At 44.8% G+C, this 72,089-nt stretch overlaps 1 protein-coding gene across 1 annotated transcript; it reads right to left on the bottom strand.

Annotated features, from left to right (window-relative positions):
* Nucleotides 1-6,417: 6,417 nt before the first annotated feature.
* Nucleotides 6,418-37,313, bottom strand: LOC144607898 (transmembrane protein 201-like). Its single transcript, XM_078425026.1, has 4 exons — nucleotides 37,106-37,313; nucleotides 36,260-36,403; nucleotides 22,358-22,504; nucleotides 6,418-11,452 (listed from the first exon to the last, which is right to left on the bottom strand). Exons 1-4 carry the CDS (start codon nucleotides 37,311-37,313, stop codon nucleotides 11,355-11,357), a joined length of 597 nt encoding a protein of 198 aa, XP_078281152.1. The 3' UTR covers nucleotides 6,418-11,354.
* Between the last annotated feature and the right edge of the window lie 34,776 nt (nucleotides 37,314-72,089).

Raw genomic sequence — 72,089 nt, forward strand, 5'->3', positions numbered from 1 at the left:
CGGCCGGCCGACCCAAACCCCGCGATTCGGGGCGGGCGAACACGCTGCCCCCGCTGCTGCCGGAGCTCCCGATGTCGGCCCCCATCCAGGGGCCTGAGGGCTTCCGACGTCCACGCGGCCCGCGCCGGAGCCTCCGGAGACGAGTCGCAGCTGCTCCCGCAGCATCCGCAGGCGGCCAGCGCCGCAGGTGGTGAGTCCGGGCCGCGGGCTCTGCGAACCAGAGCCCCAGGTGGTCCCAGGTGCATGGCCGATGGTAGGCCGCAACGGGAACGGAGACACGACACAGAAACAAAGGTCGCGTCTCCGTTCGGGAGAGAGAATTTTGCAGTTCCCGTTCCCTCCCACCCCCTCCCCCCCAAACATAACATACAAACACTACACCATATTAAAACTACAATTCAGACAAGAACAACAAAAAACACAAAAGACAGACGGACTGCAGGCAAGCCGCAGCTGCGACGGCAGCGCTGGACGACTCCCCGAGCCACTATTGGCCATGACTTGAGCTTACTCGGGTGTGGCACTGAACAGGTAAAATGGTTCAGGACATTCTGAAGCTGCCGGTCATTGTCACCGACATCTCCTTGCACAGCCTAACCCAAATAGCACGCCTGTGATAAGCCTTACCACGTACAACCAACCAACCCAACCAGCCCCCCCACCCGACATTTCTTCCTCTGGCTTCACAATTCACAACTGTTCACACCGTCTGCCTCACACCTGCTTCTGTCTCTAGCCTTTGTTCCAACCATCTGCCTTTCGAAACCCCACCTCGCCCATGTCTACCTATAACCGGCCACACTTTGCCCCGCCTCTCCTCTCTTCCAGCTTTCTTCCCGCCCCCTACAATCAATCTGAAGAAGGGTCCCGACCCGAAACGTCACCTGCCAGGGGCCACAGTTTAAGAATAAGGGGTAGGCCATTTAGAATGGAGATGAGGAAAAACTTTTTCACTGAGAGTTGTAAATCTGTGGAATTCTCTGCCTCAGAAGGCAGTGGAGGCCAATTCTCTGGATGAGTTAGATAGAGCTCTTAATGATAGCGGAGTCAGGGGGTACGGGGAGAGGGCAGGAACAGGGTACTGATTGTGGATGATCAGCCATGATCACATTGAATGGCGGTGCTGGCTCGAAGGGCCGAATGGCCTACTCCTGCACCTATTGTCTATTATCTACCCATGTTCTCAGTGATGCTGCATGGCCCACTGAGTTACTCCAGCACTTTGTGAATTTTTGATACGGTCTTGCTATGTTAAATGTGCTGCATGACCAGGACCTTACATATTGTCACCTTACATATTGGTCAGCCTAGGTATCAACTTTCAGAAGAGGACTTCTTGCAGTTTTCAGGAACTGGACAATACAACTAAAGGTGGCGCAGGAACAATGATGTGAATGCCCACTATTAGTGCTCTATGGCTCTGCAGTGTTACCTGTGCACAGATGCATTTGGCAGCCTTGGACTGACAAGTGACTTGTTATCAACCTGGCGAGGCTGTTTCTTGTCCAGATATTACCCTCCACAACACGCACGCTTTCTGTAGCTGAGACACAGATAAGACGAAAATGCAAGGCAAGCACGGGCAGGACTCTGATTAAGGATTCAGGCGAACCACACCTCATAGAGTAAAATAATGACATATGTTAAGCCAAACAGGAAATTATATGGTTAGTGATAATTGGACCACCGAGACATTATGGGAAAAGCTTTTGTGCTTCAGAATCATATCCATGTTAAATGTCTTGATTTTCTTTTAAAGTGTCTTTTCAATCTTGTGAATGACTCAGGTAAGGTGCCATGTTCCTGTGCTAGGCAAATGCTGTAATTTATTTAACTGCAGCTGCACCTCTTCACAAACTCCAAAACCATGTTAAACCGTTGACAATAGACAATAGGTGCAGGAGGAGGCCATTCGGCCCTTCGAGCCAGCACTGCCATTCAATGTGATCATGGCTGATCATTCTCAATCAGTACGCCGTTCCTGCCTTCTCCCCATACCCCCTGACTCCGCTATCCTTAAGAGCTCTATCTAGCTCTCTCTTGAATGCATTCAGAGAATTGGCCTCCACTGCCTTCAGAGGCAGAGAATTCCACAGATTCACAACTCTCTGACTGAAAAAGTTTTTCCTCATCTCTGTTCTAAATTGCCTACCCCTTATTCTTAAACTGTGGCCCCTGGTTCTGGACTCCCCCAACATTGGGAACATGTTTCCTGCCTCTAACGTGTCCAACCCCTTAATAATCTTATATGTTTCTATTCCAGGTTTGACCAGGAATAATCAAAGTTCCTTGGAAATCCATGTAGCTTTTCTCACCTTTTTCCACCTCTACAATTTAATATGTAGGAAGGAACTGCAGATGCTGGTTTAAACCGAAGATAAGACACAAAAAAAGCTGGAGTAACTCAACAGGTCAGACAGCATCTCTGGAGAAAAGGAACAGGTGTCATTTCGGGTCGAGACCCTTCTTCAGACTCAACGATTTAAATCTACGATTCAATGCGTGGGCTTCCATCCCTTCTCGGTTTCTCGCTTCTCTCTGCATCAGCCAGGAATGAAAGAAATGGACGGAGTGCAAGAGCAAATTAGTGTCTGATAAGCTCCAGGCTCCAGTGAGATTCTGTCAGTCATCCGAGAGGAAAAAATCCCTGCCCTGGGGCGAAAGCTACTTAATGGCTTCCCGTCGAGTTCCCACATCCTGACTGATTGTCAGCTATAACAGTAAGTTGTCAAAGGAGATCAGACAAAGGAGATGTTACCAGTACAGGGCACCAGTTGCCTGAACAACAAAGCCCATCTCTTTCCCAGTTCTTTTATATCCAAACATCCCTGCCGATCCCCATAGAAATCATATAACCACCCACTGAATATGGATAACCACCACTTGAAATCCAACTCGAAGGGTGGAATGTTTGCTGGGCATCACATTGATGTGCTCCTCAGCTGAGGCATTGAGTATAAGAATCAGAAAGTCGTGTTTCAGCTTTATGGACGTTTGGTCAGGCCGCGTTGGGTATTGGGTTAGAGGGTAGAAAGGAGCAGCAGATGCTGGTTTATTACCAAAGATAGACACAAAGTGCTGGAGTAACTCAGCGGGTCAGGCAACATCTCCGGAGAAAAAGGATGGGTGACGTTTTGGGTCGATACCTTCCTTCAGACTGGAAGTAGAGGTGGAGGGAATTGGAGTAAGGAAAGGCCAGAACAAAGCCGGAACAGCAACAGATGACCAAGGAAAAGGTGGAGCCCATAACCAAGGGATCCACTGTTCGCATCCTTGTATTGCTTTACGATCACCTCTTTCCCCAGCCAACAATGGGCCATTATGGGCCACAGATGCCAATGGGAACTTGCTGGGCAAAAGTTGCTTGTCGAATTTCCTACATTATAACAATGACTACATGAATAAAGCTTGATTATCCTATAGTTTATAATCTGGAGACGCGAGGGACTGCAGACGGTGTAAATAGACGACAAATACGAAGTGCTGGAAGACCTCAATCGGTCAGACGGCATCTGTGGAGGGAATGGACAGGCGACGTTTCAGGTTGGGACCCTTTTTCAAACTCATAACCTGGCAGGTTATTGTAAGCACAGTACAGAACCTTCCAACAGTGTGCCACCCTTCAGTGACTGGCTCTTCATCAGGGCTCTCTGGCAAGCTATGTTCGTACCCTGTGGTGAGTACAACACTGTAGGTACCTTGTTCCCAGTAGCACAACTAGTGGTCCTGAGTTTCCACATGGCTAGACGCCCCACTGTTCCTGCTACACAATCTGTTTTTGCTAACTATGTTATATATCATTGGACAACATGACCCTTGATTAACTGGCAAAGGTTGAATAATAGGACTTCTCCCCTACCTTGGCTGTGCGCTGCATCATGAGGTGAAAGGTGCTTTACTAATGCAAACCTCTCACGTTTTGAAGGCAAGAAGTTTCTGTAAGCACAAAACGCGCACCGATTGGTTTAGTTCTCCACAGCTTGGCTGAGGTAGTCAGATATTTATAACACGCATAGTTACACCAGAGACCTGATTAGCACGGAATCTGGATTTGGAACCGTAACACACTCAAAGCAGTAAAACTGTATGTGTCTCGGTGTCAAAACCATTCACTGGGAACTTCTTGGAAGTTTGGCGCCTGCACTTCAAAGGAAGGTACTCAGGGGGCAGGTAAAGAGGGGAGGGGGAGAGATGCACGCAGAAATTAGTCCAAGATTTTCACCAATTTGAAAATTGCTCAGCATTTTGCAATAGTTTATTACAGGTTATTGTAATTACAGAGCTATTTTCATTGGAAGAAAATTTATCACACAGAAGGCCATTCTGCCCATTGCATCTAAACTGGTTGAAAATGAGCTAATACCTCCTTCCAGTAGTATAAGAAAATAACTGCAGATGCTGGTACAAATCGATTTATTCACAAAATGCTGGAGTAACTCAGCAGGTCAGGCAGCATCTCGGGAGAGAAGGAATGGGTGACGTTTCGGGTCGAGACCCTTCCAGTGCCCGGTCCCAGGCCTACTGGCACAGCTCATTGAGTACGTATCCGCGTACGTTATTAAATATACTTGGAGTTTGTCCCTCTACCTCCCTTCCAAACATTATACCAAAATTTATGTAAATATTTCAAGAATAATTTTTAGGGCAGCGCTGTGGTAGAGTTGGTGCCTTACAGCTCCAGAGATCTGGGTTCGATCCTGACCATGGGAGCTGTCTGTAAGGAGTTTGTATACGTTCTCCCCGTGACCACGTAGGTTTTCTCCGGGTGCTCCGGAGAACTTACAAAATTCTTAAGGGGTTGGACAGGCTAGATGCAGGAAGATTGTTCCCGATGTTGGGGAAGTCCAGAACAAGGGGTCTAAGTTTAAGGATAAGGGGGAAGTCTTTTAGGACCGAGATGAGAACTTTTTTTTCACACAGAGTGGTGAATCTGTGGAATTCTCTGCCACAGAAGGTAGTTGAGGCCAGTTCATTAACTATATTTAAGAGGGAGTTAGATGTGGCCCTTGTGGCTAAAGGGATCAGGGAGTATGGAGAGAAGGCAGGTATGGGATACTGAGTTGGATGATCAGCCATGATCATATTGAATGGCGGTGCAGGCTCGAAGGGCCGAATGGCCTACTCCTGCACCTATTTTCTATGTTTCCTCAGGGACAATTTCTTCCTAGCTGTTATCAGACAACTGAACGGTCTTCTTATCAGCTAGAGTGCGGTCCTGACCTCCCATCTCCCTCATTGGAGACCTTTGCACCATCTTTAATTGGACGTCACCGTTCTTCATTGTTATATCTTGCACTGAATATTGCACCTTTTATCTGGACACTATGGGCGGCTTGATTGTGTTCATGTAGAGCCTTTTTGCCGTCTGGATGACACACAAACAAAAGCTTTTCACATTACCTCAGTGCACATGACAATAATAAACTGAACGATGTCTGATTACTCAAATTCCTTTCAGAACACAAAGGATGTGAGATAATTATTGTCTTTCCCCACTGTCCCCTCTCCCCCTGCAATTATTTCCCTTTTTAAAAATGTTTGGTTTACTGGTGCTTCGAACCCCTGCAGGCCACATGCTCAATCCCACACTGGTCCCCTCATGCAGAGCTCAATGTGTGCCCACGATTCACATCCCTGGTGTGACAATAAGTGAGCATCGAAGCTGGGAACCTTTAACAACTTCTCCTTTGACTCCTCCCAGTTCCTCCAAACCGGAGGCGTAGCTATGGGCACTCGCATGGGCCCTAGCTATGCCTGCCTCTTTGTCGGGTACGTTGAACAATCCCTGTTCCGGACGTACACTGGCCCCAGGAGATGCAACACCTATCCCTTTACCTCCCCCCTCAACCCCATCCAAGGACCCAAACAGTCTTTCCAGGTGAGACAGAGGTTCACCTGCACCTCCTCCAACCTCATCTATTGTATCCTCTGCTCAAGATGTCAACTTCTTTACATCGGCGAAACCAAACGCAGGCTCGGCGATCGTTTCGCTCAACACCTTCGCTCAGTCCGCCTTAACCAACCTGATCTCCTGGTGGTTGAGCACTTCAACTCCCTCTCCCACTCCCAGTCTGACCTTTCTGTCATGGGCCTCCTCCAGTGCCATCATGAGGCCCACTGGAAATTGGAGGAACAGCACCTCATATTTCGCTTGGGCAGCTTGCAGCCCAGCGGTATGAACATTGACTTCTCCAACTTTAGATAGTTCCTCTGTCCTTCTCTTCCCCTCCCCCTCTTCCCCTCCCCCTTCCCAGTTCTCCCTCTATCTTCCTGTCTCCACCTATATCCTTCCTTTGTCCCGCCCCCCCTGACATCAGTCTGAAGAAGGGTCTCGACCCAATACGTCACCATTCCTTCTCTCCTGAGATGCTGCCTGACCCGCTGAGTTACTCCAGCATTTTGTGAAATAAGTACCTTCAAGCTGGGAACAAAATCAGAATAGATTCTCATTTAGTTTGATTTTAGTTTATTGTCACGTGTACCGAGGTACATTGAAAAGCTTTTGTTGTGTGCTAACCAGTCAGCGAAAAAACAATACGTGATTACAATCGAGCCATCCACAGTGTACAAACACATGATAAAGGGAATTACCAAGATTAGGTTAGTACAGTCCAATCAAAGATAGTCCAATGAGGCAGATAGTAGTTCAGGATTGCTCTCTAGTTATTATAGTATAGTACCGTTGCCTGATAACAACCTTAAGAATCCTACTTACTATTGTAGCTACTATGCTGACAAGGATAAAGAATGTAAACTTTGTTTAGAAAATAAAATAATCATTATAAATTACTCCAATGGGGTAGTGTTGAATTCCATCTAAGATTCCGGATTCTAACATTAATGTTCTCGTTTTTTCTTACCGTCCCACCTCCATAACCCCATCATCATTGCTTTCATCCTGTGGGGTTCTCTCCATTAGCGGTACGATTTCCACCACCGATGATCTTCTGGTTCATTAGTTGGCCTTCTATTACGCACCTTAGTGTAAACCTCCACCCTCACAGTAAGATTACCTTTGTAGTTTGTGATTAGGCTGGATGGAGTGGCAAAGTGGAGCTTTAAATACAGTGAGAGCCTTGAAGCTGGAGACTCCTTTCATTAGAACAAGGGTGGATTTGATATCTATAGTGTTGTTCAAAACCAGAGCTTTTCGAAGGTAAATTGTGTACAAGATCACGAGGGGAATAGATCGGGTAGGCACTCTTGCCCAGAGTAGGGGAAATCAAGAACACGATGACATAAGGTTTAAGGTGAGGGGGAAAGATTTAATAGGATTTAATAGGAACCTGAGGGGTGGTGGAGGAGGTGGTTGAGACAGCATTTAAGAAACATTTAAAAGGGTGCATGGATAGGACAGGTTTAAACATAGGCAGGTGGGACAAGTGTAGATGGGACATGTTGGTCGGTGTGGGCAAGTTGGGCCTAAGGGCCTGTTTCCACGCTGTGTGACTCTAAATTGAGAAAATCTATTTCACCCTCAAAGCCTGTTGCTACTAACAGGGCATGAACTCAAAAGCCAACTCGGGGAAAGTCTTGAGAAATAACTTCTTTGTGCGCAATGTTAATTGAATAAGAAATTCTCTCAAAAAACAGAATCCATAACCAACCATTTATTTTCTTCATTTCAAAGGAAAATATAAAATTGGAAAATAAATTGGTGGTTGTTTTTTATCCAGAGAACAAGTACAGGAATGGAATAGCCTAGACAAATCCAATGAGTGACTTCGAACAGAACACAGGGTTGATGGTAGAACTGGTTCCTCTTAGTATTTGTTTTTTTACAGTGTCGTTGTTCCCATTCCCCAAGTTGACCTTGTTACTTTGCAAACATTCATAGTGAAAATAACGTGAGCTTGCTGGTACCGTGAACATCTGCATGTCAGATGGTGATAGCCACGCTGACATGACAATGTGTACTTGCCTGCTCTGACCCACATTCAAGTTTCAATTGTAGTTTTTGGATTCAGGTCAGTAGTGGTGTGGGGAGGTTCACACCACACATGCCAGTCCACCATCAACCTAAAGAGAGTCTATTTCCTTTGTAAATTTTTTAAAAAGACACAAAGTGCTGGAGTAACTCAGTGGCTCAATCAGCATCTACGGAGAACATGGATCGGTGACGGTTCGGGTTGGGACCCTTCTTCAGAAACGTTATAATGTTTACGCCCATTGCAGACAATCATGATGATGTCAAACCTTCTCCTCTTGGGTGGTTGGATCCACTTATGGTAGAAGTCACACCATGGCAATGTTGCATTTGTTCAACTGGATCTCTTGATGATCGCTCATGGAGCCAACTTGTTTTAGAGGGACTGATAACTCGCTCATTATTCTCACCAGGAGTTCCCACATCCACCTGTGGGGCTTCCGATGCTCAATCCTACTCCGTATATCTAAGTAACAACAAGAGCAACAAAATGCTATTGACGCCGGAGGAAACTGCACACTTTGAGGAAGGGTTAGCAAAAAATAAAGGAGTGCGACAGGAAGCCAGGAGAGATGACGACAGGACACTGCCGGAGTGACGAATATTGCAATCCACTTGTTGATGAAGTTGCACTTGTGAGGCATCACGTGCAAGGAACTCGTGCACTCATGAATGGCAGGACAGGAGGGAGTGATTCACAGCTGAACATGGCCTGAAGTGATCGCAACTTCATTCACTGAGCAAACCCCACAGGACACGTCAGGGTGTGGATTACTCCATCACTTGGGATACAGTTCTGCCAGCTTTTTGAGATAGGGAGCATTGTTTCAATGACTTGTAAAGTCTTATCCAACTAGATTAATTTTCATTTCTACCTCAAAACCAGGTTCTCTCTCTATTACTCAAATTACAAATATAACCTCTGCAGCAGTTTTGCCCATTTAGTAAAGTACATAATACTGTTTCAATTTGAGAATTCTTTCCTCAGCCAAGCCCAAGGCAGTGTTTTGTTCACCAATAAAAACCCAAGAGTGGAATCTATTCCATCATCACCTTCTCCTAAAATTGCACCTGTCACCTGTAGAGTAACAGAACACAGATTGTTTTTGCATGCAATGTTTCATGATGTAGGAAGTGTAAGTTGTAATCAAAGCATTGATAGGAAGCAGCTTTGAATCATAGCAAATAATGGACATTGGCGTCAAGTTTTGATGCTAATGTGGGCAGTACCCCTCCACTTATCAGTAAATCTGATTGGGGCACTAGAATAGGGCCGTTGATTCATGAGTTGCTCGTAAACTCAGCACTGGTCATTTGCAGCCATTGCAAGGGACAATATTCCACATTCCAAAGATTTCTCCTCGGACTCCTCTTTCCTACATGCTAGTAACTGTAGATAGCACCAATTTACCCCTACACCCCATTTTCTGTCACCTCTCCCCATTTTCTCTCCATACCTCTGCTCTGTCTTTATTCTCCATTCCCACTGCCTCCAGCTTTTTCATTCCTTCTTTGTGCTCTCTAACTAAACACAATTTTCTTCCACGAAGCCAACCCTCCACCCCCCCCCCCCCCCCCACATTCAATCCCCTGCACATGTATAGGGTTAGTGTGTCAGTAAGTGTGTGTGTGTCCAAATGCTTGTTTATATCAGTGCTGGAGAACATGGTCTGCAGTCGCCTTGGACATCCTTGTCATTTGATCAAGAATTCAGCAGCCAAGACACTGGGGTAGCTGGTTTGCCATGACCACCACACTTTAAAGATCTCACACACTCGCACCGGATAGAGTGGATGTGGAGTGGATGTTTCCAGTAGAGTGTCTAGGACCAGAGGGCACAGGTTCAAAATAAAATGACGTGCCTTTAGAATGGAGAGGAGGTGGAATTTCTTTAGCCAGAGGGTGGTGAATCTGTGGCATTCATTGCCACAGACGGCTGTGGAGGCTAAGCCATTGGGTATTTTTAAAGTGGCGATTGATGGGATCTTGATTAGTAAAGGGTAACACAATTCTCACAATTAAGGTTAAAGCAATTCTACATTTAGATACACTCTGGAAGTATTCATCGGACATGCAGCAGATGACCGAGGCATGGTTTAGATGGTTTGTGATGTGGAAGCCAAAGCAATGTTGCAGATGATAGTGACACCCCCAGCTTCCCTTTCCTCTCCCCAACAGAAGTAGGTGTATATGCATCTTCATTTCAAATGTTCCGCTATATTAGGCCAATTGAATGAAAAGAGAGGAGAAAGGATTTCTTGGAACCCGTAAATCATTGCCCAGGATGCTCCGGTCAATCCGACTTGGCAGGTGAGTTGAGCTGTACGAGGTCACTCTGATTTGTGTGAGATGTGCAAAATTCACATAAATACCTTTAATGTGCAGAATGTGCATAAATACCTTTAACCCTTGCTAGTTTTTAACCATATCTTTGTTTCCAAACGGAACTCGTTACTCCGCTTGCAACTTCCACTGGTGAGCAAGAGTCAATAACCAATGAAATGGATAAAATCCGCACCTGCCAAGAGTAAAATGAAGAAAAAAAACCCATCATCTTAGAAGCAAAATGAGTCTCTTTAGTAGCTTTTGCTGCTTGTATCCCCAATTCCCCGCCAACTGAGAGAATTATTCACGCCTTTCCCACTCACATAGTAAACTGAAGACTGTGTAAACATGGGTGATGTGCTGAACTCAGCCAGCTTTATCACCCTGATGATAAAGTAAGCATGTTGTCAAAGTTGAAAAGAACTTTTTAAACTTCCCCACCAATATTTTTACAAAACATTTTTTCCATTCAAGTACTTCACCCAGTTGCCATAAAATATTAAACTGATTCAAGTCCATATAAATAGCTGAGAAAGTCTATTAATAGATACAATCTAGACATTTTAGATTCCCCTATATTCTACCCAGTACTACCACCACAGATAATTTCTTCCCCAATTAGTGAATGTTGAATGATGCTTTGATGTTAAGTCCATTTTGCTAACCAAGGTAAGAACAGCAACGTAACAAAATATAAGTACATTGATTGAAAATTGTCTTCTATGAACCTTGAAACAAAATCTGACTGCCGCGGCCTTAAAATACATATAATAAAAAGCTCAATTTAACCATGTCACAAATAGGCAGGCCGCATTTCTTTTTGTCGATTTGCTGCAGTAGTAAGCCACGTTAATACTTTTAGTCCCTACAATGACCCCAGTCACTGTGGAGGACCCAAGAGCCTGATTCTCCCCCTCTCATCTTTTCTCTAACCTGTCTGCACGTACTAATGTTCAAGGGTGGGTGATGAGATGGTGGACTCGCGATGCAAACGCAGTGTTTGTCTGCAGTATGGAGCGGCGTCGGGGAGCGGTCCATTGCATTGTTAAAACTCTTGACAATTTCTTCAGAATTTTGAGCTCGAGTTTTTGTTTTTCACTGATCAGTAGAGGCTTTGATAGATGTAGACCGATACAAAGACCACGTTTGATGTCACGCTTAATCCCAGAAGACTCTTCCACAGGATGTTTCCGCAAAACCCTTGGTTGGAGATAAGGAAACAAAAAGACAGAATGAATAAATGAGTAGACTAAAAGAACAACACGATTCACAAATAGATGTAATTGATGTTCATGGGTTGTCGGAGCAGAATTAGGACACTCGGTCCAAGAAATTTACTCCGCCGTTCAATCATGGCTGATCTATTTTTTCCTCTCAAACCCATTCTCCTGCCTTTTCCTCATAACCCCTGACACTTCTACTAATCAAGTATCTATCAATTGCCGCCTTAAAAATACCCGGCTACTCTTGTAGTCTTGTCTCAGTGGGCTATTACTATAGACATTGTTCTTAGCTTGGGATAGCAATAATATGTACAGCAATAATTTATTGAACTGTATGCACTTTCCCCCTACCCTTTATTATCAGGTGATAATAAAGAACCGTTGAACCATTGATGAGAATTTGGGGAGGATAATAAATGAGGGATTAATGTAGGATTAATGTCAATGAGTGTTTGATGCAGACTTGGGCCTGTTTTGTGCTATACCTCTCGGTTCTGTCAGAACAACGCCATTCAGACCTTTGTATATGTGGGCTCCACCTTTCCTTGGTTATCAGTGCAGGTTCTGATTTGTTCTCAACCCTTTCAATTCTCGAGTTTCCCTCCCCTCCGACTCTCAGTCTGGGGAAGGGTCTCAACCAGAAACGTCACTTATTCCGTTTCTCCAGAGATGCTGCCTGACCCGCTGAGTTACTCCAGCACTTTGTACCTGTCCATGTTTTTCAGAGATGCTGCCTGACCCGCTGAGTTACTCCAGTTTTTTGTGTCTATCCTCTGGCAGCGATCGTAGAGCTATTTAGAATAATTCGACTCCTCAGTTCCCAGTACACAACAGTCAACTGTACGGAGTTTGTACGTTCTCCCCCGTGACCTGCGTGAGTTTTCTCCAAGATCTTCGGTTTCCTCCCACATTCCAAATCCTTGCGACAGTTATTCTGAACCTCCACTGGGTAACTGACTTTCTGCCAATGGTAAAGGTCTCATCTGGTCCTCTGGTCCACCCTGTGGTGGAGGGTGTGGAAGACGTTTATCAGAATGCTTTGGCAGATGCTGGTTTACCCTGAAGATAGACAAAACTAAAACTGGAGTAACTCAGCGGGTCAACCAGCATCTCTGGAGAAAAGAAATAGGCCATGTTTCGGGTTGAGACCCTTCTTCAGGTCTCGTCCCGAGATGTCACCTATTCCTTTTCTCCAGAGTTGTTATCAGAATTCTTTCTGGATTGGAGGATTTCAGGTATAGGGAAAGTTTGGACAGAGCGGATTGTTTGCTCTGGAATGCCAGAGGTTGAGGAGCAGTGCGTGGAAGTGCAGGGAATACAGGATCACATTCAGGCACATGTGGTCAGTTTAATTTGCCATCATGTTCAGCACAGACATTGTGGGCTGAAGGGCCTGTTCCTGTGCAGTACCATTCTATGTTCAATATATTTTTAAGGTCCATCGTCCTGTGTGAATAACACTCAATTCCATGGATTAGAAAACTGCATTCTATGTTTTTAGTTCAGGTAGGGAGAGATACTCCGTGACTTCAATTTCTTTTACTTCTGAACCTCTGTTCTCCGTTGCTTGCAAGCACAAATAATGCATCCCTGTTCCTGGCAGAAAGATGTCTACAGAATATTTCAGCAGTAGGAACAGTGACCAAGAGAAGCACCTCGTCAAACCATGAACAAAAGGCGCAAAGTGCCGGAGTAACTCAGCGGGTCAGGCAGCATCTCTGGAGAATATGGACAGGTGACAGGACCCTCTCTCAGACTCTGATCGTGTTCTCCAGAGATGCTGCCGGACCCACTGAACAACTCCGGCACTTTGTCTTTTTTTGTAAAACGGCATCTGCAGTTCCTTCTATCTTTAAAACATATTATATTTACAAGTGTTCAGCTCTGCAGTCTAACGACCGCCGTTCCACCGAATTAACCTTTACTTACTCTTGAATATAACTGCTTCCAATTGAAAGTGGCCCATGTTATTCCACGGGGTAGATACAGTGTGACTCCAGATTGTTTGTACCAAAAACACTAGAGGAACAAGATGGACCACTCCGTTGAAATCGCCTATACTGAAGTGTAATACGCAAAGCAGCGTAACGTCCGCCATTTTAGCAAGCAAAACCCACCACTCGCTATGCCTCTCGCAGTGTAATCAGTTTTTTGGAGGAACAGTATGTGTGATGATACCATTAAAATGCAGAATATATCTCATCTATCAATTCACAGATTTTAAAATTTTATTTTAAAATGTTTCTGCAAGTTTCTGCCTACTAAAATGGCGCTGTGACATACTAGGGTTTTTAGGGTCGAGTGGTCTATCTTGCTCCGCTAGTATGTTTGGTTTGTACTCCCAGCACACTGTCAGAAGCTGAGCACCTGGATGTCTCACCTGCCTTTGTTTGAGATATTCTGGGAGATTACACTGATACAATGTTTTCTAATATGGCACCTTCCCTGAAAAGGTCAATTATTTAAGATGCTTAACTGTGCAGTTAACTCTTTGCTTCCCTTCCTTGAATCAGTCCTTATTTTAAAGGATCACTGTCTGCCAAACTATTTTTTAAATTAGCATCTTGGGCAGAGGTGCAAGTATAACCATGCCAATATTTTGAAAGAAAACCTCACAATCAACGATAATACTTATTTCAGTGATGCAATAAAGAAACTCTTTGTGTAGGAAGGAACTGCAGATGCTGGATAGACACAAGAAAAGCTGGAGTAACTCAGCGGGTCAGACAGCATCTCTGGAGAAAAGGAATAGGTGACGTTTTGGGTTGAGGTCTGAAAAAGGGTCCCGACCCGAAACGTCACCTATTCCTTTTCTCCAGAGATGCTGTCTGACCCGCTGAGTTAAAGAAACTCTTTGTATTGTATTGGTAAATTTAGGATTGCTTTCACCATATATAAAGAGGCATTTAATGCGAGTGAAACATTTATTTTAAAGTAATTTTTCTCGTTTTTTTTTATTGGAAATCAACCAATTTTTAAAACATCACACTAACCAGCTTGCATTATTTTCTAGTATCTGACTGCTCTTTCGATACTACTGGGATTAAAGCTTCTAAGTATTAAAGATCAAGGTACATAAAATTAAAAATATTTCTATTGGTTTATTGTTATGTACACTGAGATACAGTGACAAATGTGTGCGTTCTCCAGGCAGATCATATTGTACATGAGACAGACACAAAATGCTGGAGTAACTCAGCGGGACAGGCAGCATCTCTGGAGAGAAGGAATGGGTGACGTTTTGGGTCGAGACCCTTCTTCAGACTAATGAGGGTATACATGAATATTGCTCTGTGGGAAACACAACTGTTATTGTTAAATAATTCTGTAGCTACATGGTGGTGAACAGTTTGCAGGCCAGTTGGTTTGTGGTTTCCCGGATTAGTTTTAATGCTTTGGGAAGATGGGTGAGGCATCGACAATTTGAGCCTCAGTTTCGAGTTTTGTATTTTTAATGTAGAAACAAGGAACTGCAGATGCTGGATTTCAAATCAAGACACAGAGTGGTGGAGTAACTCAGCAGGTCAGGCAGCATCTCTGGAGAACATGGATAGGTGACGTTACGGATCGCAGTCCTATTTCAGACTTAAGAAGGGTATCAACCCGAAACGTCAACTATCCCTGTTCTCCCGGAATGCTGCCTGACCCGCTGAGCTACTCCAGCACTCTGTATTGTTGCTGATGGGCTGAGTTTCCTGTATCGCTGTATAGTCACGAATTTGGCAGCCATTTTGCAGGGCAGTTTGTTGTCTGGTTCTAACCCAGCCCTGCAACTGCTCTGGTATGACAGCTCCTCAGATACCGTCGAGTCCTCTCGGGCTTGCGATCCCACACTTAGCTGGAGGAATTCAGAGGGTCAGGCAGCATCTGTGGAGGGAATGGACGGGACTGATGCTGTCTGAACCACCGAGTCCCTCCAGCACTTTGTACTTTACTTCGGTCTATCTTTTGTTTTTCTCTCCTAATTCTCTTGTCAGAGGGTTTATGATTTCCTATGCTGTGAAGCTTCAGGGCCATATTGTCTATGCGGAATCCTACAACTTGTGGCAGAAAAGGCTCAGTTTAAAATAATCAAGACGGCAATTTAAGAATCACTGATTCTTCAGAGTCTAACTCAATCTAATTCACTTCCAACTGATTTTAAATGTAATGTCATTCTTTAGACTTTGGAGATACAGTGCAGAAACAGGCCCTTTGGCCCACAAAGCCCTCGTTAACCGTACACTATCCTATACACCAGGGACAATTTTACAATCTTTACTGAAGCTAATAAAACTACAAACATGAACTTCTTTGGAATGTGAGATGAAACCAGAGCACTCAGAGAAAACCCACGCGGTCACAGGAAGAACGTGCAAACTCCGTCCAGAAGAGAGCGGACTGACCCGGGTCTCTGGTGTTGTGAGGCAGCAGCTCTACTGCTCTGCCACCCCTCAGTTCAATCCATTCAGAAATCAGTACTGTCTCATTTGCAGGGGAGATTGCACAAGGCTTTGGAGCCCCGACCGCACCGACGTGGCAACTTCAACAGCCTGACCGCTGGAGAAGACAGCAGGGAAGAGAAAAATACATTCTGGCCTTCCATCACAGTGAGGAGGGACTGGAGGAGACTCACTGTTATGGATGTTTCTTTTGTTTGGTGTTAGTTTATGATTGTATGTGTTATTGCATTTTTATTGATTATTCTTATTGGTCTTATTGTTGAACTGCGGGTAATTTTTCATTTCACTACACATTTATGTGTATGTGACAAATAAATGACTATTGCTGGGAAACTGAAGCAGAACGTGGAGGTCTCAGTTCTGCTATTTGAGGGGAAAACAGAACATTCATTACGTTTAGTCGTCTAATTTGAAGAACCCTTCACATCACCACCTCGCCTTTACAGGGGAAAGCTGAAAATCGTCACTTATCACACAGCCCTGGATCTTTGAATGTTACAACTGCATTCGGTGAAATCAATCCTCAATACCAAATGAAACCACATTCCTGAGGATCTCACACCAGGAATTCACCGTACAAGAGCATTTGTTTGATACTACTCAACTATTAGTTTACTTAAACTACATCTTCCCTGTGGGACCTCTCTCTTTCCAGATGGGGAAATACAGCTGTGCCAGTGCAAGAATGGAATGTATTCCAAGAAGGACATTGCAGTGGCCACTCCTATTGTCATGTTTATCGGTTCTGGTATTTTATTTGTATTCGGTGATATTGAGTCATAGAGCAAGGAAACAGGCCATTTGGCCCAACTCGTACATGCCAACCAAATTGTTTTTGTGTCTTTTAAGTTCGATCAAGCAGAAAGAGCTACATTTATAGATGAACTGCCTTTAGGACAAGATAGAAACAAGAAACTGCAGATGCCGGTTTACAAAAAGAAAAGCGCTGAAGTACAGTGGGTCAGGCAGCATCTGTTGGGGGGGGGGATGGATAGGTGATGATTCGGGTTGGGACCCTTCTTCAGATGTTTGTTGGAGAGGTTGTTTTAAAATTTGTGCTACACCTACAATAGTTTTTTCTAAGTAAATTGACATTGGTAGTCTGTTTAATGGGAAAACAAGGAACTGCAGATGCTGGTTTACAAAAGAAGACAAAAAGTGCTGGAGTAACTCAGCGGGATGGGCAGCATCTGTGGAGGGAATGGATAGACAACATGAAGATACAAGGTGCTCGGACTTTCCAGGGTCTCCAGAGATACTGCCTGACCCACTGAGTTACTCCAGCACTTTGTCTCTTCTTTGGTAGTGTGTTTGTTACGTCCAGTCCTACACTCCAACTTATCACTGTGCTGGAGTAACTCAATGGGTCAGGCAGCATATCCGCAGAACATGGTTAGGTGACGTTTCGGGTCGGGTGATGAGGAAATGATTGAGGCTATTCAACCTTTGCAATGATGCAGCACAACGGCCAGCTTGTCCAACATGTACGTTACAGCGCTGCCAAATGGTCTGAAGTAGAGCTTGGTCCAGGGAAAGTTTCATTATTTAGCACCAATGGTTCAGCTGGAAGTAAGAATTCTGCGGTGCAAGTGGTTACAGAGTCATACAGCAGGGAAACAGGCCCTGCCGCCCAAAGTTAACGGTGCTTTTATTGCCACATGTGAAATTATTTTCTTAAAAATAGACTAGCAAAGTATTGTCGCACCCAAACACAATCCCCGATTAGCAAAGTGTGCAGAAATAGTCCACTGAGCGCGCATGCAAGAGACATCATGTTTTGGCACCATTTTCAAAATCCAGTCTGTGCTCTAGGTCTTAAGAGCACTAACCTTTCCACGCTGACCAAGCAACCCCATCTACACTACACTTGTACCTGTCCCAGTGTCTTTAAAAATGTTGTTATAGTACCTGCCTCAACTACCTCCTCTGGCAGCTCGCTCCATATACCCACCACCCTCTGTGAAAAAGTTACCCCTCGGGTTCCTATTAAATCTTTCCTCTCTCACCTTAAACCATGTCCTCTGGTTCTCTAATCCTGAATCTCATCTCCACTCATAAAAGCAGAGGCTTAATTAAAATTAAAGATAGACATAAAATGCTGGAGTAACTCAGCAGGTCAGGCAGCATCTCTGGAGAAAAAGAATAGGTGACGTTTTGGATCAGGACCCTTCTGCAGAATTAAAATTAAATTAAAATTCAGAAGAAAAAAATAATTTAAATTGCTCACTCAGTAAATATATGTGTAAATCAATAAAAGCAAGGAACACATCTAATTTATATTTATATTTATCTGTATTAACAGGTATTCCACTATGTTGCACAATATTTTAAAACTAATTATAGGGATTACCTTATTGGATATTTTAGTAAAATCTTTTGTTGGAAGGATTATTGCTTCTTTAACAAATGCTTTACTATTTACATACTCTACCACTCAAGCAGCACACTAACATGTCCCGTCACTCTTACAGTTGAAAAGGTCCCTGAAGTCTTGACCCCCAAGCTGTTACAAAACAAAGTATTTCTCTTCAAACAGGTGCAGCCTAATCCAACAAAGGGCAGGGTTAAGGTCAAAATGTCACACTAGCTGAGCCTGTTTGGCCTCAGGGAAGGTCCCGGCTTTTCTGCAGTTTGTTCAACACGAGGTGTCTGGTGAAAGTCACAAACTGTTAGTGCAGGGCGGAAACCGCTCTGGAAGACACTGCGGTCCTGCTGTAGTTTGCACTCCTCTGGTCCATACGAGTAGAGAGAAGGCACAAGGAAATGCAGCAGCTGGCTTACACAAAAAGGCCCAAACTGCTGCAGTAACCCAGCGGTCAGGCAGCATCTGTACAGAACATGGATAGGTGACGTTTCAGGTCAAGACTTTTCTTCAGACTGATATCTGGCCACTGCACTAAATTACCACCATTTTATCTCACTGTCTCAATTAAACTATGAACTGACTGAGTTGCGTTTAGTTTATTGTCATGTGTATCGAGGTACAGTGAAAAGCTTGTTTGTTGCACTAGGGACTTCAGGCTTTTGATTTGCACTAATATTGATTTTTATTAATTTTGTTGAACTCCCCTTTGTGTTAAAAATGAGTGCTGTTATGCAGCTGCGACTTTGAATTTCATTGTTCGGCTTTCAGCACACATTTGACTATTAAAGTGCTGCAGAATTTTTTTTTAATCGGAAGGTTTCAAATGCACAGATCACAACCCACACTGAGCATTCTAGCTGATTGGGCCAAACAGGAGACAGGTTTTCTCGCTGATATGCTTCTTTTACTTGAAATCTGTGTTATCGAGTTTAACAGTCTGACTACAGAGGAAACAGAGCCTAATTACACTTAACCATTTTTTGTGATCTGTGCAGTTTTTGTGTTGCACGTTTTAATGCGTATGTTTCCTGAATTAAGTCTTCCAGAGAGACAATCACATGGTGAAATGCTACCACTGGGCTCTTGAAAATTACACCTTCCAAACGTGCCAGCAGGGGATTTGCACCTTCCCCAGACTCTTTGGGTTTGACCAGTCCATGATAACGGTCAAGTTGGGAGGTCTGCAGTAACTTGGCTGCAAACCCTAGGTCTCTAGACCTGGACTGAAGGAGAGCTAGACTTGCCCTGGTGGTGATTGCGGGTATATGGGATGAGCTGCGTGTCCACTAAAGCCTCCCAACCCATTCCCCAGTGAGCCACCCAGTCTTGTTTGATACTCCATAGACAGAGATATTGACGGGTGTGCGAGGTGTCTCGGATGTAGGTCAGAAGCGACAGGATGGAATCGACCCAAAATGTCACCTATCCATGTTCTCCAGAAATGCTGCCTGACCCGCTGAGTTACTCCAGCACTTTGTGTCTTCTTTAGTTTGATACTCCTCGTGGCTCTTCCATCTTGAGTCAAAGCCCAGCCTTTACACAAACTGGACCACTGGCCAATTCTGTCTGCGCTCTCTGGCCCGGCAATGATGGCGGACATTGTCTTGCATCGTGGCGTCCATTAACTCACCAGAAGCCAGCTTTTTCATACAAAGCAAAAGCAAGTCGCTTGCATGCTCGGCCACTTAATAAGATCACAGGTGATCCGCTACCCATTTTCTGGCCTGTTCCCTACATCCCTTCATTTCATTTCAGTTCAAACATCTAGTGACCTGCATTTCAGTCTTGAACACCCTCAGTAAATGATCATGGACTTGAGCCTACAGAGTTTCACGTCCCTTTGAGCACAAAGATCTCTTGTCAAGACATGAAGATATTTGGCATTAGCGTGGTTGCAAGCTGGGGACAAATGCCAAGAATTGCAGTGGGACCAGTTCCCAGAGTATATCACTTCCTAAAATTCCCACACGTGCTAAATAAATCTACTTTAATGCAATTAATCCTAGTGATTATATCTGGGAAGGTGACACGAGATGTTTTACTAACCTCAAAATGAGCTCGTTTAGATTTGCTACTCACGCATGCTTTCCCTGCAGTGATTGCCCGTACGTGTTGAGAGGTTAGTGCCGGAACGCCAACATAAAACCGGGATAAATAAAATGACACGTATCTGGAATAAAGTAGCTCCTTGAAAAATCATTGAGTCATTCGGAAAAAGGAAAATTCTCCATCTTTAAAAACCCAGATCGTTTAAACAAGGGCCGGCACAGCAAATGGAGCTGCTGTCTCACAGCGCCAGAGACCCGGGTTCTATCCTGACCGTGGGTGCTATCTGTGTGGAGTTTGCACATTCTCCGTGACTGAGTGGGTTTCGTCCGGGTGTTCTGGTTTGCTACATCCTAAGGGCATGTGGGTTTGTAGATTAATTGGCCCTCTGTAAACAGCCCCTTGTGGATAGGGCGTGGATGAAAAAGTGTGAGAACATGGAATTATGGAGAATTGATGATCGATGGTCGGCGTGGACTCGATGGGTCAAAGGGCCTGTTTCCATGCTGTTCCTCTAAACTAAACTAGGCTTCTGCTGATTATTAAAATTGAGGAGGGAGCTACCTAACTGTGTGGGGCAAACCGAGAGGGAAGCTTAATGGTCTTGTGATAGAGCCTACAGAGACCAGCCTTATAACCCCAAACCCTCATCCAATTTTGAAATTGTACATTTTGTCCATCCCTTTCTGTAATAATTGATTTAACCTTGACTCAATTCCAAATCCCGCCATTTTGTTGCTGCTCGACCCATTCAGTTCCTCCAGCAGATTGATTTTTGCTTCAGATTACAGCATCGGTAGTCTCTAATGTAGCCACAAATTGTTCTCTGTTAGATATCAGTGTGTATTAGAACAGATCTAGCGACTGTCGCAAACATTGACGGACCCGGCGGGCCGGTGTGAACGAAGGCCCAGTGGGCCGCTGCCTGCAGGGGAAGCTCGGACGCCACCGAGCTTGGCCCCGGACTGGAGTGTTGAGGAGGAGGGAGCCATTGGCAACAATGAATGCGAGAAGCGGGCGGGTAAGGAGAGGGACTGGGGTCCCTCCTCCAGAGCCTGCAAGACAGGCAGCAGGAGGTACTCCTCGGGACACAGAGGCGATCGGGTGAGGAGAGGAGAGGGACGTTGGTTGGTGTGCCGAGCGGGTCGAGGGTGACGGGGAAGGCCCTGCAGCAGCCTGGGGCTTACCTGGATCAGGGGTGCACCAGTACGTCCAGCATGTAGACCGGACTTTGGACTTTTTCTTTTGTGAATGGCGCCAATATACGGCGAATTTCACTGTGCAGTGCATACACGACAATCAAGAACCATTGATCCATATTACTTGGTCAAGAAAATGGCTGGCACAACCTGCCTTGCTCTCCCATTCAAAAGCAGCACCATGACATTAAGCTGTCCTTCTGCACATCACTGATGGTACCATTGAACCATGTTGGCTACGGATGCTGCCTGACCCACCGAGTTACTCCAGCACTTTGTGCCTTTTGTTGTAAAGCAGCATCCAGTGTCTATAAGATGATCCCAAACTCCCATCCTTATAAAATAATGGAAATATTGTAAAAACTACCTTTATGAAACAAGATGATTGTGTAACTAAATATTCTATAAAAAGATCACCACTGCAAAATTTCAACCCAACACAACATATGATCATTGAATATAGACACAAAAGGCTGGAGTAACTCAGCGGGTCAGGCAACATCTCTGGAGAAAAAGAAAGTGATATTTTGGGTTGGAACCCTTCTACTGACACAAAATGTCACCTATTCTTTTTCTCCAGAGATGCTGCCTGACCCGCTGAGTTACTCCAGCATTTTGTGTTTATCTTCGGTATAAACCAGCAGCTGCAATTCCTTCCTACACAAATGATCGGAGAAGTTCTAATGTTTACAACTTTACTTCAACACAAAATGCATAGGTTCATCCACTGCGCGTAACCAGAGATACATCACACAAGGTACTTAGTCTTCAGACGCAAGGCTGTTCCGTTGACCGATGGAAGTCAAGTAACTTTGCTTGAAACATCATACCTTTCCATCCTCCGCCACCGTCCGTTTCCTGATGGCTGACCACATTGGTGGTGGTATCTACCACACACGCGGAAGATCTCGAAGAGCTGTCCTTCCTCCGGTCAGTTGCCTCACTGTACATGCTGCCGCCTTCCACAGACTTGGCTTCTAAAGTGAACAAGAGAACATGATTGTGTTGTTGGGGTGTTTTCAATAAGGAAACATCAAGTGCGAAACATTTCTAATCATGTCATTGTGATCCTTCTTTGCCGACTCAGCAAACTGTTGGCTAAATTAGGACAGGCACAGGGGACACTCTGCCAGACACGTGGCACAGTGGTAGAGTTGCTGCCTGACAGCGCCAGAGACCCAGGTTCGATCCTGACTACGGGTACTGTCTGAATGGAGTTTGTACGGTCTCCCTATGAATGTGTGGGTTTTTTCCAGGTGGTCCTGTTTCCTCCTACACTCCAAAGACGTACAAGTTTGTAGGTTAATTGGCTTCGGTAAACCTTGTAAAATTGTCCCTTGTGTGTAGGAAAGTGTTAGAGTACGGGGATCGCTGGTCGGCGTGGACTTGGTGGACCGAAGGGCCTGTTTCCACACTGTATCTCTAAACTAAAATGAAGAAAGTAGGAGATCATTTTGGCTTAAAGGGATGGGAAAAAAATTGAAAAACTGATCCAATATAACCAATACTAGAATAATAATATTAGGTATCTTTGGTATCTAATAATATTAGGTATCTTATTAGTTACCAACGGAAATGATTAATGCTGAGTGTTAATAATTATATGCCTGTCCACATTAAGCAATAATTGGTTTAACTTATTAAAACCCAATTAATCAGACAAGTGACAGAGTATATTTTTCAATCAAGTGTGGGAAACCTTCAATTTTTCCTGATACTAAGTGCACAAGTCAGACTACTAATTCTAACTTTAAGACATTTTGTGAAACATGTTTGGATCTATTCCCTGTTTAACAGAAGAATTGACAACAACAATCACTGAGAAATATGCAGTAACACAGCCATCAGGTCTAGTTTAAGTCTATTCACTCAGATACAACTCATTTGCTTGGAAATTTTATTCAGTGGCAGTCAATGTTCTGCCCAGGCAGAACTGATTGGAACAAGTAAGGAAAGACACAAAACGCTGGAGTAACTCAGTCAGGCAGCATCTCTGGAGAACATGGATAGGTGACATTTTGGGTCTAGACTCTTCTTCAGACTGGAATAACTGCAGTCCGAAACAGTCAAGATATCTTGTGGACCTCCAACGAGCAAACTCCACCACTGCCCATACTGTCAAGGCCTTGCGCAGACACCAGTTTTAATCTTTGTGGCATTTCATATAGGCAACAAATTGAAATGTATTAAGATATTTTCAATCCCCATTGCCTCTCTTTTTGTGGCTTTAATGGACTGTATTAACCTCGCAAGGAAGCAAGAGATGACGTGATAAAGGCATAAACTCTGGATTTTAGTTATGCAGCGCGGAAACAGGCCCTTTGGCCCGAGTCTGCGCTGACCAGCGATCACCCTGTACATTAGCATTATCGTACACACTAGGGGACAGTTTACAATTTACAGAAGCCAGGTAACCCACAAACCTGCACGTTTTTGGAGGAAACCGGCGCACCTGGAGAAAACCCACGTGATCACAGGGACAATGTGCAGACTCCATACAAACAGCAACTCTACCACTGCACTACTGTGCTGCCCAGGCACAAATAGCATAGGTTGCCAGTGTCTGTTTCCATGGTAGGGAGTGCCGAAAACTAGAGCGAATGTTTCAGATGAGAGGGAGGAGGTTTAAAGGGGATTCATTTTCACACAAAATGTAACTAGTATCTGAAATGATCTGCCAGAGATGGTGGTGGAGGCAAGAACAGTAGAAGTGACTTGGGTAGGTTGGGTGAGTGGGCAGATGTATGGCAGATGTAGTGTAATGTGGAAAAATGTGAGGTTATCCACTTTGGTGGCAAGAACAAGGCGGCAGATTATTATCTGAATGGTGTCAGATTAGGAAAAGGGGAGGTGCAACGAGACCTGGGTGTCCTTGTACATCAGTCACTGAAAGTAAGCATGCAGGTACAACAGGCAGTGAAGAAAGCAAATGGCATGTTGGCCATCATAGCGAGGGAATTTGAGTATAGGAGCAAGGAGGTCCAACTGCAGTTGTACAGGGCCCTGGTGAGACCACACCTGGTGTATTGTGTGCAGTTTTGGTCTCCTAATTTGAGGAAGGGCATTCTTGTTATTGAGGGAGTGCAGCGTAGGTTCACCAGGTTAATTCCCGGGATGGCGGGACTGTCATATGATGAAAGAATGGATCGTCTGGGCTTATATTCACTGGAATTTAGAAGGATGAGATCTTATAGAAACATATAAAATTCGTAAGGGATTGGACAGGCTAGATGCAGGAAAAAAATTCCCGATGTTGGGAGAGTCCAGAACCAGGGCTCACGGTTTAAGAATAAGAGGTAGACCATTTTGGACTGAGATGAGGAGAAACATTTTCACCCAGAGAGTTGTGAATCTGTGGAATTCTCTGCCACAGGGGGCAGTGGAGGCTAACGGAATCAAGGGATATGGGGAGAAAGCAGGAACGGGGTACGGATCTTGGATGATCAGCCATGATCATATTGAATGGCGGTGCTGGCTCGAAGGGTCGAATGGGCTACTCCTGCACCTATTTTCTATGTAAAAGCATTTAAGAGGCATCTGGAGAGGTGCTTCAATGAGCAAAGCTTAGGGTGATATAGAATTAATGTAATGAGTGTCTACAGGTATGATGATTAGCAAAGATGCGTTGGGCCGAAGGGCCTGTTTCTTACTATACATATCTGTGGCACAGCATGAGAACTAACTTTAATGAACTTATGTCTTTGCAGAGTGAGGAAGCATAAGGGAGAAGGATAGAAGACTGACCGCCCCCTCCCCCCCCACCTGAAAACACAATTAAAGGGAATAAATCAATAGATTTTTAAAAGGAAGGCATAACCAGTATTGTGTGTTTGATCAGATATCCAAATTCCATGATTTACAACTAGTAATCTTTGAATATTTCTTTGGCATGTAATAAAAACCATTCTTGCATTTGCAGATTCTCATACCTTGCTTACTTTGGTACATATGTAAAACTTCAGTTTTGTACATACGTAAAACTTCAGTTATCATTGCCACCATCATTTGATTTTAAATCAACCATTGAGGTGTTGCATTTTGCAAGACCAAATGCAAGTTTTTGTAGTTTAGAGCATGGAACGAGGCCATTCAGCCCACCTAGTCCACTCTGAATTCGATCACACTACTTCTATGTTACTCCACTTTCGCGTCCACTCCCTGCATACTAGCGGCAATTCACAGAGGGCCAATTAACCGGCAAACTGGCACGTCTTTGGGATGTGGGAGGAAACCGGTGCACCCGGAGCAAACCCACGCGGTCACAGAGAATGGGCAAACCCCACACAGATAGTACCCAAGGTCGGGATCGAACCCGGGTCTCTGGCACTATGAGGCAGCAGGTCCACCAGCTGTGACACTGTGCTGTCCCTGTAAATGGAAAGTGTACAGTTCATGGCAAAACCTTTAACAACATTATGCACGGAGGGATCTTGGGGTCCATAGCACCCTGTAAGTGTCAATACAAGTAGATAGAGTGATAAAGGCGGCATATGGCATGCTTGTCTTCATTGGTAGGGGTGTGGAGTATAAGAGTCAGCAAGTCATGATGCAGCTTTTTCTTTGGCATGTAATAAAAAACATTCTTGGTTAGGCCACATTTAGAATATCGTGAGCAGTTCTGATCACCCCATTCCAGGAAGGTTGTGGACGCTTTGGAAAGGGTGCAGGTTTACCAGAATGCTGCCTGGATTAGAGGGTACTACCTATAAGAAGAGGTTGAAGAGACTTGGATTGTTTTCTCTGGAACTCCAGAGGAAGTATATAAAATTATGAGGCACTGATAGGGTAGACTGTTAGTAGGGATAGTATAGGCTGCCAGAACATGTTTGCCAGGGTGAAGATGTCAAAAGCTAGAGGGCATCGTTTTAAGGTGAAAGGGGCAAAGTTTAAAGGAAAAAAATCTTCCTAGAAAAAGTTGCTTTTACTTTGAACAAGGGTCTCGACCTGAAATGTCACCTATCCAAGTTCTCCAGAGACGCTCGGTCCGCATTAACAAAACTGATCTCCCGGTGGCCGAGCACTTCAACTCCCCCTCCCATTCCCAGTCTGACATTTCTGTCATGGGCCTCCTCCAGTGCCATAGAGAGGCCCACCGGAAATTGGAGGAACAGCACCTCATATTTCGCTTGGGCAGTTTGCAGCCCAGTGGTATGAACGTCGACTTCTCCAACTTTAGATAGTCCCTCTGTCCCTCCCTTCCCGTCCCCAGATCTCCCTCTATCTTCCTGTCTCCACCTATATCCTTCTTTTGTCCCGCCCCCCTAACATCAGTCTGAAGAAGGGCCTCGACCCGAAACATCACCCATTCCTTCTCTCCTGAGATGCTGCCTGACCTGCTGAGTTACTCCAGCATTTTGTGAATAAATCTCCAGAGATGCTGCCTGACCCGCCGATGTAAGCCAGCATCTGCAGTTCCTTGTTTCTACAAAGTTTAAAGGAGGTGTGCGGGGCAAGTTTTTTTTGTACACAGAGGGTGATGGTGCCAGAGGTGGTGGGGGAAGCAGGTACAAAAGTGGTGTTTGAGAGGCTTTTGGATAGGCACATGGATAGGCAGACAAAGGAGAGATGCGGATCACGTGTAGGCAGAGATGGGTTTATCTTGGCATCATGTTTGGCGCACACATCAGGCCGAAGGGCCTGGCCTCTCCCTGTGCTGTACTTTTCTACTCTTTTTTTTCCCAGTGACTTCACGATTTTAACTTGAAGATTTCTCTCATATTTAAGAAAAAAGATCACCATATCTGGGGTTAATAGCACTTTAGTTCAAACCGTAGATTAATCTGCACTGTCATCTGTGTGATTGAACTGATCGGCAAGCATTTAAATCTGCAGGGGAAAACCTATTGTTCAATTAATCCCTGGAGATGCTGTGAAATCTTTACTTCACTTCCTATCGTGTAAATCTCCTCCTTTCCTGTTCGCGTATCGCTGACAGCACCAGGTGTTGCATAGCATTGCAAGATCCCTTGTTATCTGAGGATAAGGACGAGGAAATCTGATCTCCCTTCAACTCGTTTCTGCAAACGTACCATGGAATGTCTTAGAGACACGTCTTCTCTAAACTCCTCTTAACTTCCTTCCATAAAATTAATGTCAATCAGTTTTTTAAATAAAACTCTGCGTTAACTTGACAAAAGGGATCATCAGACACTAAACGCAAGTCATTTGTGATTAATTCCACAGATGCGTTGGTCCCTCAATACATCTCTAGACCCTAGACACCAACCAACATACCCCATCTACACTAGCCCACCTGCCTGCCTGTATACACACTCCAATGATTTATTGGCATCGTGAAGGCAAGCAGCAATAATGGCACTGTCGTGCAGTACTGAGGGCAGGCCACAATCTGCGAGGCCATGTTTCTCATAGCCCTAAATTCCTGGCAGCTCAGTAGCATAGTTTCATGCTGCCGTCTTACTGTTGTGACAGGCTAGTTGATCCAAACCCTGGCAGCGATCTGTGTGGAGCTTCCACGTGTTTTTCCCAGTACTGATTTTCTCCCGCATCTCAAATACTGCACATGTTAGTTGGTGCATTAACTGGCACCTCCACCTTGCCACCAGTATAAGTGGGTGGCAGGAGAATGGGTGGAGAGGGGGAGGGAAGAGTCACATAGACTAGGACTCAAAGGGCTGATTGGCATTTTTCTATGTGTGAGAAATATCCCAAGGCACTGTTTTAAAGAGCACGCCTTTTCTTCTCCTGTTTGTTTGGGGTCTTGTATCACGTTTTATTATTACAGACCTCTCCTTGCCCTTGAACAGAAAGACTTGCCAAGCCATTTCAGAGGGCATTTTCAGACAACTGCATGGGTTGGATTTGAGGGAGGGTAATAACGGCAGATATTCTCCCCTGAGGAATATTAGAATCCAGCTGCAATTGTACAAACAATCCAGTATCTTTTGTGGCCACCATTATTACCAAGACCAGTTGTTTTTCCCTAATTCTAGAACAACAATAATTTAAATTCCCACTGCTGCTGTGGTGGAATTTGAACTCGGGTCTCTGGATTGTTCATCTAAATCTCTCAATTACCAGTCCAGTAATATAAGACCATAAGACAGAGAAAGAATGAGGCTATTCAGCCCATCAAGCCTACTGATCTATCAATTCTGGCTGGAGACCCTTCTTCAGACTGATGTCAGGGGGGCGGGACAAAGGAAGGATATAAGTGGAGGCAGGAAGATAGAGGGAGATCTGGGAAGGGGGAGGGGAAGAGAGGGACAGAGGAACTACCTAAAGTTGGAGATGTCGATGTTCATACCGCTGGGCTGCAAGCTGCCCAGGCGAAATATGAGGTGCTGTTCCTCCAATTTCCGGTGGGCCTCACTATGGCACTGGAGGAGGCCCACGACAGAAAGGTCAGACTGGGAGTGGGAGGGGGAGTTGAAGTGCCGAGCCACTTATATCAATCCTGGCTGATCTATTTTTCCTTCTCAACCCCATTCTCCTGCCCTCTTCCCATAACCTTTGATACTCTTCTTAATCAAGAACCTATCAATCTCCGCTTTACAAATACCCAATGCATTGGCCTCCACAGCCGTCTGTGGCAATGAATGCCCCACATTCACCACCCTCTGGCTAAAGAAATTCCTCCTCATCTCTATTTTGAAGTTACGTTCTTTCATTCTGAGGCTGTGCCCTCTGGTTCTAGACTCTTCTAATGGTGGAAACATCCTTTCCACGTTCACCCCAGCCAGGCCTTTCATGATTCAGTAGCTTTCAATGAGATCACCTCTCATCTTACTAAACAACAAGTACAGGCCCAGAGCCTTCAAACACTCCTCATATGTTAACCAAATTATCACCAAGATCATTCTCGTGAGCCTCCTCTGGGCCCTCTCCAAAGCCAGCAATTTCAACAGAGTTGTCCCACCATATCCTGGGTAGAAGAAACATTGCGAAAACAAATATTTGGTCATTAATACTTTTTTGTTGGTGGGAACGTGCTGTGTTTCCGATGGTGCAAAGGTGACTTCACTTGAAGTGCTGTAGAAGAATCTCTGAAGGACGACAGCCATGCAAGTCTTTCCTTTTAGCATTGCAAGATTGAGATGAATTTAGCCAGTCCTGTTCCCTTGAGAACCATCCCACTCCTCGAGGGGAACTAAAATTCAACCCCAGGACCATGCACTACTCCAGTTGGAGTTTTTTACGGCAACTATATTTTATGCGTCTACATCTCAGAAATACAGCTCCAGAAAGTTTGTTCACAGCAAGTTCTATCCAATTTAGATTGGAATGAAAAAGGATTCAACTGAAGTGTGCAAACAAATGAAAAGTTACTCAAATGACGTGCTGGGAGAGGCGAGTTAGGAAGGGGTGTAATGTGCCTGAGATGCAGCCACAAACCTGCAATGCAAGAAATACAACCTTGTCTTTTTCTATTGGAAGCTACAGTTGTAATAATGAGCACCATTCAGAGACATCTAAGACAGTGAGAGACACACCTGTTAACAGGCAACCGAACCATCCTATCACCAACTAGAGAGCAGTCCTTAGCTACCATCAACCTCATTGGAACCCGCTTCATAGTTAAGGTTCCAGGACTCATTCCCTCACCTCTCTTCACAAACTTTATCCCCTCTACATCAGTCTGAAGAAGGGTCTCATTCTGAAACGTCATCTGTTCATTTCCCTCCACACATGCTGCCTTGCTCTCTGAGTTCCTCCAGTACTTTGTTTTTCGCTCGATTGGAACATCTGCAGGGTTTGCAACATCATAAACTAGGGCAACACAGTGACACAGCTGCTGCCTCACACCACCACAGACCTGGGTTCAATCCTGACCTCAGGTGCTGTCTGTGTGGAGTTTGCACATTCTCCATGACGGCGTAGATTTCCTCCGGGTGCTCTAGTTTCCTCCCATACCCCAAAGACGGGCGGGTTTGCAGGTTAATTGGCCTCTGTAAATAACCTCAGTGTGTAAGGAGTGGACGAGAAAGTGGGTTAACATCGAACTGGTGTGAACGGGTGATCGATGGTCGGCATGGACTCGGTGGGCTGAAGGCCTGGTTTCCATGCTTTATCCCTAAACTAAACAATCAAAATGTGTTGCAAGCAGGCAAGTAACGGTGCATAGTCTGGTGAAACCTGTAACCATCTCACTGGGGAAAGGGGAACGAGAGACTCTCTCAATGTACCTCGATCAACAGATGCCACAGAACAACTCACAATCTCAAGTAACCCTTGCTTTCCCTCTCTCTCCGCCCCCCCCCCCCCCCCCACCCCATTGCTCCGATTAGCTTCACTATCCTCCTGATTAATTTTACTATTTGTATGCCTTGTATTGGAAACATATAAAATTATAAAAGAACTGGACAAGCAAGATGCAGGAAAAATTTTCCCAATATTGGGCGAGTCCAGAACCAGGGGCCACAGTCTTAGACTAAAGGGGAGGCCATTTAAAACTGAGGTGAAAAATTTTTTTTTCATCCAGAGAGTGTGAATTTGTGGAATTCTCTGCCACAGAGGGCAGTGGAAGCCAAATCACTGGATGGATTTAAGAGAGAGTTAGATAGAGATCTAGGGGCTAGTGGAATCAAGGGATATAGGGAGAAGGCAGGCACGGGTTATTGATTGGGGACGATCAGCCATGATCACAATGAATGGCGGTGCTGGCTCGAATGGCCTCCTCCTGCACCTATTTTCTATGTTTCTATAGGGGTTCACCTTCCCCTCAGTCAACAATGAACCATTCTACATTTCCTAACCAATGAACCTATGACGTGCAAATGTGTGGGTTGATTGGCCTCCATAAATAACCCCTAGTGTGTACCTAGTGGATGAGAAAGTGGGATAACAGAACTAGAGTGAATGGGTGATCGATCAGTGGTCGGCATGGACTCGGTGGGCCGAAGGCGGTCCATCGTCTGCTTTGATCTGTTGTTTTCACACCTTATTCTCTTTGAACCTTTCCATACCTCTAGTTTCCCTCTCCCCTGACTCTCAGTAAGAAGGGTCTCGATCTGAAACGTCACCCATTCCTTCCCTTCAGAGATTCTCCCTGCCCCGCTGAGTTACTCCTGCATTTTGTGTCCACCACACTCTTGACTTGTACAAGATTGTTTGTTCATCCAAAAGTTGTCAGCGGCAAGTCTCGGCAATGCAAGAACTCCTCGAGTAGACCTTGCAAATGTAAAGGCTGGTGTTGGCAGAATGATCTGCCGCCTCGCCATTGAATTAGCAAAAAATAGAGAATGAAACACATAATTAGCAATGAAAAGATTTCTCTTGTTCCTGTGCTGTTGCTGAAAAATAGAGAGAGCTCTCTACCTTCCCTCCTGAAGCCAGTGAAATTAAAGGGCAGCTCACAGAACTGAAGAGAAGGTATTTATTAAAAGGGAAGGAATTAGTGAGGAAAAAGACAAAACAAAACACAAATCTGGCAATCAAGGTCAAAACCGTCAGTTCTGTTCTTTTTGGAATATATATTTGAAGAACCCAAAAAACAAATATTATCAGGGTATTTTCGGTCACAGAGAATTGTTTTTTGTTGTGTTGACTGCAGCAAAGACTCACTTACTTGCAAGACTGACTAATCTAGGTGAACTCATCATTACTGTCTGCCCGACTACTCTAAACCTACCCCTAACTGTACACTAGTGTACAGCGCTTCTCATATTCACGGCTATTATAACCTAGATAGACAAGAACATGAAAACATACAACATAGGTAGGTACACCAAGGAGCACGCCCAACATAGCCTTCCATTCCGTGTGCCCACTTAAAAGCCACTGTCGTATATGCCCCCATTCCCTCCCCCAGCAGCAATTTCCAGGCACCCAGCACCTTCCGTGTAAAAAAACCTGCCCCATACTTCTCCAATAAGCACTGCCCCTCTCACTGTAAACCTATCCCTCTGGTCTTTGACAGTTCCACCCTTGGAAAAAGGTTCTGCCTGTCTACCCTATTGATGCCTCTCATAATTTTATACACTCCTATCAGGTCTGCCCTCAACCTCCAGAGTTCCAGAGAAAACAATCCAAGGTTGACCAGCTTCTCTTGCAGCTAATCCTCCGTGATCCAGGCAGCATCCTGGTAACTTCTCCTGCACCCTCGCCAAAGCTTCCACATCTTTCCTGTAAGGGTAGCCCACTCCAGGGGACCTCCACCATCTCCAGGTAGAACTGCAATGTGCAGAACTTTCTTTAATAAAGTGACAACCGTTACAAAAACAAAATTATTGCTTCTGGGCAATGATCTTTCATCTGATGGGACGTTAACAGTTTAGCCTTCCACAGATGCTGCCTGACGGTTTGGGTATTTGCGGCTGCTTCAGGTTTCCAGTTTCTACATTTCTCCCCCCCCCCCCCCCCCTTTGGATGACAAATTATGAGAGGCTACTCCTTCATCGTTGCTGGAACTCACTGCCTTGCAGTACAGTGGGGAGTATTTTCACCAGGACTGCAGTGGCTCAAGAAGATGGCTCACCAGCATCTTCTCAAGAGCCATTATGTTGATGTGGGCAATCCCGCAGCCTTGTAAATTCACCAACAAAGAGTTTTGGTCTAAATTGTACTTTTAGGGAGATTTAACGATGGTGAGCAGAGTTTAATTCATTGTCACGTGTACAGTGAAAAGCTTTTATTGTGTGTTGCCAGTCAGCGGAAAGACAATATATAATTACAATCGAGCCATCCAGCGTGCAGATACAGGATAAAGGGAGTAACGTGAATAACCATGGTGATCACAACCATGAAGAGTTGTGATAGACAAGAAAAAAGATCATTATTATAACTGCCAAGTGGATCAGAAACTTGGCCCACAAAATTTTGGAGGGGTTGGATAGAACAATATGTGTTGAGCTTTGACGATTTGTGATATGCTGCTGGAAATGATGCTGGAAGCTGATTCAATACTAACTGTTAAAGTGGAATAGTTTACACATTGAAGGGAAGTACTTTGTGGATTTATTTAAAAAGAGTTGCCTCAATGGCACAGATAAAGATAGGAACGCAATGTGCCACAGCATTGGAAATCCAGTTGTCCCTTGTGCCTACTCCACCATTGAATAGGATCGTGGCTGATCTTATACCCGAGTGCCACTTCCTGTACTAATCCTATAGCCCTCATCGACAAAGATCTATCCATCTCTATCCTGAACAGAAGATAGAGTGCTGGAGTATCTCAGCAGGTCAGGCATCATCTCAGAAGGATGTGGAAAAGCAACGTTTTGGTGGGGACCCTTTTTTAGACTGATTGTCAGGGGGATGGGGGAAAGAAAGATGAATGAGAGGGGGGAGGGGTGCAGGACTATGCCTGGCAGCTAATAGATGGACACAAGGGGTTACTTGATAGGCAAAGGCCTGGGGTAAAAAGACAGAAGGTGTGAAACAAAAGGATTGAAGAGCTGTCTCATACATTCTGTTCTCCTGAGATGCTGCCTGATCTGCTGAGCTACTCCAGCACTCTGTAAACCAGCATCTGCTGTTCCGTGTTTCTATCATGAACTATTCAGAGGCTGAGCTTTCAGATTGTTCCAAACATTCACCACAATCAGGCTCTCAGTCCGACATGGCTGATCCTACACCTTGGGACTGTCATCCAGGCCTGCCCAAGTGCCATCCTTACATCTAGAACTCTGTACATTTCTCTATGCTTCGTATGATTTTCTTTAGCAAAATTCCATACCTCAAATCCTCTTCCCGTTATCAGGATTCTGAACGGTCCTTCCAAAAGCTAGGGTACTGTACGATTCACCTCTACCCCATTGCGGATGTTGGACTTTGTCTCTGGAACTGTTGCGCTACAATGCTGAGAACTATATTCTGCACTCTGTATCTTCCCCTTTGCTCTACCTATTGTACTTGAGCTTGACTTGATTGTATTTACGTATAGTATTATCTGATTTTATTCATTAGCATGCAAATCAAAAGCTTTTCACTGTACATGTGACAACTATAAACTGAAACCTAAATCCTGGTTTCAACACTTCATGCAAATGAGTGTCCTCTTTGACAATCAGTGCAGCAGATTTTTGACAATCTAGAGTCAACCTAGATTATTTACCTCTGGAATGGGGTTTAAATGTTGCCATTGACTCTACCAACAGTGTTGCGGTTATTGCTTTTGATAATGGGTAGGCTTAACTTCTGTCTACTGGGGGTATTTTACTTTTGAGTCAGTATGATTATTTCTTTCTCTCTCTAGAATGGTTATGGATGTGGGTTGGAAGTCTCACGTCTACATTAACCCTACAGTATGGTAACCCGGATATGTGGGGTAAGGCATTAAAAGCCATCCAAGCCTTTCAAAAGCTGAAAGATTCGGAATTCCACTGAAGGCAATTCCCTGTCGTTATATTTAATTCCTGCATAATATTCCAAGTTATAACAACTAATTATATTTAAAGCTAAAACAAATTAAATACAATTATTTACCAAGTTATTACATTTATAAATATTCCCTTCAGTAAAATTCTATCACTTCCAACTATTGTTTTTGGATTGTAAATTTCTTATTTGTAGAGGAGAATAGTCTGAAGATTTTTCCCATGGATGCCTCAAAGGAAGATCAGATAGAAGTCATACTTTTTCTTTCCTTATCCAATAACCTTTTGTCTCCTTTTCACCTCTGGCCATTATCCACACATCTACCAGACAATCCCCTTCACCTGTATCCACCTATCACTCGCCTGGCTTTGTCTTGCTCCACATCTCTTCCAGCTTTCTCCACACTACTACAATCGGTCTGAAAAAGGGTCCCATCCCAAGACGTCACCTATCCATGTCCTCTGGATATGCTGTCTGACCCACTGAGTTACTCCAACACCGTTTGCTGTTTAAGATTCCAGCATCTGCAGTTCTTTGTATCAACCTAACTGAGTAATCCACTGGAGTAATATTCTCTCGAGCATCTCTCCAGATATGCTGCCTGTCCCGCTGAGTTACTCTAGCATTTTGTGTCTACCCTCTCTTGAGCTTCTACAGCTTTACAGTACAGAGCATATTGACTGGTTGCATCACAGCCTGTTCCAGCACACGGACCGCCCAGCAATAAAGGAGATTGCAGAAAGAGATGAATACTGCTCAATCCATCACGGGTACTGACCCCCCCCTCCCCCCCCCCCCATCAAAGGGATGTACGGGAGTTGCTACATCAAAAAGGCAGCCGGCAAAGACCCACCACCCTGGCCACGCACTCATTTCACTCCTGTCATTGGGGAGAAAGTATAGGAGCCTGAAAACTAAAACGTTCAGGTTTAGGAACCAGTTGGTCCCTACAACTATCAAACTATTAAACATTACAACTTCCAAATAAGCTCCAAACTACGTAGACTTGGGGTATTGGTCTTGCCTTTGCACTATTATTGTTTGTTTGATTGACCTCCACCTCCACAGACTCCTCTGTCAAGCTCCTCAAGTTTGTGGATGACACTACCCTGGTTGGACTGATCCAGGATCAGGAGGAATCTGCCTACAGATGGGAAGTGACACAGCTGGCGTCCTGGTGCCATCGCAACAACCCGGAGCTCAATGCTCTCAAGACAGTGGAACTAATTGTAGACTTTCGAAGAGATCCCCCCTCCCCTCCCCCCACTCACCATCAACAACACCATAGTCACATCTGTGGAGTCATTTAAGTTCCTTGGAACCATCATCTCCAGGGACCTTAAATGGGGGGCCACCATCGACTCCACAGTCAAAAAGGCCCAACAGAGGATGTACTTCCTGCGGCAATTGAAGAAACACAATCTGCCACAGGCAATGATGGTCCAATTTTCTACCTGTCATTGAGTCCGTCCTCATCTTCTCCATCATGGTCTGGTTTGGCTCAGCCACCAAGCACGACATTCGTAGGCTGCAACGCATCGTTCGCACAGCTGAGAAGTTTGTTGGCTGCAACCTTCCCCCCATTGACGAACTGTACACTGCAAGGGCCAGGAAGCGAGCGGGTAAGATCATCTCTGACCCCTCTCACCCTGGCCACAAACTCTTCGAAGCACTTCCCTCTGGAAGGTGACTCCAGACTGTCAAAGCAGCCACAGCCAGACATAAAAACAGCTTTTTTTCCCACGAGTGATAGTTCTACTCAATAACCAAAGTCTGTAGTCTCTTTTTTGCTCTGGTTTATTTTCACCCACATGTTTAGACTGTAATGGTGTATCCTTATTGTTTTGATGTGTTTATGCTTTATTCTTAATTGTTAACTGTATATTTGTGTTGTCATTTGTGAGCGGAGCACCAAGGCACATTCCTTGTATATGCACATACTTGGCCAATAAACTTATTTATTCATTCATATCTATATATACTGAACTTTACTTGTTTATTCTGGTGTTTAAAGACTATATCTGTTGTGCTGCTATATGTAAGGATTTCATTGTTCCGTGTCAGGACATTTGACAGTAAACTATTCTTGACGTGCATGGGTAAGTTTGGCGGGGAGTCAGTAAAGTGATGAATGTTTTGAGTATAAACCAATTGAGAATTACAACTGTTAGCAGAAAGATACTTCTGCAACCAAATTAGATACCCGTTGACTAGCAAATTTACCACTGAGAAACCGTACCACACTCGTGTTCAGTTTTGGTGATTTGCATTGTTGCAAACCTGTTTCTACAAGTACATACCATGACTGTGCGGAGAGAGCTGTGTTGCATCCTGCACCAGATTGGTACTGCACACGTTGGCATCCTCTGATGGGTTTGGAGTGGGACGGACTTTAGGAGCCGACTTTATCGGCCTTTGGTGGACTGCGTGATGCTCTGCGAACAACTTGAGTCGTTGTCCTGTGAGGTTGAGCCGGGCTGGGCTGATGAGGGGGCGTCTGAGATACATGGAGCCAGAACTAGACGTTACTGACCCTGCTAGTGACGGAGCTGGAGACATCGAGGGAGATGAAGGTCGGCTTCCAGACTTCAGGGAGAAATAATCTACAGGAAGCACAAAACAAAAGAGCGAAAAAGAATTTAGGGGTGGCACAGTGGTGCAGCGGTAGAGTGCCTTACAGCACCAGAGTCCCGGGTTCGATCCTGACCATGGGTGCTATCTGTACAGAGTTTGTACGTTCTCAGTTTTGTTTATTGTTACGTGTACCAAGGTACAGTGAAAAGCTTTTGTTGCGTGCTAACCAGCCTCCCTTTGACTGCGTGGGTTTTCTCCGGGTGCTCCGGTTTCCTCCCAAATTCAAAAAACGTACAGGTTTGTAAGGTAATTTGCTTTGGTAAAAATTGTAAATTGTCCCTGGTGTGCGTGTAGGATAGTGCTTGTGTGCGGGGATCATTGGTTGGCGCGGACTCGGTGGGCCGAAGAGACTGTTTCCGCGCTGTATCTCAAAAAAAAAGATCAGCCTCTTACCTCAATGGCCCTTAACTCTTATCATATCATATCATATCATATATATACAGCCGGAAACAGGCCTTTTCGGCCCAAGTCCGTGCCGCCCAGTGATCCCCATACATTAACACTATCCTACACCCACTAGGGACAATTTTTACATTTACCCAGCCAATTAACCTTATCATATCATCATATCATCATCATATATATACAGCCGGAAACAGGCCTTTTCGGCCCTCCAAGTCCGTGCCGCCCAGTGATCCCCGTACATTAACACTATCCTACACCCACTAGGGACAATTTTTACATTTACCCAGCCAATTAACCTACATACCTGTACGTCTTTGGAGAAACCTTATGTTTCCTGATTTAATTTCAGAAGTAATTTCTATTTTTGATATTGGAGAAGCTAGGCCATGTTTTCTGCACCCCTGAAGGGTAATGGACGGCGACGTTTCAGGTCAGGAAGTTTCTTAAGACTAAATTTCTTGGTATATTACCAACTACTTTCTTGATTGCACCAAACTCCTCAAAGACAAGTGGGATCATTATTGGGCGGTATCTATCCTTGCCCGTGGCTTAAGTGGTGCCGTGAAGGCTTGTTTGCTGTGACACTGTTGCCTTTGTACCCAGGATGAGGGGAAACTGCTTTGATAAATCTCTTTTTGCAACTCTCACATGATAACTGTTTTTGCGATGCAATAATTATAAGATAAGAAAGTCTTTTGTTTTAAAAGCCAGCACTTTCAGGATAACTGAACATTTTTCACCTTACGGCTCAGGCCTGGATCCTAGCGTGAGTGGATGCGACTCTTTCATTGACTGCCTCTCTCCAGGTGTGGGCTAATTAATGAATATTGAAGCCTGAGCTTCTCTACACCTGCACTTTCTTAGGCTTGAGTTCCAAACAGTAAAGCTAATTACTACCATTAGGATTTCAATTATAATTTAAGTTTGAAATAACAACAAAAAAATTAATTACAGGGGCCTTATGAATATTTTTCGATAGAAGACGAGCGGTACGGTGGCGCAGTGGTGGAGTTGCTGCCTTACAATGAATGCAGCGCCAGAGACCCGGGTTCAACCCCGACTACGAGTGCTGTCCATACGGAGTTTGTACGTTCTCCCCGTGACATGCGTGGGTTTTCTCCGAGATCTTCGGTTTTCCTCCCACACTCCAAAGACATACAGGTATGTAGGTTAATTGGCTTGGTAAATGTTTAAAAAAATGTCCCTAGAGGGTATAGGATAGTGTTAATGTGCGGGGATCGCTGGTCGGCACGGACCCGGTTGGCCGAAAGGGCCTGTTTCCGCGCTGTATCTCTAAACTAAACTAAGGACAATCACAATCTAGTCGTGTTTTTCAAATGTATTTATCATTTCTACAACCAATGTTGACATAAAGTTGTGCATTCTCACCAACACTGCTCCACCACAAAGCTGCTAGTGCACCAAAAGGAAAAATGACTTGTATTTGCAATTCCCCAGTCGTGAATTCAGAGTATCTCATTGTGTTTTGAAATTAATGAAATACTTTTGTGGTTACTGTTTGGCAATGTGGGAAACAAACAGCCAAATTAAGGACACAGCGAACTTCTACACACAGCAAGGTGATACCATTAGGGCACCATGGTGAGTTGGTAAATTGAATCCAGAGTAGGCTTGATCACAGAAGATGTTCTGTGATCAAGCCTACTCTGGATTCAATTTACCAACTCACCATGGTGCCCTAATCAGTTTGCAATCTGCCCCTGATATAGCCATTCTTCAATATCCCATCCTTGATATTCCAATTCAACCACAGTCAACTTTGCACTCAAAACACAAAGTGCTAGAGGAACTCAGCAGGTCAGGCAGCATCTGTGGAGGGAACGGACAGACAACGGTTCAAGTTGGGACCCCCCCTTTCAGTCTCTGGACAGACAACATTTTGGGTAGGGATCCACTTGCAGAAGGATCCCGACCTAAAACGTCAACTGTCCATTCCCTACACCGATGCCGCCTGACCCAATGAGTTCCTCCAGCACTTTGACTTTTGCTCAAGTTTCCAGCATCTGCAGGTCTTTGTCTCTCAACTGTACATTCACCAAACCGGAGCTATGCATACATCAATGTCAAGGCTAATTTGATGCTCCAGATAAACCTACCTGAAGAAGGCGAATCCTTGAAGGCTGCTGCTTGGGATGGTGGTCGACTTCCGCTGAACAAGTAGCCCGAATCTGGCGAAGGACATGAAAATGAAGCTTAGTCTCCAATAACAGAATGGTTAAAGCACAGCATGATCCAATTACCCCCACTTCATTCTCCCCTGGGACCTGTGCCCAAGCCCTCAATGGGACAGATGTGGAGGAGAGCACAGAACAAAATCAACATGTGGAATAAATGTGTGACCTCCAAACCTGCAATCAGTCTTCCATAAGCGAGGTTACTGTCTGATTCACCTCTACCCTATTGAGGACATTGGTCTTTGTCTATGGAACTGATGCGTTACAATGCTGAGATCTATATTCTGCACTCTATCTTCACATTTGCTCTAACTATTGTACTTGAATTTGGCTTGGTTGTATTTATGTACCATTTCCAGTAGCGGGAGAATCTAACACAAGAGGGCACAGCCTCCGAATAAAAGGACGTATTTCTAGAAATGGAGATGAGGGGGAGGGTTTCTCTAGTCAGAGGGTGGTGAATCTGCAGAATTTATTGTCACAGATGGCAGAGGGGCCAAGTCTTTGGGTGTTTTTAAAGCGGAGATTGATAGATTCTTGATTAGAAAGGGCAACAAAGGTTACAGGGAGAAGGCAGAAAAATGGGGTTGAGAGAGAAAAATTGATTTTATGGGTTTTTTTGTGGAAACTTTGTGACTTTTTTCTGTATCTAGCACCTGCTTCAACCAATTATATATTTGTTTATACTTGATATAATTGATAGAAAGATACAGTATAATTACAGGCTGGTCAGTTGGTAAGCTGATCAACAAGTGCTGCAGAGTTAGCAGGCTAGGTGATGGATAGTTGATGAAAATGATGAATGTTTAGGCTTGGCACAGTGGCACAGCTGCTGCCTGACATTTTTCAGGCCATCCCAGAATTGTGAAACAGGGCTACAAAAATACAAAACTACATTTTAATTCAAAGTTGGTTCTTTCCCTGTCAAATGAGTAATTCAAATTATTGAGGAGATAAATGTTATTTTTGAAATGTCAAAACAATTAACTGGATTCTCATAAGGTCATAAGTGCCAGGAGCAGAATTAGGCCATTTGGCCCATCGAGTCTAGTCCGCCATTCAATCACGGCTGATCTATTTCTTCCTCCTAACCCCATTCTTCTGCCTTCTCCCCATAACCCTTGACACCCGTAAAAATATCCATTGACTTGGCCCACACAGCCTTGTGTGACAATAGACAATAGGTGCAGGAGTAGGCCATTCGGCCCTTCGAGCCAGCACCGCCATTCAATGTGATCGTGGCTGATCATTCTCAATCAGTACCCCGTTCCTGCTTTCTCCCCATACCCCCTGACTCCGCTATCCTTAAGAGCTCTATCTAGCTCTCTCTTGAATGTATTCAGAGAATTGGCATCCACTGCCCTCTGAGGCAGAGAATTCCACAGATTCACAACTCTCTGACTAAAAAGGGTTTTCCTCATCTCTGTTCTAAATGGCCTACCCCTTATTCTTAAACTGTGGCCCCTGGTTCTGGACTCCCTCAACATTGGGAACGTGTTTCCTGCCTCTAACATGTCCAACCCCTTAATAATCTTATATGTTTCGATAAGATCCCCTCATCCTTCTAAATTCCAGTGTATACAAACCTAGTCACTCCAGTCTTTCAACATATTACAGTCCCGCCATTCCGGGAATTAACCTAGTAAACCTACGCTGTACGCCCTCAATAGCAAGAATATCCTTCCTCAAATTTGGAGACCAAAACTGCACACAGTACTCCAGGTGCGGTCTCACTAGGGCCCTGTACAACTGCAGAATGACCTCTTTGCTCCTATACTCAACTCCTCTTGTTATGAAGGCCAACATTCCATTGGCTTTCTTCACTGCCTGCTGACAAACGCTGATTCCACTGATTCACCACCCTTCGATTAAAGAAATTCCTCATCTCCTTCCTAAAGGAACGTCCTTTAATTCTGAGGCTATGACCTCTAGTCCAAGACTCTCCCACTAGTGGAAACATCCTCTCCACATCCACTCTATGCAAGCCTTTAACTATTCTGTATGTTTCAATGAGGTCCCCCCTCGTTCTTCTAAACTCCAGCGAGCACAGGCCTGGCGCTGACAAACGCTCAGTGAACCTTTGACGAAAACAGGTTAAATATAAATAGAAGCGCCCTGCAATAGATGGCCCTGAACGTTGTCAAGGGCAGCTCAGAGGGGCAGCTGGCAGAGCTGCTGCCTCATAGCGCCAGAGACACGGGTTACACCCTGACTTTGGCTGCTGTCCATGTAGAGTTTGCACATCCGTCTCAATCTCTAGAGTGGCACAATGGTGCAGCTAGTGGACCTGCCGTCTCGCAGTGCCGGAGACCTGTGCTCGATACCTTGGGTGCTGTCTGTGTGGAGTTTATACTGTACTTTCTTCCTGTGACGTGCGAGTTTCCTCCGGGTGCTCTGCTTTCCACCCACATCCCAAAGACGTGCAGGTCTGCACATTAATTGGCCTCTGTAAATTGTCCCCAGTGTGTAGGGAGTGGATGCGATAGTGGGATAATACAGAATGAGTGTGATCGGGATATCAACTGTTGCCGAAGGGCCTGTTTCCATAATGTATCTCTAATATAAATGACTAGAAACAGAGGATGTAGAAACAAGGAAGTGCAGATGCTGGTTTACAAAGGAAAAGACACAAAGTGCTGGAGTAACTCAGCAGGACAGTCAGCATCCCTGGAGAAAATGGATAGGTGTCACAACCCAAAAAGTCACCTATCTATGTTATCCAAAGATGCTGCCTGACCATAACACAGAATTAGGCCACTCGGCGTTGCCATTTGATCATGGCTGATTTATTTCCCTCTCAACCCCATTCTCCCGCCTTCTCCACGTAACCTTTGATGCCCTTACTTATTAAGAACCTATCAATCTCTGCTTTAAAAATTCCCCATGACTTGCCCTCCACCGCAATTCCTCCTCATCTCCGTTCTAAAGGTACGTCCTTTTATTCTGAGGCTGTGCCCTCTGGTACCAGACTCTCCCACTACTGGAAACATCCTTCCCACATCCACCCTGTCCAGGCCCACTGAGTTACTCCAGCACTGTGTCTTTTTTTAAAACTAGAAGCAGACCTTTGCCGACCAACTGCCATAACAGTTACTGAATTACCAATAAAACGCAAAATACATGCTGTAACACCGGGATAAGTGCTCAATCAAGAAAACCAAGGCAATGCCAAGGTAGTATCTAAACCACCTATACAAACACATATGTTATCGGACAATATTTCATATTCTGTAGGCATTATATATATTCATAGGCTTCATATTCAGTAATATTCATAGGCTTCATATTCAGTAATAGGCTATCTACTCTGCAATGTCCCTTTGATTTGCACTGTGCCTCGTCACCTCCCTTCCAATGAGGTGAATCAATCCAGCGATGATAAAAAGCTATTGATTTATTGCGCTGTTACAACATGGCAAATAACTGTAGGATAAGCGCAAGAGAATTTCCAAAGATGTCCACATCAAACTTTTTTTTTTAAACAATAGAACCTTTCACATTGTTGTCAGCAACACTACATTTCCCCTGGAATTAAAGCCAAGCATTTCAGACACGCCCCGGCCCATCACTTTGCTCAGCTTCCTTTCAGATGTCGGGAGGCGTTGGTGGAAAGTTGAATACGGCTGGTAATCTGCAGGAATCTTCATGCTGTCACCAAACAGGGGGAAAACAATCATCTCCAACACCTGTAAGGGCAGGGGCCAAGGAGTCAATCTCCAAAGCATGTAGCGTTGTATGTCGGAACTAACAAGAGGGCTGGATGTGTCAAAATGCCTGCAATCTGCTCGCTGTTCCTCCGTGTGCAGGTGGGAGCCAAAGCTCTCTGTTGAATGTATCACCGGGACCTTTGGCCTCTCCTTCCCCAAAACTCTTCAGACAGACTGATCCCTTCTCTCACACAGTCAACGAACCCTGCTGTTCCAAACATATAGGAAATAGCTCAAGGCAGCAAATACATTGCTAATGATGGAGAATTTTAACTTACTGAGACAATAGAGGTGAAAAGACCATTAAACGATTCATTAGCTTAAACTTAACATTAGTCCTCTATTTTTACATTAGTTAAAATATACACTGGACAAAAGTCCATCACAATAATGGACTCATCGCTTTATTTTGTATTAGATGGAAAGGAAAGATAATTTATCTAATAGTTTGTAAAATAACACCACCATTTAAAAATAAATTAAGCAATTTGCATCTCCCAGGGCCTTTAAGTTTAAAAAAAAGGATTTCCATCCTAGGGAACTGGGTGCTGGAGGCAAGGCGTGCATTAATTGTCACCCAGAATAATTAAAAACTTCCACATAATTGTATTTCACAGTAACCAACGTTACCACAGATCTGTGACCAAAATAGGCATCCATTCACAAATGTACATGTTTTATCATGGACTGCTCACATTCTTTTTGCTTGAAATATGATTTATTGCCTTATATTCCGAGCTCTCAACATCGGAATCCCAAAGAACCTGATGGACCATGGGAGTCAAGATCTCACTCACTGTAGGTCTGATGGACCGCGTGAGTCAAGATCTCACTCACTGCTTGCAGGTTTGATAGACTATCGAGTCCACACTTCATTCCCTACCAGGACTGATAGGCTTTGGAATCAACACCTCACTCACTGTAGGTCTGATGGACCGCGGGAGTCGACACCTCGCTCCTTACTAGGGCTGATAGACTGCACTGCTACTGACAATTGAAGTGGGACAGATGTCGAGCACAATTAAATGTGTAATAGGAAATGAAGCTAAACTAAGCATGAGGCAGGAGCAATGGGGAAATTGATTTACAGGCTCACTGTAAACCGAAGACATAGGAGGCCATTCAAACCCATTTTGTTCATAACACTCAGGAAAGACCCGAACTCAACCCAATCCCACCCTCCAGCAGTTAATCCTTAACCCAGGTCATGGGTTGAAATATGATTTATTGATAAGGGAACATTGCATCCAAGCACCTTGTGAAGGTGAACATTTCCGCCTTTGCTACCCTTTCAGTTTAGTTTGTTTTCTTGTCACATGTACAGAGATACAGTGAAAAGCTTTTGTTGTGGTTCTTTCAGGCAGTAATATCCAGGTACTCACCACTACCCTGGTGGACAACACAAAATGCCTTCACTTCATCATCATTGTTGTAACGTGGGAATGTGGCAATGAGCAGAGAAAACTCCAATGAAAACGCACCTAGACAGTGACCCATATTAACTGGGGCATTGATCAAAGCAAGTGCCAAGGTGCTTCTCACATGCACAAGAGAAGGCTGATTGGGAACTCTTAATGTCGCCACAGTACTGCATTCCTCAGTACTGCATTCAACTATCTCCTTGGACATCCATGTTGAACTCTTTCGAATTAACCAACAACATTCTGACTCATTGGCGAAGTTTGTCAAAAAGGATTGTTAATAAAAGGATGAATGGCTAAGTTTAGCTTTGGAGATGGAGATACTTTATTGTTACATGTACCTTATTCTTTGTTTTACATACAACAGAAAAAGTATGCAAAGAGTCGCCACATGTGGGGCTCCGACCAAAGTTACAAAAGTATTCATTAGAGCCCCGATGGTCTCTCTTTGTTCTTGACAGCCTTCCCCTCATGCCGGGTCCCTCTTTGTTCTCTTGGCGCCCCCCCCCCCCTCCCCCCCGATCCCTGAAAAGTACAAAAGGAAGGGAAGATTTATCACATCGAAATGGGTGGCACAGTGTCGCAGCTGGAAAAGCTGCTGCCTCACAGCACCAGTGACCCTGGTTTGAACCTGACCTCGGCTACTGCCTGTGTGGAGTTTGCATATTCCTCCTGTGATCATGTGGGCTTCCTCCAGGTACTCCGGTTTCCTTGCACATCCCAAAGACGTGTGGGGTTGCAGGTTAATTGGCCGATGTCAATTGTCCCTAGTGTGTTGTGAGTGGATGAGAACGAGGGATAACATAGAACTAGTGTGAACAGGTGATCGCTGGATGGCGAGGACCCAGTGGGCTGAAGGGCCTTTTTGCATGCTGCACCTCTACACTACACTACGTTAAACAAAGCAACATTAACCTCCTAAAGTAGCTCCAGGTGTACATGCTATTGAGGATGATGAGAGTAGTTTGCACTGGAGCTAACTGATTTGAGCGACCTCAGACTCCTGATGACAGCGTAATAATGCCGGACCACATAAGATGAGAGAGTGCAGCATGATTAAACACCTTCCTTGTCAAAATCAACTGAAAATCCAGCCCTTGCATCCTGAAGGCACCCAGCTCAACACCAGCATACAATGCCAGCTGTGTGGGGAACAGGATACAAAAGGAACAAGCTATTTGGCAATTCCTTTTTACAAGACCATTGTCTCCCTTTCAACTGAGCGATGGGGGAAGACGAGCCAGTTCTGGTGACCCCTCTCTGAGAAACCCAGGCACGATTCACCTGCCCGCGTCCTGTAATGATGAGAGCCACGTCAACAGCTTTTGTTCCCCAGCGCTCGGCTCCATCTATCACTCTCTGTCCTGACAGGACTTCAAGAAAATAAGGGCCACGACTGATGGCAGTCTGCCAACCGAGCTGCAACTGGTGCAAGGCCGGATGGCAGTCCCAACGTATAAATCTCTCTAGGGTCACCTGCACATTTTCAACGCTCGCCCCCCCATGTCAACATTTATCAAGCAGAAGTGTCCTCGTTGCTAACTGAACTCCCGGTTCTAGGGGCTTTTGCAGAACTAAGGTGTGGAAACAAGAATACCTTCAATAACCGCACCTGTGTATTGCACAAGTTAATTCCAACAGACAAAGACGAGAAACTTGAAATTAAAACAATTTGAACAAAAGGTCATTATTGCCATGTTTTTCTAGTCATTCAAAGCTTTCTTTGCAGATGTCTTTAGAATTTAGACTTTGGAGACGCAGCATGGAAACAGGCCCCTCGACTCACCGAGTCCGCACCGAACAGCGATCACCCGTAAACACGAAGGACAATTTACAATTTACAGAAACCAATTAACCTACACAACTGATTCCTTCTCTCCCGAGATGCTACCTGACCTGCTGAGTTACTCCAGCATTTTGTGAATAAGTCGATTTGTACCAGCATCTGCAGTTATTTTCTTATTTAACCTACACAACTGTAAGCCTTTGGAGTGTGGGAGGAAAACGGAGCACCCGGGGAAAACCCACAGTCGCAGGAGAATGTGCAAACTCTGTACAGATGGGATCGAACCCAGGTCTCTGGCGCTGTAAGGTAGCAACTCTATTGCTGTGATACTATGTTGGCCCACTGTGTCATCCTGTCAGCTCAGTGTTCATTTTGATCTCCATTTGGAAGAGGCACACCTTCCACTGTTTCAAATGGATAACATTCCTGCTTCCCCATTTCTCTGCTCTCCAAGTAAGGAGCCTGTCTTAGTTCGATACTGTTCCTTGGCCTGGCATAACTCTCCATAAAGTGCTGTCCCTTTAGCTACCGAGGGCTTTCACCTGCATTAACTTGTTGGTGGATTATATTGTTAGTACTATCATGCTGAGGTAGCACTGGACACATTCTACTCAGTCATTAACTCTCTTCAAATAGCAAACCCTGACACCCTGCTCATCATCACTGGTGAAATCAATGAGGCTAACGTCTGGACCATACTGCCCAAGCAGCATCAGAATGTCTCCTGCCCCAAGCAGGGGCATTAACACATGGGACCACATCACACCACCACCAAGTATGCCTTTTGATCCATCCGTCGCCCTCATTTCGGCCAGTCTGATCATCATAAGTTCATAAGTTATAGGAGCAGAATTAGGCCATTCGGCTCATCAAGTCTACTCCGCCATTCAATCATGGCTGATCTATCTTTCTCTCTCCTCCCCATTCTCCTGCCTTCTCCCTATAACCCCTGACAACATAATCAAAAATCTGTCAATCTCCGCCTTAAAAATAATGACCTGGCCTCCACAGCCTCCTCATCTCCTTTCCAAAGGTACGCCCTTTAATTCTGAGGTTATGGGCTCCGGTCCTGGACTCACCCACTTGTGGAAACTTCCTCTCCACATCGACTCTATCCAGGCCTTTCACTATACGGTAAGTTGCAATGAGTTTCAATGATCATCTGTCGGTGTTGCTCTTGCCAACTTACAGAGAGCGAGGCACCAAATGAAAGAGAAATGTAGCAGTGGTTTGAAGCAGTGGGAGGTCTCGCAGACTGAAGGGTCCCAAGGAAAAATGGTGTTTGTCCATCACACCTTTGAGAGTTGGGGTGCATCAAACATACATTGAAGTGCCTTTTCTAGGGTGGTCTTTACTGTACTGCAGTGCACATTAAGCACACTTAGACACAGCAATGCAACAAATACCGAATAATCTGTGTTTAATGATCACGGTAAAATTGATAACTAGGGTACAGTACAGGAATCTGTGTCTCTATTTATTCCCTCCCTCATCTGTGCTTCAATGCTTCATGGGCCAAATGTGGGATTAGCTTTGATGGGGCATCTTGGTCGGCATGGACGAGTAGGGCCGAAGGGCCTGTTTCTGTGCCGCATGACTCTATGACCAAGTGTCCATCCGGGAGTTCACATCTCATACTGTGAGGCAGGCTCTCAGGACCACACAGAAGTATGAGAGAAGACCTTGCAGCTTAAGCTCTTGGAGTGAGACAGCCACCTAGTCCAACCTGACTCTGCTCCTGATCCAGCCCAGAACACTCAGTCCCAGCAAGATCAGAGCCAGCCTTCAGCCAGAGACTTCTCAATGTACGTAGGCTTATTAAATCAGTGCTGTGGACAATGTCCTACTGGAAAAAGCCCTGACTACAAACAGTATGAGATTCCTTGCAGTCAGTTTTCCACTGCCGTTTGCCCACTGGCAGAAGCAATAGGAAGCAGAAACTTTCAGAAGTGGCTTCAACCTGTACGGTCTTGTTTCAGTTCAAGTATCATTAGAAATTTAGAGAACAGACAAACAATCAACAAACATCGCCAAGAGATGTTATTCTTTATAAGAGTTAAGCTGACAATAAAAGGAATATTTAGATATAAATATAGTGTCATATGAGAAGACTGCCTAACTCGGAACATTTAATTTCATTCTCTACAATCCCACACAAAAAATAAAGCAGCGAAGTGCAGGGGAATTGGCAGCCAAACGCAAGGATTAATAACTAGAGGTGATCTGGTCAATTGTATGCAGATCCTGTAACATTTGTCCACATAACAATGCCCAGGCTTCCTACCGATTGCAGAGTACTGCACTGCATCCAGAGATAAAGGTGATACAAAATGCAAGCTTGTTCTACCTTTCCAATTATATGCTTCTATACAAGCTGTCCTTTGATGAGACATTAAACCCAAGGCCCCATTTTATCCTATGCACTGGGTATGGTTTCAAAGAAGAGGCAAGGAGTTCTCCCCACTGATCTTCTAACCCACATCACAAAAACAGAAGATGTAGTTATCGGCTCATGGCTCTCCTTGTGAGCTTTAGTTTAGTTTAGTTTAGAGATAGTGTGGAAACAGGCCCTTCGGCCCACCGAGTCCACACTGACCACAGATAATCCGTCATTAGTTCTATCCTACACACTAGGGACAATTTACAGATGTCAATTAACCTACAAACCTGCACGTCTTTGGAATGCGGGAGGAAACCAGAGCACCTGGAGCAAACCTACACGATCACAAGGAGAACGTGCAAACGCCAAACGGACAGTAGTCATGATTGAACCCAGGTCTCTGGCGCTCTAAGGCAGCAACTCTACCGCAGTGCCACTATGCCGCCCAGTGTGCTGTGCACAAACTGGCCCCTGTGTGTGAACACATCCCATAAATACTGCAAAGCATTTTGTGATGTCCAGGGATTGTGAGAATGACCATATATAAACAAAAATGGGATTTTGGCCCAAACGGTGTGTGGTCCTGATCTTGTGTCAATCCCAGTTTAAACAAATTAGCTGCAAAATATTCCATTGTCCTGCAATGACATCTATCAGTGTAAAGGATTCCCTGTGGAACATGGAAACATTGCCGAGGGGCATGGCCAGGATGTGAATCGAACCTTTTTGACTGACCCGAACCTCTACCCTAGCAAGCTACCACACAAACCTAAGGCAATTCTTTAATACAAAAGGACATTTGAAAGGACATTTTTGTTTACCAACTAGAGTCATCCAAGGACATAATTTGTATCATGTTTTCTGACTGCAGATGTTGTTTATAAAAAAACATGTATACGCACATTAATGTGATATATATATATCTCACACACACACACATACATAAATGTAGAATATATAATATATACCCATATTTACATACATATATATATATATATGACATAGGATGCACCGTTTTTAATATATATCTTGAATATAATACAAGGTAGACATAAAATGCTGGAGTAACTCAGCGGGTCAGGCAGCATCACTGGAGAGAAGGAATGGGTGAATGGGTTTCGGTTAAAGAAACGTCATGCATTCCTACTCTCCAGAGATGCTGCCTGACCCGCTAAGCGAGTCCAGCATTTTGTGTTTGCCTTCGATTTAAAACAGCATCTGCAGTTTTCTTTCCTACGAATATAACACAAATAAATGTATAATATAAATAAATGATCGGTGGGAAAGAGAGATATATATATATATATAAAGGAACTGCAGATGCTGGTTTACACCGAAGATAGATACAAAATGTTGGAGTAACTCAGGGGGACAGGCAGCATCTTGGGATAGAAGTAATGGGTGACTTTTTGGGTCAAGACTTCTTCAGACTGTGTCAGGGGAGAGAGATATGGAAGGGTAGGTGTGAAAATGAGAGATCAAAGGGGACAAAGCTCAAGGAAAATGTAGAATAGATCATTGTTCGCCAGGGGAAGGTGACAACGAGGCACACAAAGTAGAATTTAATCAGGAGGACAGTCGAACTAGTTGGAAAACTAGGATGGGCTAGTTACTTGAACTTAGTGTTACTTGAACTTAGAGAAGTCAATAGTCAAACCGCTGGGTTGTAAGATTGATGATAAAATATCAATGAGTAGAACTGTTAACTCTGCTTCTTTTGCCACTGGTGCTGATTGCCCTGCCCAGTATTTCCAGCACTCTCCATCTTTATTTCAAGGAGTGAGATCGGAAAACACCTCTGTCCACCATCATTGCCCTGACCAGAAACACAACTCCACCTGTCTATTCTATAACCCGCAGCTCCGCTCTTGCTCCCCCTCCCCCCATTCGTAACAAGGACAGAATCCCCCTCGTTCTCACCTTCCACCCCATCAGCCAGCGTATCCAACAAATCATCCTCCAACATTTCCGTCACCTCCAACGGGACCACACTACTGGCCACATCTTCCCATCCCCTCCCCTTTCTGTGTTCCGTAGAGACCGTTCCCTTCCTAACTCCCTGGTCCACTCATCCCTTCCTACCCAAACCACCCCATCCCCGGGCACTTTCCCCTGCAACCGCAGAAGATGCAACACCTGTCCCTTTACCTCCCCCCTCAACTCCATCCAAGGACCCAAGCAGTCTTTCCAGGTGAGACAAAGGTTCACCTGCACCTCCTCCAACCTCAACTGTTGTATCTGCTGTTCTAGATGTCAACTTATTTACATCGGCGATCGTTTCGCTCAACACCTTCGCTCAGTCCGCCTTAACCAACCTGATCTCCCGGTGGCTGAGCACTTCAACTCCCCCTCCCACTCCCAGTCTGACCTTTCTGTCATGGGCCTCCTCCAGTGCCATCGTGAGGCCCACCGGAAATTGGAGGAACAGCACCTCATATTTCGCTTGGGCAGCATGCAGCCCAGCGGTATGAACATTGACTTCTCCAACTTTAGATAGTTCCTCTGTCCCTCTCTTCCCCTCCCCCTTCCTAGTTCTCCCTCTATCTTCCTGTCTCCACCTATATCCTTCCTTTGTCCCACCCCCCTGACATCAGTCTGAAGAAGGGTCTCGACCCGAAACGTCACCCATTCCTTCTCTCCTGAGATGCTGCCTGACCTGCTGAGTTACTCCAGCATTTTGTGAATAAATACCTTTGATTTGTACCAGCATCTGCAGTTATTTTCCTACTCTACCTGCCACATAAGTACTGCAGCTGCCCGGTTCAGAGGCTGGAGGTGTGGCTGCAAACGACACGCTTTTGCCATCCGCACCATCTGCAGAACAAGTCAGGAGTGCAAAGGAATACTCTTCACTTGTCTGGATGACTGCAGCTGCCACGGCACCCAACAGGCTTGTCAGCATCCCAGGCAAGAGAGACTGCTTGGTCAATACACCATCCACCACACCAAACATTCATTCATTCAGTCCCACCAAACATTCATTCCTCCGTCACATTGAACATTCATTCTCTCCATCCCACCGAGCATTCATTCACTGCACCACCAAGCACAAGTTACCTGCAGTGTCAGGTCATTTTTAGCAAGGGATTTGTGTGATAATTAACCAAAGATATTAACATAGGCAAGGAAATGGTGGGCATTTCAGTGGTCAATAGACAATAGACAATAGGTGCAGGAGTAGACCATTCGGCCCTTCGAGCCAGCACTGCCATTCAATGTGATCATGGCTGATCATTCTCAATCAGTACCCCGTTCCTGCCTTCTCCCCATACCCCCTGACTCCGCTATCCTTAAGAGCTCTATCTAGCTCTCTTTTGAAGGCATTCAGAGAATTGGCCTCCACTGCCTTCTGAGGCCAGTCACAATCTCATAAATTGGCCAATTTCCAGATGCCAATCAGTCTTGAAGAAGGGACACGACCGAAAACGTCACCTATCCATGTTCTCCAGAGATGCTGCCTGACCCGCTGAGTTATTCCAGTGCTTTGTGTCCTTCACTGAGAATATGCCCAGAGATGTATCTCCCAGTGCTACGATACCTTGGAAGATAGCGTGAAGAAGCTTTGCAATATCTACACTTGACACAAGGTTGCTGTGGAGGAATTAACAGGAAGGTAAATGTAGAAATTGCATCAATTGGAGCCATGACAGAGATTCTCGGCTAATGTACAGCGAACATGCACTGCGATAACCTGACTAGATTTTAATATCATGCCATAAAACCAAAACTACTTATTCAAACGCACAGCTCCATGCTCTGAGAATCCTTTATTCAACATTAGCTACCAGCATGATAGTCTACTTATGTTAGCTCTGCATAACCTGAAAAACTACTAATAGCTTCTGGGACTGAGCATAACATTTCTACTGTGGAAAGGGGGCTGCGTTGATTTAAGTAGCTGGCTGGCAACCTGCAGTGTGCTGAGTTTTCATGCTGCGATCCAGCTTTGAATCCAAGCTGCAGCTGACATTTGAACTCAAGTTAAAATCTGCAGTGAATTTTCCAAGTTCACGGTCGGACTGCACGATTAAATACTCCCATCCTGGGGCTCTGGGGGTGGGGTAGAATTCAGAGCAGAGGGTGGGGGGTTAGCTGAGTACAGGCAAGAAAGATCCACGGCAATAGATTTTGCGTCAATACAAGGGGGAGGGAAAGGTGTTCGGGTGCGAGGAGGGAAGAGTTAGAGACCCTGCAAAAGGCAAGGACAATCGGAGGGAGCTCTCCACAAAACAGGGCAGCAGGCATCGGCTGTGCAGCTACAGAGTGAAAAGAAGGGAAAGACACATGATCCTCCTGCCGAGAATCATCCAGGGAACCAGCCAGTGCAACCTAATGCCCCATCACTGCACAACAAAGTCTCAAATTGTCTTATAATTTGCTAGATCAACTAAATGGTTTACCTCTAAATGGGCCATTAATTAAAAGGCAACACTTCAAAATGGAATTATAAATTGTATCGTTGCGCAGAGCCAACATTGGGGTTTTATTCTTTGGTTATGACAGCGCTCGGTCTTAGTTCTGTCGGAACAGTCTGTGAGCTGCTCTGGGTAATTCACAGATGCCATAACAAGAGAAACAGTAGGTGTCGACTGTCTACGTCTGTGGGACAAGTCTGGAATGGCAGAAATGTAATCCCCAGCAAGCCTGGGTCTGTCTTGGGCCCCTCTCCACCCACTTACAGTCAATCTGCAGTGATGACAGATTAAACCAGGATGCTTTACTCTGAAGTGGTTTCTCCCATTTACCTCTAGGATTAAAGCTCCAAATAGCAGCCCCCTCGTGGGATTGTTTAACACAGTGAGAAACACCATGATTGTAAGGAATATTAGTCGCAGTGCAGAAATTTGGTCCCAATGAATTTATAATTTTTTCTGAATGCTGCGAGTCAACAAAAGACATGGAAAGTTTGACTTTGCTTCATTACTTAACCTGCCTGTCTTTGGGATATGGGAGGAAACCGGAGCACCCAGAAGAAACCCACACAGTCACAGGGAGAACATGCAAACTCCACACACAGATAACATCCGAGGTCAGGTTCGAACCCGGGTCTCTGTCGCTCCAGCAGAGGACAGCAGCTCCACCAGCTGATCACAGCAGTATGTACAAAGGAGAATCCAGTGCAATCTATCAGAATGGATAAATGGACCGAAAATATCAATGCAATGTACAACAGGGGCCAGAGCAGAATTAACCTGCTGAGGAGACTCGGGTCCTTTGGAGTGCAGGGGGCGCTCCTAAGGACCTTCTACAACACAGTGGTGGCATCAGCCATTTTCTATGGAGTGGTCTGCTGGAGCAGCAGCATCTCAGCAGTGGAGGGGAAGAGATTCGACAAGCTGGTCAGGAAGGCCAGCTCTGTCCTGGGTGGCCCCCTCGACTTGGTGGGAGGGAGGAGGATGGTGGCAAAGATAACATCGCTGCTGGACAACGACTCCCACCCCATGCAGGACACTGTCACTGCACTGAGTAGCTCCTTCAGTGACAGACTCCTTCACCCCAAGTGTGTGAAGGAGAGATATCAGAGGTCCTTGCTTCCCGCCGCTGTGAGACTGCACAACCAGCACTGCTCCCAGCAGACGAGTCAACAGTAACAGTAAAAAAAAACACAATAAATGATGACAATTTATCCTTGTCTTTATTTTTATTTATAATGAATGATCTCTTGCTATCCACTTTGCTGCTGTAACACTGCAAATTTCCCCGGTGTGGGACAAATAAAGGAATATATTATTATTATTATTCACATATAAACTGATTTACGTGAAATATTTGGAAGATTGCAGCTGAATGCAATCCATAGTTCATATGCTATCCCTAAACCTGCAGTGAAAGTGTTAGGTGTATTTTCTTTGAATGCTGATGCTTCAAAGCTTATGTTGGAAGGAACTTACAACTCAACAGTCAGGGCAGCCTACAACCCAGCAGTAAGAACATTGAATTCTCTCATTTCAAGTAACTCCTACATTCTCGGGGAAGATAATGGATGGAGCAATAGGAACGGCAGTCATAGGGTGAAATGGGGACAGCCATTGCGTGGATTGGTAAGTTCCTTGTAATGTGTAACATGTAGCGATTGTTGTGAAGTCGGAAGAGGTTGTATAAACCGGCCACGTGAATATACTGAGCACCTCAGAATGTACAGATGAAAGAAAAGAGAAGAAGAGATCCTTATTATAGATCCTGGGGAGATCAATACTGCACAATGATTCATCCAACTTCCAACTCCCCTTGTGTAGCAAGGAACTGCAGATGCTGGTTTACATCGAAGATAGACACAAAATGCTGGTGTAACTCAGCGGGTCATACAGCATCTCTGGAGAAAAGGAATAGGTGATGTGAAGGGGTTCATCTCGACAAGTCACCTATTTATTTTTCTCCAGAGGTGCTGCCTGACATGCCGAGTTACTTAAGCATTTCGTGTCTATCTTCGGTGTTTCCTATTCTTCTTAATCGATGAGCCATCTTGGAGTAGAAAGTAATTTAAAGTCTCATTAATAAAACTGGAGCTGTTATATGATTTTATCTTGTAACAAATGGATACTTAATTTGTCTCATGAATGAATGTTACTGGCTATGCCAGCATTTATTGTTTAAATCCATTTACATTTAAGAGTCAACTACATTGGTTGGTTGGGTTCACATATGGCATGGTAAGTTCACACATGAGCTGGCAGTTTATGTTCCCTCACGAAGATTAGTAATTGATTAATCTTGATCAGTAAGGGCGTCAACGGTTATGGGGAGAAGGCGGGAGAATGGGGTTGAGAGGGAAAAATATATCAGTCATAATTGAATGGTGGAGTAGACTTGATGGGCCAAATAATCTAATTCTGCTCCTATGTCTTACTGCATGGGTAATGACAATCCAGTAGTTTCCCTCCATGCTAGCAGTTTCACGCTCAGCGGTAATGTGACTACTTAAATAACGAGAATCTTAAATTATAATGCTAACAGATCAAAGTATTTTATCAATAAAGGATGAAAGTGGTTTCATGAACTGGATCCCTCCTGAACTTTGAGCTTTCAGAATTGACTTATGTCCTACACTCTGCTCATTTCATTACATTATTTCAACAGCAGTAAAACATGGCCACTTTGGCAGATACTACAAACACAATCGGAACAGATTCTTTCCCTCAAAAGTGAACGACGAGAATTCTAAAGTTCTCAGAATCTGAAGCAGCCAGTGCCTGGGTTTCAGATCTCAAAGCAGATGTTTCCATGGATTCCAGGGTATTACATTAACAGCTAACGCCTGATGATAAAGCTCAGCTGTAACAAAAGAAACTGGTGGAGCGGAAGAAAAAACAAAGCCTTCATCTGCCTCATGCCTAATCCCAAGATATTTCTAAATAATAGACCATTAGTGCCTTGATGATAAAAAACTTCAGCTGCCACTTGCTAATTATGGTTGTGTTAGATTTCTTGTGGCTTATTAGAAGGAAGCAGAGCAGTGATGACAGTCCATCACCAGCCACCGACCTTCTTCTGAGGTCTACATTCAAGCTACCGAGGCGAATGCTGGTCTGTTGCAGGTATCTGTGAAATGGTGGGCAGCTCTCTAGCCTCATGTGGGTTCAGATCCTACTCCACAAACCAGAGCACAGAAATCTTGACAATAGCTATCTAGATTTGAAAAGATTTTAGAATGTGTATATTTTTCCACTGAGCCAACAGCCCAGTGGAGGGAATGCTGGTCTAAGGTGCAATCCTTTGTCATAGAGTGGTACTGCACAGAAGCAGGCCCTTCGGCCTTTCATATCTATGCTTACCTTTTTGCTCATCTAGATTTGCCTGCGTATGGGCTGCAGCCTTTTCTACCGTGCCTATTTAAGTGTTTGTTATGTAAATGCAGTGATTGTATCTGATGCCACTACCTCCCCTGGCAGCACATTCCAGATATCAACCAACCTCTGTATAAAAACGTATCCCTTTTTCCTCTCACCTTCACACTCACACCCTTCTGTTTGTGATGTAAACCAAGGCAACTCAGGTGGCCGGAATAAACCGTATGGCAATAATCCAAGAAAATAAAGGGAGCAATGGCAAAATATTGTCCTTCAGCCACTGCTAACAATCAGGCCGTTGCTACAATCCTATCTGCAAGTTGCTAGTCTGAGGCATCCCCGGGGCACGAGAGCTGAATGGTGGCCGGGCGAGGAGAGGGACAATGGTTCGCTGCACGGTCCGGGTCGAGGCGATGGCTGCGACGGGCCTTTGAAAATGGCTCTAAAACCTGGCGACTCTTGCACATGGTCTCAGTGAGCTATTTCTATACACTTTGCACTTAATCTCGGATGGTACTTATGTATTGTAATAATTTACTGAACAGTATGGGAAAAACTATTTCACTGCACCTCAGCACATGTGATAATAAAGAACCATTGAACTGAAGGACATGGAACACAACAGCACAGAAACAGGCCCTTTGGCCCACAATGTGCATGCCAAGCATGATGCAGAGTTAAATAAACGTCCTCTGCCTTATTATGGTCCGCAAGGTTCGGTGCTGGGACCCCAGCTATTTACGATATACATTAATGACTTAGACGGAGGGATTAAAAGTACCATTAGCAAATTTGCAGATGATACTAAGTTGGGGGGTAGTGTGAATTGTGAGGAAGATGCAATAAGGCTGCAGGGTGACCTGGACAGGTTGTGTGAGTGGGCGGATACATGGCAGATGCAGTTTAATGTAGATAAGTGTGAGGTTATTCACTTTGGAAGTAAGAATAGAAAGGCAGATTATTATCTGAATGGTGTCAAGTTAGGAGGAGGGGGAGTTCAACGAGATCTGGGTGTACTAGTGCATCAGTCAATGAAAGGAAGCATGCAGGTTCAGCAGGCAGTGAAGAAAGCCAATGGAATGTTGGCCTTCGTAACAAGAGGAGTTGAGTATAGGAGCAAAGAGGTCCTTCTACAGTTGTACCGGGCCCTGGTGAGACCGCACCTGGAGTACTGTGTGCAGTTTTGGTCTCCAAATTTGAGGAAGGATATTCTTGCTATGGAGGGCGTGCAGCGTAGGTTCACTAGATTAATTCCCGGAATGGCGGGACTGTCGTATGTTGAAAGGCTGGAGCGATTGGGCTTGTATACACTGGAATTTAGAAGGATGAGGGGGGATCTTATTGAAACATATAAGATAATTAGGGGATTGGACACATTAGAGGCAGATAACATGTTCCCAATGTTGGGGGAGTCCAGAACAAGGGGCCACAGTTTGAGAATAAGGGGTAGGCCATTTAGAACGGAGATGAGGAAGAACTTTTTCAGTCAGAGGGTGGTGAAGGTGTGGAATTATCTGCCTCAGAAGGCAGTGGAGGCCAGTTCGTTGGATGCTTTCAAGAGAGAGCTGGATAGAGCTCTTAAGGATAGCGGAGTGAGGGGGTATGGGGAGAAGGCAGGAACGGGGTACTGATTGATAGTGATCAGCCATGATCGCATTGAATGGCGGTGCTGGCTCGAAGGGCTGAATGGCCTACTCCTGCACCTATTGTCTATTGTCTATTGTCTATAATATCCCACCATTCCCTGTATATCCATGTACCTATCTAAATGTCACTATTGTATCTGCCTCCACCATTACCACAGGCAGCACGCTCCAGGCACCCACCACCCTTTGTGTGGAAAACTTGCCCCACACATCACCTTTAAACATTGCCCCCCTCACCTTAAATCCATGCCCTCCAGTATCAGCAGCGCTGGTTTTGGCTGGCATGAGCACTTACAACATGAGAATACGTCTGAATCAATCCACTCTTTACCTGGGTCACACAATGTAAGCTTTGTGCTACCAGCTGATAACTGGATGAAGTCCAGAATCATGGGGTTCAATGCCCTAAAACACCGGGAAAAAATTCTGGAAAATACTAATAAAAGCAGAATTTGACATTCGCTCGCCATGAACTAGTGGGCCTAATTGTAAATGGGTGAAATGTAATCCACCCAAACTCAAGCATAAAACTATACAACAAATATTGAATTTGACTTTTTCAGTGCCCTTGAATTAAAATCCTCAGGGAACGCATGGTATGGGGAAGCAAATAGCATTCTGATCCCCGAACTTCACTCCCATTTCGTTAAAATATATCGACTCACAGTACTCAGTTACTGCTGACGGGAGAGTTTCAGTTTAGTTTGGCTGGAGTGTTCAGGTTTTGTTTTCCACTTTCAGGGGTTTATTTGGTTATTGGCTTCAAGCTCCCTCTGTTACGCTGCCTAAACACAGTTGATACACGTGCAGTAATCTCCAGAAGTGACCTATATCTCATTTCTGACTGTTCATTGTTCCTCCCTGCCACTCACGTTAAAGTATTTTTTTAAATTACCCCTCATTGCAAATTTCTTCTGCCTCACCCTCTAATCTCCACCAATTCTAGAACCTTTATAACATACCCACAGATTTCAATTTTGGTGCTCTCATGTCTTTCTCACAACATAGGAAGAGGCCATTCAGCCCATCGAGGCTATGCCAGGTCTCCGTATTCCCATCAATGCCACTCCCATCAATGTCTGAGTATAGAAGTTGGGAGGTTGTGTTTCAGTTATATAAGACATTGGTGAGGCCTCATTTTAGAGTATTGTGTCCAGTTCTGGGCACTGTGTTATAGGAAATATGTAGTCAAGCTGGAAAGGATACAGAGAGGATTTGCGAGGATGTTGCCAAGACTCGAGGGTCAAAGCTACAGGGAGAGGTTGAGAAGGCTGGGATTCTATTCTATTCCTTGGAGCGCAGGATGAAGGGTAATCTTATAGGGGTGTATACAATCATGAGAGGAATAGATCGGGTACACACACACACACACACACACACACACACAGAGTCTCTTGCCTAGAGTAGTGGAATCGAGGACCAGAGGACATAAGTTTAAGGTGAAGGGGAAAAGATTGTTTTTAAAGGAATCTGAGGGGTAACCTTTTCACACAAAGGGTGGTGGGTGTATGGAACGTGCTTCCAGAGGACGTAGTTGAGGCAGGGACTATCACAACTTTTAAGAAACAGTTAGACAGGTACATGGATAGAATAGGTTTGGAGAGCCAAACACAGATAGTTGGGACTAGTGTAGCTGGGACATGTTGGCCGGTGTGGGCAAGGTGGGCGGAAAGGCCTGTTTCCATGCTGTATGACGATATGACCCACTTTATATCCTTATAACCTGTTCCCTCTAACATGACCAGTAACTCAGACCCACACCCACACCCCTCACCAAAATCTTCATCACAGTCATCCAGTAAGACTGGGACAATAATTTAACATTTAATATTATTTTTTATGAATTTAAAATTTAATCAAATTAATTAGATTTAATTAGTCTAATGCTAATTAAACTAACATGATTTTGAAATGTGGGGGGGGGGGGGTACTGCCACACCCATATGATCAGGAAAAAAACCTGCAGATGCTGGTATAAATCGAAGGTAGACACAAAATGCTGGAGTAACTCAGCAGGTCAGGCAGCATCTCAGGAGAGAAGGAATGGGTGACGTTTCGGGTCGAGACCCAAAGGATAGTGAGGTATCCACCTATGACAGCAGGGGGAAAACCACATTTACTAAAGAGGATATCTCAGATGTCCTGGAATGGAAAGCCTCAAAAACATAGAAAATAGGTGCAGGAGGAGGCCATTTGGCCCATTCATTGTGATCTTCCACAATCAGTAACCTGTGCCTGCCTTCTCCCCATATCCCTTGATTCCACCTGCCCCTAGAGCTCTATCTGACTCTCATCTTGGGAGCAGATGTGGCAGAGACGGAGAAATTGAGAGTAGGGGACAGTGTTTTTGCAAGAGACAGGGTGGGACCCTCTGCTGTCAGAGATGGATCCCTCCCTCGTGTCTCCTCTGTGTCCCGTAGTTCTGCTCTCACTCCACTTCCAGATAGGGATACAGGTATTAGGCAAGAAATTAGGCATAAACTAATTAATAGAGAACTAAAAAATCAAAAGTGAAGAACTGGAAGGAGATAAAAATGATTATTTAAATAACGAAGAGAAATGAAGAGAGTTAAAGACAGACATCCACACACAAACATAATATTCATGGTTAAAATCACAGGTACTAACCTCTGGCAGGTATGCGTCTGCCAATACCATCTTTACAAATTTTCTCTGCATGACATTCAAAGAAAACTTCTGTATTATCAGCAGCATTCTTTGAAGTCTTTCAGATGCATCAGTCAGAGTTTGAGAGCAGTTGCTCCAACAGATCTATTCCATCCAACGATATGGTGTTCAAACTTGTCAAAAGCAAACAATTTCCAAGTAATCCTTTTTGATTAGTGAAATCATCATCATTGGTCCAAAAATGCTCACCAAATCCACCCAAAACTTCATCCTCAACACTGATGGTCTCCCAGTATCCACCTCACCTCACATCCGGAATCTTGGAATCATCCTTGATCAAACCCTCTCCTTCGACAAACACATCAAACACATCACAAAGACAGCCTTCTTCCACCTCAAAAACATTGCCCGTCTCCGTCCATCCCTCTCCTCCACAGCTGCAGAAACCCTCATCCACGCCTTCATCACCTCCCGTCTGGACTACTGCAACAGCCCTCAAAAATCATCAATAAACTTCAATACATTCAAAACTCCGCTGCCCGTCTACTCACACACACCTCGATCCGTGACCATATCACCCCCGTCCTTTATAAACTCCACTGGCTCCCCATCCCCCAGAGAATCCAGTACAAAATCCTCCTCATGACCTACAAAGCCCTCCATAACCTGGCCCCATCCTACCTGACCGACCTCCTCCACAGGCACACTCCCACCTGCACCCTCCGCTCTGCCGCTGCCAATCTCCTATCCCCCCACATCCGGACTAAACTCAGATCCTGGGGGGACAGGGCTTTCTCCATCGCTGCTCCCACCCTATGGAACTCACTACCCCAAACCGTTAGAGACTCCCCCACACTCACCACATTCAAAACATCGCTGAAGTCTCACCTGTTCAGTACTGCCTTCAACCACTGAAGGTCACCTCACCTTCTGTCTCCTTTCTCTGTTCATTTATTTATTTACTTATTTATCTATTTATTCATTTCCCTATGTTCTCAAAATCTCTGTAAAGCGTCTTTGAGTATATGAAAAGCGCTATATAAATAAAATGTATTATTATTATTATTATTATATTTAATCTCTGGTTTAATTAACATACAGATGACTTGTAAACCATTTTGCATTATCAATACGTGGTGTCTGAAGAAGGGTCCCGACCCGAAACATCACCCATCTATGTTCTCCAGAGATGCTGCCTGAACCGCCGAGTTACTTCAGCACTTTGTGTCTTTTTCTGCATTATTGATCTCGGCCTCCAGATTTACCTTGCGAAGTCACTAGCACCTTAAACCACCAACTGGTGTGTTACGATACGACACAATAAAACTTTATTCATCACCGGAGGGAAATTGGTCTGCTGACAGTCACAACACACAAAGTGCGCAAAAACTTGAAATTAAAAGTGAAACCAAAAAAAAAAAGACAAGCGACAGTTGGCTGGCTGCCGTGTGCTCAGCTACTTCACCAGAACCAATGAACAAACAAACACAGACTTATTCCCTGGGCAGAAGATTCTAAACTAGAGTCCCCCTCCCCACCCCCACACCGGGTCCCTCTTTGTTCTCCCACCGTCCCTTACGGCAGTCCCCCCACACCAGATCCCCATTGCCTTCCCCTCCCCCCTCACGCTCATCAACTGCGAGGCCCCACCATCATCGAGGCTCCCGTTGCCGCCAAGGCCCCCGCTGAGGCTCCTTCGGCCCAGACAGGCCTCGCGGCCTGGCTTCACCTCAGTCCCCCGGGAGGCCTGTGGGACGAGTTGGGCCTACCGGGGTGCGTTCCAGTCGTCTGCACCGCGGTTGTTCGGCAGGTGGATCGGACACACGCGGATCCCCGGGGCACCCCAGTCCCACGGGCCCGATCCACCCTGACTGCTACTTTGTGCTTCTGCAATGCACTTTGTGGAATTGTCTCCAGAACTGTTCTGAACTTTTCTTTAAATCTGTGGGCAGCTTCAACGTGTCTGATGGATGAGGAAGAAACCTAGCTGGAAACTGAACAAGTCTCAACAAATGCTGGATCCCTGCCACATGTCAATGTTGGCGGATCAAAAACCAATTTAACTCTTAATTTGATCAACAAAGTCCTTGGCTGACAGCAGCGTCCAGGGAAAGAATCTCTTGTCTGACGTTTTCTCTTTAACCCTTTTTGGCATCACTCCACCTTACCTTTAGAAAAGAGATGAAGAGGAATTTCTTTAGTCAGAGAGTGGTGAATTCGTGGAATTCATTGCCACAGATGGCTGTGGAGATCAAGTCAATGGATATTTAAAAGGCGGAGATTGGTAGATATTTGTTTGGTACGGGTGTCAGGGATTATGGAGAGGCAGGAAATGGGGTTGAGTGGAATAGATAGATCAGCCATGATAGAATGGCGGAATAGACTTGAATGGCGAAATGGCCTAATTATGCTCCTATAGCTTATGAACCACCGTGGAAGATAGGCATCTGCACGTTTATGATAAACTGGAATAGTTTTTCCTCCTTTTCTCACAAACCTACACCCACAAATTCACCAGCCATGCCCTCTATTCCCTCAAGACTGAAGAAGGGTCTCGACCCGAAACGTCACCCATTCCTTCTCTCCTGAGATGCTGCCTGACCTGCTGAGTTACTCCAGCATTTTGTGAATAAATACCTTCGATTTGTACCAGCATCTGCAGTTATTTTCTTACAATGGATGTAATGAAGTATGATGGCATCTAAAGGGAGATGTTCACACAAGCGTCTAAAACTGTAAAAATTTCAACACTATATAAGCGTATATGGCTATATCTTCTATCAATGGACAATGCTTTATCTTAAAAGCCTTATTCAAATCTTTAGGATCTAAATATATTCGCAGTCATTCATCTTGCTTTGATATTGCTGCTGGTCCAAGCAGTCGGTGTTGTAACCGGAATATCTTGTCTGACCAGATTATTTAGTGCTTCTTTTAGCTTTTTCCTTAAAGTCATTGGCATGTGACAGCAGACACATTGTATCATGATTGATTAGGTACTACTTTAAGTTGTCCAATTCCATCACCCCAGGACATTTCTGCATTAAAAACTCCTTGGTTACTGGCTTAGAGTTCATTTAGTTTTAGAGATACAGCGTGGAAACAGGATCCTGCGCCCACCGAGTCCATGCCGACCATCAATCAATCACCCGCTCACTCAAACTAGTTCTATGTTATCCCACTTTCACATCTGCTCCCTACACAATTTACAGAGGGCCAATTAACCTACAAACCACCACGTTTTGGGGATGTGGGAGGAAACCCACAGGGAGAGTGGGCAAACTCCACACAGACAGCATCTGGACCTGGGTGTCTGGCACTGCAAGGCAGCGACTCTACCAACTGCATCACTGTGCTGCCCTTTAATGCATACATGACTCCTGTGCATTAAGTTCTATCAGCATTTTATTACATCGGTACACAAACCTTTCCACTCAGCCCGAGCTCTTATCAGTCTGCTTTCCCCAAGCTCAGTTTACATGATGGAACCAACAGTCCTATTGCCTCCAAGAGAGAAGGTAACCACCACCAGACACGAGAAATCAGAATTGAGGGGTTTGACATCTATATACTAAAACTCTCGTTTGTTTGTTTGTTTGTTTGTTCCTGAACTACAGCCAAAACGGTACACGGTAGCGCGACAATTTTAGGGAGAGGGGAGGGTGTGCTGCACCAATGCAGGAGAGGTTTGGGCCCAACGGGTCCACTTGGTCTAGTACAGTTTAAAATGCTTGGTCTCTTTCCTATACAAGTGGAATTACCTTACACTGGATCCCCACAACTGTTTTGAGTTCTTTAGAGGTAAATAGGTTAATTAAAAAAATAAAACAAAATCTCCTCACCATTCAAACCAAAAGCATCGACCTCAGATAGAATGGGCGGCATAGTTGGTAGAGCTGCTGCCTCACTGCGCCAGAGACCAGGGTTCAATCCTGCCCTCGGGTGCTGTCAGTGTGGAGTTTGTACGTTCTCCGTGTGGAGTTTGTACGTTCTCCGTGTGGAGTTTGCACGTTCTCCGTGTGGAGTTTGTACATTCTCCGTGTGGAGTTTGTACATTCTCCATGTGGAGTTTGCACGTTCTCCCTGTGACCACGTTGGGTTTTCTCTGGGTGCTCCGGTTTCCTTCCACATCCCAAAGATGCTAGTTTGGGGGTTAATTGGCCTCTGTAAATTGCCCCCGGTGTGTACGGAGTGGCTGAGAAACTGGGATGACATAGATCTAGTGTGAACGGGCGATCGATATGCAACGTGGACTCGGTGGGCCGAAGGGCCTGATACCAGGTGGCATTTATAAACTCTTATAGACTGCCGATGCTGGAAACTTGAGCAAAGAAAAAATGTTGGAGGAACTCAATGGGGTGAGGGAATGGAGGGATATGGATCATGTGCTGGTTGTTTAATTTGGCATCATGTTCAGCACAGCCATTGTGGGCTGAAGGGCCTGCTCCTTTGCTGCACTGCGCTATATTCTACCAACTTTGGTAGACGCGAAACATCACCCATTCCTTCTCTCCTGAGATGCTGCCTGTCCCACTGAGTAACTCCAGCATTTTGTGTCTACCTTCGATTTAAACTGGCATCTGCAGTTTTTCTTCCTTTGTAAGCTCTCAAGATCAAACCTAGCCGCTTGCCAAACCTGAAAGATACAGCTGATGCAGCTCTTCAGCAGATGAGTTATTAAGTGAGGCGAGCGATCAACTTGCCCTGAATCTTCAGTCACCTTCTGCAAGAATTCGGCTTTTAATTTAGCCTGGGAATGTGGTTCAATGTCATGAGAAAACTGCCTTCAAAATAAATGTTTTGGTTCAATTAACCTCAGCAAAGGGGGGGGGGGGGGGGAAGTGACATAATATTTTTCCGATCTGCCTGGGTGCACCCTGTAACACGGGGAAATTCTTCATCGACCGAGTGCTGAGCTTGCACTGCATTATTCATCGGCAGTGAGACGTGACACTAGCTGAAAGCCTGACCCACATCAAGCCTCTGCCTCTGTCTCAGCTTGCACCGACTCCAGCATCTATCAATCCTCATCTGTCAGCTTGGCTTGGATCCCAGGGAAGGTGAAAATAAAGCGGCATGGAGAAAAAGAAAGCCTGCCAGAGTGTTAACGTCATGAGCAGCAACTCAACTAAAATGACAACTTTCTCAGCTTATTCACAACAATGAAACTTTGCTGTTACTTCAGCACATACACCTGCCTGTGTCAGATGAACAACCGGTGGGGCGTCTACCCAATACATACTCCCTCGCCTCCACCCTTCAATACAGCATCTTGGCACCTGAACAACTGAATTTACGTCCAGGTTGAACTCAGCAGGTCAGGCAGCATCTCTGGAGAAAAAGGATGGGTGACGTCTCGGGTTTGAAGAAGGTTCCCAACCAGAAACGTCGCTCATCCTTTTTCTCTGGAGAAGTTATCTGACCCGCTCAGTTACGCCAGCACATTGTGTCTATCCTGGGATGGCAGGATTTTCATATGAAGAAAGACTGGAATTTACTGGAATGTACTCGCTGGAATTTAGAAGATTGAGGGGGGATCTTATAGAAACTTACAAAATTCTTAAGGGGTTGGACAGGCTAGATGAAGGAAGATTGTTCTCGTCATTGGGGAAGTCCAGAACAAGGGGTCACAGTTTAAGGATAAGAGGGAAGTCTTTTAGGACCGAGATGAGGACGTTTTTTTTCACACAGAGAGTGGTGAATCTGTGGAATTCTTTGCCACAGAAGGTAGTTGAGGCCAGTTCATTGGCTATATTTAAGAGGGAGTTAGATGTGGCCTTTGTGGCTAAAGGGATCAGGCGGTGCAGGCTCAAAGGGCCGAATGGCCTACTCCTGCACCTATTTTCTATGTTTCTATGTTTCAGTATAACCCAGCATCTACAGTTCCTTCCAATACAAGATGAACATCTTTAGTCAACCATTCTGTGGTCCAGCATGTTATGAATCTGCAGTACAGATCTATAGTAATCGATTAAATGGGTCTAACCAAGATGTAAAATTAACAAAGTTCTGTCCTGATCTGTACCTAATTAAGGTATCAGTGCAACTTTTGCAATGTCAGTTTACAGTGCTTCAGATCAATGGGAACTTCAGGTTTGGCGTAGGGTTTAGATATAGCATGGAAACAGACCCTTTGGCCCACCAAGTCCACACTGAAATTCACACCGGTTCTATGTTATCCCACTTTCTCATCCACTCCCTACACACTAGAGGCAATTTACAGAGGGCCGATTAACCCACAAACCCGCACATCTTTGAGATGTTGGAGGAAACCGGAGCACCGGAGTAAACTCACATCATCACAGGGAGAACGTGCAAACTCCGCACAGACAGCACCCGAGGTCAGGATTGAAACCGGGTCTCTGGTGCTTTGAGGCAGCAGCTCTACCTGCTGCGCCACTGTGTTGTTGCTCAAAGGTTGAAACTCTTTAGTCTGCGGTCCACAACTCCCGAGGTCTGCGATGTTTTGAATCTGCAGTACAGATCTATAGTAGTGAACTAACTGGGTCTAACCAAGATGTAAAATTCACAAAGCTCTGGACTAATTTGTAGCTAATTAACTTACCAGTATAACTTCTGTGCTCTCAAACAACAGCGCTTCCCAGCTATGGAAACTTCAGGTTATTGACCATACTCTGAACGCTTGTGAGCCAGTACATCTATACTTAAAGAACAGTTTGCCTGCTTCAGAGGAAGATGTTACCTGATGAAAGGGTTCACTAGGATGTTACCTAGACTGGCACGCATCACTTATGGCGACAGGTTAGGAATTTTTTTGATTGGGTCATATAAGGGTGACCTTGCTGGGATATGCAAGATCGTGAGGTGCATGAATACAGTGAACGCTCACGGTCGATTTTCTCGGGTAAATAATTCTGTAACCAGGGGGCATACACTCGAGGAGAGAGGTTCAAGGGGGGCCTCGGGGGCAACTTTCTCCACTCTGAATGTAATTCTTATCTGGAATGAACTGCCAGAGAAATGGATACAATTACAACTTTCAAAACACATTTGAACAGATACATGGAAGGGTTTAAACGGATGTGGGCCAAATAGAGCAGGCCCAGGATGCGAACTTGGTCGAATTAATACCCAAATAATCTGATGTTTTAAGCTTTGGGTAAAAAATGCACAAAGTGACCAACTACTTTAAGATTATAGCACAAGGTCTCTGGAATATTTTCTGTATTATGCCCACATATCAGATACTGTTTGCGAGAGTTGTGATATTCGATACAGACAAATATCACAATTAGGATTTAATAGATGCTATAATCTGGGTGGCAGTAGCCAGGAGCTGCTCATAACCATCCTGGCTGCATCTCAACTCTGCCCCTCAGTGGCAGAAAGTTGTAACAACATACAATCCGCTGAGCACAATTTACCAAGGATCAAAACTTACAACAGTAATGGGATGGTTTAGAGATGCTGCAAGAAAGATTCTTTCAGAACAAGTGTCTTCACCACTTCAGAGGGCACAGAACTTTCAAACAGTTAAGTATAATTGGAAAGTGTGGTCATAACTATAACACTGAAACAAACTCTGCCGCTTTCCTCACCAATTATGGATAATTTGAAAACATGCTGAGCATTGTGATCATTAACAATTTTTAAAAGTGATAATTAATATTCATTTATTCACAAAATGCTGGAGTCGAGACCCTTCAGTCTGAAGAAGGGTCTCGACCCGAAACGTAACCCATTCCTTCTCTCCTGAGATGCTGCCTGACCTGCTGAGTTACTCCAGCATTTTGTGAATAAATACCTTTGATTTGTACCAGCATCTGCAGTTATTTTCTTATAATTAATATTCATTTTTCAGCACAGACATTGTGGGCTGAATAGTCCCCCTTTGCGCTGTCGTTTTTTTGCACCACTATGATAAAGAACTAATAAGTCAGCAGGCTTCGTAAAGTGCTTCAGTTAGTTTCATTTAGAGATAGAACATGGAAACAGGCCCTTCAGCCAAACGAGTACACATCGACAATCGATCACCCGTTCACATTAATTCTATGTTATTCCACTTTTATATCCACTCCCTACACACTAAGGGAAATTTACAGAGGCCAATTAACCTACAAACCCGCACGTCTTTGGGATGTGCGAGGAAACCGGAGCACCCGGAGGAAACCCACGCGGTCACAGGTAGAAAGTGCAAACTCCGTCCAGACCGCACCTGAGGTCAGGATCAAACCTGGGTCTCTGGCGCTGTGAGGCAGCAACTCAGCCACTGTGCCACCCGAAAACACTGAGGGGAATTGATGGAGTGGATAGAGGCAACTGATTTGTAATGGTTACAGCATAGCCTAAATGATTGCGTCAAGACTTTCAGCTTGGGACCACTTGTACAATCAGAGGGCAACTAAAACCTAATAATAATATATTCCTTTATTCGTCCCACACCGGGGAAATTTACAACCTGGAACATGATTGCCATGTTAATCATTAATTTTAAATCTAAGATTGATTGTTTCTTGTTAACTAACGATGTTAACATATATATTTTAAAAATTGTTAGATTGGTGTTGAGGGGGGGGGGGGGGGGCAGGACCGTGGTGAACAGATTCTTCCCGTAATGGTCCAAAATGTAAAAACCTGTTGCACCACATATATCTAGCCACATCTTCCCACCTCCACCCCTTTCCGCTTTCCATAGAGACCGTTCCCTCCACAACTCCCTGGTTAACTCTCCCCTTGCCACCCAAACCACTCTATCCCCAGGTACTTTCCCCTGCAACCGCAGGCGATGCGACATCTGTCCCTTTACCTCCTCCAAGGACCCCGACAGTCTTTTCAGGTGAGGCAGAGGTTCACTTGTACTTCCTCCAACCTCATCTACTGCATCCACTATTCCCAGTGTGGACTCCTATATATCAGGGAGACCAAGCGCAGGCTCGGCGATCATTTCGCTGAACACCTCCGCCCAGTCTGCCTGAACCTACCTGATCTCCCAGTTGCTAAACACTTTAACTCCCCCTCCCATTCCCACACTGATCTTTCTGTCCTGGGCCTCCTCCATTGTCAGAGAGATGCTCAATGCAAATTGGCGGAACAGCACCTCATATTGGGCTTAGGCAGCTCACACCCCAGTGGTATGAATATTGACTTCTCTAACTTCAAGTAACCCTTGCTTTCCCCCTCTCTCCACCCCTCCCCCCTTCCCAGTTCTCCGACCAGTCTAACTGTCCTCGTTTGCATTTTATCTCTGCTTTGTTGTTACCTTCTCCTCGCTAACAATGATCTATTCTACATTTTCCGTGATCTCATCCCCTTTGTCTCGTTTTCACACCTTACATTTTTCTCTGTATCCCTCTCCCCTGACTCAGTCTGAAGAAGGGTCTCGACCCGAAATGTCACCTATTCCTTCTATCCAAAAATGCTGCCTGCCCCGCTGAGTTACTCCAGCATTTTGTGTCCGTTTAAATCAGCATCTGTAATTCCTTCCTTCTAAATTCTATTGACTCCATTTATACCTAATGATGCCTCGGCAAGGCCAGCAGAATAATCAAGGACGAGTCGCACCCTGGACTCCTCTCCCCTCAAGCAAAAGGTATAGAAGTGTGAAAACGCATACCTCCAGATTCTGGGACAGTTTCTTCCCAGCTGTTATCAGGCAACTGAATAATCATGTCACAACCAGAGAGCAGTGCTGAACTACTTTCTACCTGTTTGGTGACCCTTGGGCTAACCTTGATTGGACTTCGTTCGCTTTCCCTTGCACTAAATGCTATTCTCTTATCATGTATCTATACACTGTAAATGGATCGATTGTAATCATGTATTGTCTTTCTGCTGACTGGTTAGCACACAACAAAAGCTTTTCACTGTACCTCGGTGCACGTGACAATAAACTAAACTGTAACTGAAACTGAACAGAACAACGTTCAGGAACTGCCACTTTCCTGCAACTATCAAGCCCTTGATCCGATCTGCACAAGCCTTATTCTATCTTGACAACGGAACATTAAGGACTCTTGCACAACCTGGATTTGTTTTCCTTCTAATTGTGTCATTTTTTGGAATAGTCTCTTTTTCTTTTATCAGCATTGCAGAAGTTATATGTAATCTTTTTGTGTGTGTGTGTGTGTGTGTGTGTGTGTGTGTGTGTGTGCGCGCGTGTGTGTGTGTCTGAGTCAATGTGCCATTGATTTTCACTATACATGCACCTCACCATACTTGTGCATCTGTCAAACTCAAACCGATTTGATATTGATGCAGGCATTAAATCAAGAAACGTTTGGTCAAATGTACTCCACGTAAATGTCTGAACGCCAAGATCCACCGATATTCTCATCCAAATTGTTGCAAGTGAATAACTTTAAACGTGATAAACTTTGCACAAAGCGACCAGATCCTAGTAAATATCAGAAGGATTGTTAAATGGACATTAATTAAAATATTCTAACTAGAGAATGTGGGATGTGAAAACAAGGAACTGACGATGCTGCTTTAAAAAGGACACAGAGTGCTGGAGTAACTCAGCGGGTCAGGCAGCATCACTGGGAGGGTTGGTATGTTTCAGGTCGGGGACCCTTTCCACAGACTCTACAAGAATGTGGTTTCCCAGCCTAAATGTTAAAACTAAAATACAATCGCAACAATCTGTGGCCATCTTTGGGGTCAAACCATTCATTTATAAGCAGCAGCTTTAATGTTAGAAAAATGCACTACGAAATTGGTGATTATAAAGTTGAT

Source organism: Rhinoraja longicauda, chromosome 30 (assembly GCF_053455715.1).
Source record: "Rhinoraja longicauda isolate Sanriku21f chromosome 30, sRhiLon1.1, whole genome shotgun sequence".
Taxonomy (NCBI): domain Eukaryota; kingdom Metazoa; phylum Chordata; class Chondrichthyes; order Rajiformes; family Arhynchobatidae; genus Rhinoraja; species Rhinoraja longicauda.

Bases quoted from the DNA above. Each gene is read 5' to 3' on its own strand.
- LOC144607898 (XM_078425026.1), bottom strand. From the start codon at position 37,313: ATGTATCTCAGACGCCCCCTCATCAGCCCAGCCCGGCTCAACCTCACA. The intron at 36,404-37,105 runs GTATGTACTTGT...TGGCCCTTGCAG, and splicing joins GCTCTCTCCGCACAGTCATG to TGTACAGTTCGTCAATGGGG. The intron at 22,505-36,259 runs GTAGAAAATTGG...TGTTCACTTTAG, and splicing joins GAGGACGGACTCAATGACAG to AAGCCAAGTCTGTGGAAGGC.